The 72089-nt window shown below is 39.2% G+C and overlaps 2 pseudogenes; one reads left to right on the forward strand and one right to left on the reverse strand.

Moving 5' to 3' along the window:
* Positions 1 to 13968: 13968 nt before the first annotated feature.
* On the forward strand, positions 13969 to 14401 carry LOC148016629 (large ribosomal subunit protein uL15x pseudogene; annotated as a pseudogene).
* Positions 14402 to 61955: 47554 nt separating this feature from the next.
* On the reverse strand, positions 61956 to 62637 carry LOC148016630 (large ribosomal subunit protein uL15x pseudogene; annotated as a pseudogene).
* Positions 62638 to 72089: the final 9452 nt, after the last annotated feature.

Raw genomic sequence — 72089 nt, forward strand, 5'->3', positions numbered from 1 at the left:
ATCTGTAGAGTTCTTTGTTCCTAGCTTGAGGATCACACTTCATGAACAATGGGAAGGGAAGGAAGCATGGACGAAATGTCTAATTGAACTCGAACGCCTCTCGAAGACTCGCCTTCTAGCTATCCATGTGCTCATATGCGAGAAAGCGCGACACAAAAGATGGTTTGACAAGCATGTCAAGCAGCACGACATAGAACAAGGTGACTTAGTGCTCGTGTACTACATTAAGGGGCATAAACAGAAAATGAAGTTTAAAGGTCTAGGGCCCTTCAAGGTTTGTGCCATCAGCCAAACCGGTAATGTCAAACTCGAGACTTTGGAAGGCGAGGGCATAGGCTCCTTCAATGGCGATCACATCAAGAAGTATTATCCTCCTACGCATCCTTTGCACGAGTCACCAATGTTGGAACCGTCGGTCAAAGTACGAGTAGCCATAATCACGAAGATTGACGATGAAGATGAGGAAACTGTAGAACTTGCCTACCTCTGCATCACGGTCATTGCTTGCCAAGCAAACATGCACTATCAATGCATTGATCGATGAGGGAGCAAACTTCAATGTCTTAACGCACGATCATTGGATCCATATTGGCAAACCACAAGTACAACCCATTACCACCAAATTGAGCCCATATGGGGGTCAATCATACACACTCTTAAGAAAATGCACGGTCACGATTTCTATTGAGTTTGAGAGCATACCAATGACATTTTATGTGTTGTCGAATGCTGAAAATGCAGGCACCAAATCGTTACTGGGTCAAACCTTTAAAAAGCAAGCTCATTGCAATGTCGATTATGAGTCATAGTGTATCCACTTAGCCATTGGCAATGTCCGCATAGTGGCAGCTTTCAGCAAGGGCTACGCAACTCCCACCAGACCTGCAATGCCACCGGTAGACACACATTCAGCCAAGTCCAAGGAGGAGGGTTGCAATTTGTTACACCCCCCAAGCCTCTATGCCAACAACTTGCTAAAGCCAAGGTCAATGCCCATGAACCCCAATCAAGGTGGGTACCTAAACGTTAGAGCCTGCCACTGAAAAGCAATCGGCCATGCCTTCGCAAGGCTAACAACGCAACCTCAAAACCTAGGAGACCAAAACAAAGCTATAGACAATGATATGTGGTCAAGGCGCAATGGGTTTCTAAGACCCAGTTGCAGGTACAAGGCTATTATGATGGTAATGCGTGGATATGGATCCCTAAGTCTAAAACAGCCAAGAGCACTGATCAAATGCCACCCTCACACGTAACCATATTCAACCATACAATGTGTCAAGGCCTAATGCCACAGAAGCCTCGAGACACCAAGCCCATTGACTCACAACTGATTATGCCCATGAATAATGACCAGGTCTACCAGCCCAAATCTCAGCCTGCTACTCCTGAACCCATACCATGCAACTTAACCAAGACTCAAGAGGCTGCCTCCACAAATAGTGGTGCCCCATTTGCGGTCGAGTTGTCCTAGCCCACTAGGCAAGGGACCCAGTCGCAATCTCAGGAACAACCAATCTGGCAACTACTTGCTGCCAAACTCTCTAGTTCTATCAAACCTCAACCACCCACAAGCCTTAGACCCTCTTATGAATGGAAATCATTCTTGAAACTGGCCCGCAGATCTAGCCAAAGACACAGGGAATGACGTCATTTCTTGCCTTAGACGCTTAGATACCACATTCATGTCGCAGGCTCTGAGTTATGACAGCTTGGACTTGGACCTGTTGCAAGAGCCCTATGTGACATAAGTTTGTACAATGCCTTGTTTATGGGACACACTCAAATTTGCATTCGTCAAAGCACCCCATTTAGCTACAGATTTTCTTTGCACTGAGATATCTACAGAGCAAGCCATCAAACAACATCTCATTACGTCATAGATAAGCAAGCCTCTTCTGCTATCACTGACCGAGGAGTTGAAACAGCTTGTTGAAACCGAATCCCCATTCTTACGGAACTGGTACGCTCTTCAATTGCAATGGGAACTCAAAGGATGCCAAATAATGATCAATGCTGAGCAGTGACGTGCCATCAAGACATTGGAATACAACCCAACTTATGTCGCCCCAACTTTGTATAGGGTGTTAACAACTATTCGTGACCGACCCCTAGAAGAGCACATCAAAGGACACAATTACCTTGATTGCCTCCTGACAGAGAAAGAGTTACATATTGCTAGTCGTATCGATTACGGCGATGTCCTAATAGATGTCCTTACTTACATCACACACATAGGTAGCCGACCCTTTGATCTGGACCACGATGCTCAGTTGGAGTACAATCCAGACTTCTATGCTTGGCTCATGCGAAAGTAAACACTTGACCCGTACACTGAATGCCTTGGGCTCGCTAGCCTTCAATCCTAGGAAGGATTCTTCCCACATGAGGGATAAGGGGAGGGGATAAGGTGAGTGAGTCAAATCAAAACCAATCAAAATCAAGCAAACACATAAACACATGAGAAAAAAACACACCGCTGTGAAAACCTCAGTCGACATTTAAACGCAGGAAGGAAATAAACATGTTAATTTGTGATTGATGAAAAATGTCACAAAAATGTTGAAATAAAGGGTGAAAAATCTAAAAGGAAAGTTTTTGTTGAAACTTAAATCTTTTCATTCAACAAACACAAAGCATTTCTTTTCAATAAATAACTATTTCGGAAGCACTAATGGGAATGATGGTTCATGACATGAACGAAAGATGTCGCAGCAAGATCGCGCTCACCGACTCCCTTTCAAGGAGGAGGAGAGGACATAGTATGACATCAGCATAAAAAACCGTGCTTATAATCAACTAAAATTCCATAGCATCCACAACCTGGAGAAAGTGGTAGCCAAGGAGGAGGCCTAAAGGAGAGTAGTGGAACAGTGTAACCTCTCGAAGTACCTGGAGAAGTTTGCGTAGGAGCCTAACCACACAAAGTGTGTGGAATTTCTAAGAACATACAACCTCGATCAAGAATGTGAAACGGTGATTGTGTGAAGAGGGGAGAATGCTTGACAGGTGCAGGTGCCATTGAACCAGGCCTTGGTGGAGAAGGCACTAGGGATGAAACCTAAGGGGGAGAAGAAACATAAGAGAGATGTATATACTATGCTAAAGATGAAGAGAAAGGATGTTTTGACAAACGACGACATCAGCATACAGGATATCCCCAATGCTGAGATCCACATGCATACAAAATTGGTGCACTCGCTTTTCTCCAGCGAGTGCTATAACTCCCTCATGCACTCAATCAGTGTGCATGTGCTTGAGAATGTGGCAACCCACACCTTGGATGAGGTGGACTGGAATGGCTACGTACGCAAGACTATAGACCAAGCAACCAAAGCACTAGCCCTGGGCAGTAGGCAGGCATGCGGAGAATCCCCAGCCTCTAAAAATACTGAGAGGAGGAAGAAACCTTCCTCAAAAGCCTCCTTCATCGGGTATGGAAGTGTGCTAATGGCCATCATCCAGGAGGCTGTAAAATAAGCCCAACAAGGAAACGAAGGAGCGGATGAGACTCCAGATAGTTCGTTGATCCATCAAGGGAAAGAGCCATCAAGCGACAGGACAGAAATTGAGACAGAGAAGGAGGATCAGGAGGCTATCCGAAAGGGAAAAAAAAATAAGCCCACTAAAAAGACAGCTCAAAAGAAGAAATAGAATGAGAGCAAGAAGAAGGAAAAAGAAGATCTAGAGAGAGCCAAGAGGGAATCCCTAAGAGAGGCTGCGGAGAGGAAGAAGGAGAAGGAAGAAGCTAAAAATCTCACCGAAGAGTCAAGGAAAACAGAGGAAGAGAGAGAAAGAAGAGTTGTGGAAAAGAAGGCAGAGTTGAGGAGAAAGGAGGAGGAAGACATGGTCAAAGCAACTCGCCGATCCATAGAACAACAAAGCCGACTTGATGGCCTAGGGGTTTTAAGTCCACGCAGGGATGACAGACTCAGCTCAAGCACTCATGTACCCAAAGTCATGCCACTTGTGGTCATCGAAGGCAAGGGTAAGGCTCCCATCCCATCCCTCTTGGTGCCCACCAGCGAAGCAACCACTTTCACTCCAAGCATCCCGGCCAGCGCTGATGTAAACAGTTTTATAGCCTGAATGCAGTACTTCATCAATAAGGAACTAGCACAAGAAAATAGTGTGGAGACTATGGCCATTGGGCAAAAAAGGTCGGCCACAAATATCAAGTCTAAGCAAGATCCGGAACTCCAAAAGATGGAAGCTTTTGGCCACTCCAATCCCTACTACTATGATGCCACCAGCAAACTATGATGAATATGTTGCTGAATTTCTCTCTCAGTTAGAGAAGGCAAAGGAGGAAAGAAAGATAGCGATGGCCGAGCTGGAAGTGGAAATGGCTATGCAACAAAAGAAAATCCTTGATATGAAATCCTTGACAGTACTCCACAACAAAAGGATTTTCCTCTCTTTCTTCGAGCCATTGTTGAGTGCTGAAAAAATAAGGTTTTTGAAGTGTCTTGGTCCGTGCCTGGATACGAGTGCCAACCACTATGGTGGAGACGCATCTACAACGACAATGTGTTCTCATGGATGGCTTTTTGTAATACCCTCCCTTCTAAGAGAAACAACCCTGCTTTCTGTTGAGAATCTAGCAATCACGTCCACTTGTATGCCTCTTTGTATGGAGCAGTAGGCAAGGGAAAGCAAGCAGTCTAGGATGAGGTCTTGAATCCCATAAGCACAGTGGTGCAGAATGCTACTACCTAGTTCTATATAACATTGTACTTGGATGTCACTTTCATATGAGATGAATACAATATCATGATGCTTTCCTCTTTCAGTTAGTGTCATTGTCATTGTCTGTCTAATACACAAGAATGTGTTTATGAGTTCAAGTCTCAATCTTGAAACCTAATTCACTTGTGTAATAGTCTTGTCTTCTTTGTCTATGTCATCATGAGGTTTATCTTTACCTTCAAACCTCCATAGCTTTTTCCATGCTCTAGATCTCGTGTTTATCAACATGATATCAGAGCTAGTTGGGCATGGCATTGCTTCTCCAGCCTCTCTTGATTCCTCTCAACCTCTATCCAACTCACATCCAACTCAGTGTGAGTGTATGACTCCAATCTCTCACTTGAACCCCATAGCCACTGTTTGGCAGCTATAGCCAGACAGGACATACAGCACTTGGAGCTTCTATATCTTACTCTACAGGCCATCTTAGCCCACGATTCCTTCTAGAGAGACATTCCTCTACTCGTGGCGAAGCTCTGTGATACATCACAGTCCAACATTTCTCATCATCGAGCCCAGCATTGCGTGAATTTGAGCTCGCTGGAAATTCTACGCCTATATCAGGTCGTACTGCTATCCTTGCGCGCACAGACTGCGATCTCCCCTGCGACCATAGGGCAATTCAAGGATGGCTCATAAGCTCTCTCCCCACTGAGTATTGGTTCGAATTGCTCTGCTGATTGTCTGCACGAGCTGGTTTAGTCAGAACCCTAAATAGGGACTCCATAGCCTTTGAGCTTCAAACTCATAAACCATTTTTTTTCTCACTCTTGCTACTTGGATCACCCTATTTGACATCCAGATTCACTGATTTAGTCAGTGCCACACATCAAGGAGGGGAAGTTCTTGGAGATCTTTGGATATTTTTTGAAGATTGGAAGACCAAGCATTCAACAACAAGCATCAAGAGAAGACCAAGCCACTTTAACTCAAGATTCTTCCTTCACTTTAAGCTCTTTCTTCTTCTCAATCAACTGAAGCATTTGTTACTCAGATTTGAAGAAGAAGATTTGCAGCACACGCCTAAAGATCCAAGCACCCACCTGAAGATCAGGCAACCCACTTGAAGTTCAAGCATAGTATCTCTTGATACTAATTATGTGCTTCTTGGCACGTGTTTTTTAGCACATTCAAAAATCAACTCGTTGGTGGTCTAATCTCACTCATTTGATGCTGATGCATTTGCCAAACATGAAGATTTTTAAGTGGATTCTTCTTATCAGGAGTGACATAACTACTCTTGTTGCTCACTGGTACTACATAGAAGATGTTTCTATTCTACTTGCAAAGAGACATGGAGCTGCTTACATTAAAGTACAATCAATGAGCTCAATTGAAGAACTTGAAGACATGTCTACCACCTTTGGGATAATGCAAGATTTTGAAGATATTTCCGTTGCCTCAAAAATGACGGTATATTTGCTTGAGGGGGACATGGACATGGACATGGACATGAAGACTGAAGCTACAAGCAAAGTAAATAACAAGTACAAAATCAAAAAGAGCAAGCTGGACTACACCGACAAGAAGACCTACATCAAGATGAAGAAGGACAAGAAGTTTTATTATGCTCATAATGCCATACCTAAAAATATAGAAAACCACAAGGGCTTGCTGGTCCTTGACCTAAATTTTTACTAGATTTTTTATTGTATGTACTTGCCATTGATGCTCCTACCATAAGCTTGTAAACTCCTCATGTAACCTGGCATTACAGTCTCTGTACACTTTGTGAGGCCCTGTTACAGCCTCTGGATGTCCACCATGTTTGTGGTACCCACACTTAGCCTTTTCTGCGACAGCCTCTGGTGTTTTGCCATGTTTGTGGTATGCCCACACTTTGCAGGTGTTGCTCTCACTAAAGCCTCTACACACTTTGTGCCTCCCTGGTTGTGATTGAGGAGGGGTGTTGAGAATCTAGCAATCACATCCACTTGTATGCCTCTTTGTATGGAGCAGTAGGCAAGGGAAAGCAAGCAGTCTAGGATGAGGTCCTGAATCCCATAAGCACAGTGGTGCAGAATGCTACTACCTAGTTCTATATAACATTGTACTTGGATGTCACTTTCATATGAGATGAATACAATATCATGATGCTTTCCTCTTTCAGTTAGTGTCATCGTCATTGTCTGTCTAATACACAAGAATATGTTTATGAGTTCAAGTCTCAATCTTGAAACCTAATTCACTTGTGTAACAGTCTTGTCTTCTTTGTCTATGTCATCATGAGGTTTATCTCTACCTTCCAACCTCCATAGCTTTTGCCATGCTCTAGATCTCGTGTTTATCAACACTTTCATGGCGTATCCTTGTAGGGTAGGAGTAGACTTTGATGCAAACACCCATGGCCATTACAACTTCCTCGTCTTATATAACCCCTGTAATACCATCTTAGCCATAGCCCTCACCTTCACCTCCGATAGCCTAGATGCCACCATGACCCGCTTTATTGCTGACTTTTCCTCCTGTCCCAATCCCACCTTCATTACCACATGCAACTATCTTAGGCTATTAAATATCTTACTTAGGCAGGACCCCACCCCGGCGGAATGTGGTCTCCCCCCACTCTTTTTTGACCCTAACGCCATTGATAGCTATGCAATGACATGCCTAATGATGCAAACCAGCCTTCTACCTTCCTTCTACCTCGCTATTCTTGCGGATATGAGTGACAGCCAATTCACCCGCTGTAACCACCCATTCCTCTCCACCATCTTTCTCCAAGTCCGGTTGAACCTTAAGGGTTTTATGCAAAGCCAAAAAATTTTGAGTCACTCCATTAAATCCCCCTAACCACCACCTTCTGATGACGAGAACTAGCAATTAGCTACTGCCCGAATCTTATACCTCAGCAAGGTTTAAATTATTATTTTTTTAAAGTAAACAACTAACAATGAAAGGAGCTCGCAACATGTCCAAACGCAAGTCGCGGCACATAGCTCACAGTCATTGCACCTAGGGGTCCTCAAGTTAGACACGTCCGGTGGCCTCAGTCGACCGGCTCCATTCCTAATCCCCTAACCCTTTTTGCCTCCCTACGTCACACTTAGGGCACCCCAAGGGCAAGACATACCTAAGGAGATAACACTCGCCTATGGTTAAACCTGTCGACCTAAGCTACACACACCAAGTGTGGGACATCACCCAAGCTTCCTAGGGTTAGACCCAACTCCATGTTCCACCAGCACAGTCATAGAGCACCGCACGGCGAGGTAGACGCTCCCCTTAGGTCGAGCACTTTCTCCTTCCATGTGCAACAGGATGTTGCAAACCACCAACTTCGGAAGCCCCCATCATCCACTCAACACACCTTGGATTCTCCATCCAAATCATTACCAAAGCTTCCCAATCAAACGAGTCCACATGCGGCCCTATAACCCCCCCACCATCCACTGGCCAAGACCCCACTCTTCCACAACAAAGACCTCGAAGTGCCATGGGACTGGCACGCGTCTCAGAGGGATGTAAAGTTAACCTCAATTCGAGATGGTAGAAATATGAAGCAAAAAGTGAAAAAAAAAACAAAAAAGAGCAAAGACGCAAAGGCTACTCCTAAAAGCTAAGCTGAGGCAAAAGCGAAATTTTAAATAGAAGGAGCCTCAAAAAACTCTAAAAACTCTTGTAAAAGAGCCCTAGGCTCCCTCCTATGCCATTTGTAAAAGAATATATGGGTGTAGGCCTAAGGCATGAGGCAAAAAAAATGAAAATAGGAAAAAGGGCCTTGCCACAAAGGCCGGTCATGTAAAAAGGGATGGGTGCCCATGGGGTTTTAGGGCTTGTATATAAAGTTCAAAAAGTGAATGAAATCTCATTCTTTGGTGTGTGGCTAACAAGAGACGTCTCTCCTTCTCTTCTTCTCTTCTCTTGGTTGTGTGTGTGTGTGATATAGAGAGAGGGAGATTGAGAGGGTGAGGGAGTGAGCACGTGGGAGTGAGGGATCAAGAGGGTGAAGCTCTTTACCATTCCCCCTACCTTCTCTTCTTCTCTTCTCTTCTCTTTTCTCAATCGCACATGGCTATGGTGGATGGAGGTTGAAGGAGGAGGCTTAAGGATGCTTGAGCTAGCATCTAGGATCATGAAGCTACCAGTGTGCATGAAGGAGGAGGTAACTCATTTCGGCATCAAGGTAAGCTCACTACATTCATAGGATTGGAGGCACGTCGGCTAGGTGAGAGGTAGCCATTAGAGCTCCCTTTAAACGCTTGAAGAAATAAGCGGTCCGTGGGTCTTGGCTGTTGAGTGAGAATTCCCACACTCACATATTCGAAAGATGAAGCATGCAAAGTGCATGTATCAAGGGAAGTTAATTGCACCTAGTTATATATGGCTTATTCGTCAATAGAGCAATTACTAGGAAGAATCAATCAAGGGTTATGAATGGAATAATCATAAAAAGAAAGATATTAAAAATTATGCATATAAGTATTAAGTAAATTTTACATAGAATCGCTCTTTGATCCCAAGGGGGAGAGCAGATATGCGATGGGAATGTTATCGCGACTATTCTTACATTGTTTGGGAAGAATTCAATTGGTTTTTTTTGTTGGTTGATCAAACAATATCCTAAATGACTTTATATTCAACTGTTTATTGGTTTGTTATTTCGATGATTGTTCCAAGTGCTTGTGATTTATTGTAAATGCATGTCAAGGGTCAGTAATGACAAGTAGCCATGGGAAATAAAGGAATGTTTCATTAGAAGATGATATTAGGCTGATTGCCTTGATCGTGGTTAATTCTTAATTGGATTAATTAAGGAATGATATTTTGCACATCATCTCCAAGATCGCATCGCCGATTACCCCGAGAGGGCATTGCTCAATTCATGAGCCGAAGGTCGAGTGGTAAAAATTCCAACCACTCAAGTTGTGTCTCACTCCTAGGTCGCTTGGGATCAGTGGAGCTATGGACACCCCATTGCGTAGATCGAAACGGAATTGTAGACTCCCATGAGCCCAACGTCTAGGGCATTGGAAGATCCTATTCTAGATAAAGGATGGAAATTTTAGTGCCATGTGATTTGGACTGGGTACTCCTATTGGACAAACGGGATACATAATTCTTATGTATGGGCAAGAGACAAAGATTAACTTGAAGATAAGTTAAGGAACTTTTTTGACAAAAAGACTGCTTATTTTGTTTTTGTGTCTGTGTTATAAATTATGCAAAAAACCTTGTGCCCTAAAATGCTTGATTAATGAAGTCGATTTTAAATGTCGCACGTAAATGTGGTAGGACCTATTTAGAAAACTAAAGCTATCAAGGGAAGCGGGTGGACGAAATCCCCAACAGGTCCGTCCTATGGGGCAGGGTGGTCCCAGAGAACGGGGAGGCTTCTCACAAGAATTTATCGCCATTCAACTTTAGGTATTCTTAGGTTAGAACTCGATTCATGTCATTTTAGGGGACCGGAATGGAACTATGCCCTACGGGCAGAGAGGTTGAGCGGCACATCCCTCTCGTTTCCCATGCTCTTTGGACCAAGTTTGGTATGGATCGGCTTCAAATTGGATATCTTTGCGTAAAGTAGGATGTCCAAAACCCAACGCTAGAACGCTAATAGGAGACCTTGGCCCTAGGAATCGAGATTTCAGGTCAATCCTAGTGGGTTTGACTATGAACCTTCCGTTGCGATGGTAGACTCGGGAAACCCTAGGCGACAAACCTCGAAACATTCCTTGGGAGTATCGGGTAGTGATTCTTAGATTCATTTCTCAATGGATTGCTAAAACATACTTGGACAGTCGATAGGCAAGCACATTACAGTTGGTATCAGAGCAAAACTTCATGATGATGCGTGATTGATTAATGTTGGAATTAACACTAGAAGCTTACTACTCAAAGTTTGAACCCTACTAAAATATGCGCCACCTATGGATATTGCACAACAAGTATCCAAGTTTTGCCATGGCCTGAACACTTCTCTGAACCATCGTCTTATCAGGATGACTAAAAAATCCTAGGTGCTTAATCGACATGTAATACAATTGAGAATAAATTCTACTCTCATACCTATGGTTAATTGGAATAATATGAGTGCACTACTTGAAACATTAAGAGTAGCACAGCGGATGCATGGTGGGTCCTAGCCCATAGGCCCTAAGCCCCATTAATACTTGTCTTTCCAGTTTCTCTCGAGATGAGGACATCTTGATTTCTCCAAGGGGAGGAGGATATAATATTTCCATGCAATAAAAGTTAGTTGATTAGTTTGAAAGTTAGTTTGTCAATTAATAAGTTAGTAAGATTGCTAACTAAAGACTAACTAAGGTAAAAACTAACTAATGTTAATAGCTAACAATTTTTATTTAATTAAAAATATATATTAAAATAAAAATCGAGAGTCGTAATCCGACATTTATCTCGGATTAACAAGGACCATAGCCATCCTTCATAGAAGTTACACTATGAACGAGAGTTATGAGCCGTATTAATCACTAGTGTTAATATGTATAGTATGGATGGTAAAAAATGTATTAGATTTTTGGGCAAAAAACTAGCATATTTTAGATATTATCCTAAAAAAATAGAACTGGATATCATTTAAAAGAAAAGACAAGTGATGTTGTAGTTAGTTTTGGAGATTTTATAAAAAGAAAAAAAAAGATAAAGAGAGTGATTGGCAAAATCGCGCACGCCGCTATCGCACTCTACAAGCACTAGACAACACTTCGAATAGGGAGAGAAAGGAGTGATTTGAAAGCTTTCTAACCAACTGTCATGAGGATTTGCCCACTTTTGGAGCCAATGGAGCCATCAGATTTATGAGTTAAGCATCAGATCACTAAGTTTTCAAAGAGTCCCTCCACCAACAATTCTTGTTCTCAACCGCATCCCCTCTTCTCTACTTAATTATAAATATGAGGCATGGGGAGGCACAAGAAAGCATAAGGAGACCCCGAGAGGCTGCAAGAGAGAAGGATACCCCTCCAAGAGAGAGAGAGAGAGAGAGAGAGAGAGAGAGAGAGAGAGAGAGAAGAGTTACCCTGAGAGGCTGTAAGGGAGAGAGTTAGCTCAATTCCCTCTATCACGATCCTCGACTTAGCCATCTTCTCTTATGCGAGATGGAGCATGCAAAGTATATGTATCAAGGGAAGTTAATTGCACCTAGTTGCATATGGCTTATTCGTCAATAGAGCAACTACTAGGAAGATTTGGTCAAAGGTTATGAATGGCATAATCATAAAAAGAATGACATTAAAAATTGTGCGTACAAGTGTTAAGTAAATTTTACATAAAATCGCTCTTTGATCCCAAGGGGGAGAGCAGATATGCAATGGGAATGTTATCGCAACTATTCTTGTATTGCTTGGGAAGAATACAATTGCTTTTTTTTGTCGGTTGATTAAACAACATCCTAAATGCTTTTACATTCAACTGGTTGTTGGTTTGTTGTTTGGATGATTGTTCCAAGTGCTTGTGATTTATGGTAAATGCATGGCAAGGGTCACTAATGAGAAGAAGCCATGGGAAATAAAAAAATGTTTCACTGGAAGATGATATTAGGCTTATTGCCTTGATTGTGCTTGATTCTTAATTGAATTAATTAAGGAAGGATATTTTGCACGGGTGGATCATCTCTAAGATCACACTGCGGAATACCTCGAGAGGGCATTGCTCGATTCGCAGGCCAAAGGTTGAGTGATGAAAAGGCCAACCAAACTGAAGTTGTGTCTCACTCCTAAGTCGCTTGGGGTCAGTGGAGCTTTGGACAACCCTTACCTAGACCGGAATGGAACTATAGACTACTGTGAGCCCAACGTCTAGGGCATTGGAAGATCATATTCTAGATAAAGGATGGAAATTTTGGTGCCATGTGATTTGGACCGGGTACTTCTGTTGGATAGAAGGGATACATAATTCTCCTGTATGGGCAGGAGACAAAGATTAACTTGAAGATAAGTTAAGGAACTTGTTTGACAAAAGGGCTGCTTGTTTTGTTTTCGTGTCTGTGCTATAAATTATGCGAACAAACCATGTGCCCTAAAATGCTTAATTAATGAAGCTGATTTTAAATGTCGCACGTAAATGTGGTATGAACTAATTAGAAAAATAAAGCTATTAGGGGAAGCGGGTGGATGGAATCCTTGACGGGTCCGTCCAGGGTGGTTCCAAAGAACTAGGAGGCTTCTCACAAGGATTTATCGCCATTCGACTTTAGGTATTGTTAGGTTAGAACTCGATTCATGCCGTTTTAGGGGACCGAAATGGAACTATGCCCTATGGGCAGAGAGGTTGAGTGGTGCATCCCTCTCATTACTCATTCTCTTTGAGCCAAGTGCGGTATGGATCAGCTTCGAATTGGGTATGTTTGCGTAAAGTAGGATGTCAAAAACCCGACCCTAGAATGCTATTAGGAGACCTTGGCCCTAGAAACCTAGATTTCAGGTTAATCCTAGTGGGTTTGACCGTGAACGTTCCGTTGCGAGGCGCACTCAAGAAACCCTAGGCGACAAACTTCAAAACATTCCTTGGGAGTGTTGGGCGGTGATGCTTAGATTTGTTACTCGATGGACCGCTAAAACGTGCTTGGACAACTAATAGGCAAGCACGTTACACTAATATTCCAAGGAAGTTCTAAACGACGTTGCCTAAGACTATCTCTTGATGAGCTATCCAAATGGTGCTGTTGAGGGTTTGTTTGACATGGAGGTTACATATGATATCAGAGTGAAACAATATAAATAAGTTAGCAATAATTTATATGTTTGTTTACTTTGTGTTTTGACTTGTAAGCTCAAGAGCAAAACGGTTGAAGATATCCTACTACAGGTAGATTGATTATATGATCTTGGATTGCTAGGCACCTTTTGTAATCGTAAATCTTAAGCTCGAAGGAAATAAATTTCTCTTGAAGAAAATCGAGCTGTCTGAATTCATGTGAAAGGGATTGGATGGAGAGAGAGAGAGAGAGAGAGAGAAAGACACGCACCTTGATTCCTGCGCCTTGAGGAGAAGGGGGCTGATTCACTTGCAAGACTTCAAAAGTCATTTGGCGAATAAAACGCATGGCACTACTCTTGTGAGTTTTAATAAATGGGCCTTGCCCAGCACAATGAGGTCGGACATGTATTTCTTCGTGCTAAAATCATCTTGACAAATCCATTTTTAACATGTCAGCATCACGAGCCTATACTTATGTGACCTTCCGCCCAGTCTGAATCGGGCCTTACCCTACGGAGGTGAGGAGAGAGGGAAGGGGGGAAAAGGGAGGGAGTGATGACGACGTGCTCGAAGAAGGATAGGAAGAAGAGAGGCCACGTGAGCGCCAGCCATGGCCGTATCGGCAAGCACAGGAAGCACCCCAGCGGGCGAGGTAACGCCAGAGGCTTGCACCACCACCGTATCCTGTTTGACAAGTATCATCCGGGGCACTTCGGCAAGGTCGGCATGCGCTACTTCCACAAGACTATGAACAAGTTCCACTGCCCCATCGTCAACGTCGACCGCCTTTGGTCCTTGATCCCCGATACTGTCAAGTCTGCGGCGGGTGAGAAGGCCCCTCTCCTGGACATCACGTATGGCTTCTTCAAGGTCCTTGGTAAGGGCGAGCTGCCTTCCCAACCCCTTGTTGTTTAAGGCCAAGTTTTTCTCTAAGCTTGTTGAGAAGAAGATCAAGGAGGCCGATGGTGCTATTGCTCTAACTGCCTAGCTTCCTACTCGTGGATATCATGTCTAGATTTAGGCTCTATATTGGAGTTTATATATTTCTGGATGTTTGGAGCAGAGCTTCTGTAAGCTTAATGCTCAAACGTGTACGGCCTAATCTTGTTACAGGTCAATTGTTTCGTATCTAAATTTTCCAATTGACTGATTTTGTTCCTTTAGTATTTTTGTCTGTGTTCATAGCGAATCGGTGCTTAGTACCATTTAGCATAATGTTTTTGTTGCCATACAATTTTTATCTGTGTGCAAACTTAGTCGGCTTACAGGTAGGTAGTATTATTTGGCATGATGGGACATCGAGTAGAGACTTTATCTACTGATATGCCACTAAAGGTTCTTCATTTTATTGTTGTGAAAGCCTTTTACTGATAAGCCACTAAAGGTTGATATTTGCGACTTTGTTTACATTTACACAACCGATGTGCACATAATTTCTGTGTGTAAAACTATCATTTATCACGTTAAAAATGATTTAGAAATTTACAAAAAATCGTAAAAAATTAATAGAAAATTTTTGTTAAATTTTTTGAAAATTCAAGATACTTCTTTTTTACATTTTCAAGAGACAACATTTGGATCCACACAACCCATTTCGCTTGGTTGAAATGCAAATACCTTCCCATGTCTAGCCAACATCTGCATAAAACAGTCTCTCTTAGCAAGCAAAAGAAACCCTTCTACACCAACTTTTAATTCCTGTAATGTTTCAGATGTAAACTGATGACCTATATCTTTAGGATCTCGTAAGCTTGCCTGCCTTGACACTTTTTCATACATACCCTCACTCTCTGGTGGAAGTGGCAAAGCAATTGGTTTCACCTTTTTATCAACTGTCTTATACTTTGTCTCCACAAGTGCTTCAGCCCATTGTAATCCTTCTTGTTGAGCAAACAATGCTATAACATCATACATATCCAAAGAACATACTAACAACACTCTGTTTTCGGCCTCATTTCCTGCATGTATAGTTGCTGAATTTTCAGCCATAGTGTCAATAATATTCAACCCATAAAAGATGCATGAAATGCCATCATTTTCAGCTAACAGCCCCAATGCTCTCAGTTTCTTAATAGCCCATTTCATAGATATGCATTCAGCCCTACACATAGCTTCCATAGGCTTAAACCAACATGAACTGTTTGTTGTAAACTGAGAATTACCAATAGTAAATACATGTTTCATTTCATCAAGAGGCGAGTACACCCTCTAAATAGCACTATTGTAGCTCCGCATTACAGCAGTGCTTAATGAAAATCCAGGTCTTTGAATTCCCTTGCATTTGAAACTAAAGGAGACTCTCGAAGCGTATCATGATTTCTAGGATGATTAACACAAACAGTAAGAAATTGGATTGCTTTTCTCCCATCCTTGCTTCTGACTCTTGCATAAGCAGAACCATCATCAAGCACCTTTGTTTCCATACGCACACTTGTAATATAGGGCTGTCCCAAAATCACTGTATATGAGGATTTATCTTGCACAAAGAAGTGTTGCTTTTCCTGTACATCACTAATCGTCACTTTTACATTAGGACATGTAGCATAGAGCTCCCCTAAAGAATTATTTGCAGCCCTCATACTTCAACCATGATCAGTGTCCACAGACCATGTACCATTTTCATACAATCCCTACTCAATGACATTTATCTCAGACCCATGGTCAAGTAAAGCAACACAAGGAGTTTCACATTCCCCTATTTTCACTACCGTTTCAGTGGTAGCTCTAGCCCAATGATTTCTTGTGTAGTGACTTCGAGGAATTAATCCTAGAGTCTCTTCTCCATATTGTTGCATTTGCCTTACTCCACCATGCATATTGCTACAAGACAATGCATTTTCAGCCACCTTTTTCTCTTTTTCACATGCTATCCACTGATTAGTAGCATCCTGCATAGATAATCTAGTATTTACTTCATGCTCATATTCAGCCCGAATACCCAACAAACTAGTTTCCTCTTCAAATTGCAGCAATACACTAGTGGTATCACCAAGAAACTGACGCTTCCTTTTAATTATGTCAATGATCTCATCATGAAATTCTCACTTGGCCAAGTACCTCTCCCAAGGTAAATTCCACCCAATTTTTTAAGATTCGTTCTTCAAGAACCTTCTTAAGATCTGTGGTTGTCTCAATGTCAGATTGCAACTTATATCGTGGCTGCTTGCCCTTCTTTTTGCCCTCTTGTTTGTTATCATGTTTTTGCTCTTGACTGATCTCTTCCATAACATGCTCGGGAGGTGGCTGATTTGCAGCTTTAGGCTGATCCATACTTCTTATTGTCATTCTTTTAGATGTCCCTGCAATAACTTCATCTCTTTTTCATTTTTCTTCCACAAGTACATCCGTGTTTTGTACCTTTGCTAAATATGCATACACTGAATATGCATCTACCGATGATTCCCAACCAGTTATGCCACGAATGTCTTGCCCTGCATGAGACATTTCACTATCAATGACCTTTCTCTTTTTAGCTGCATGTAAAGCATGTGTCCATATTTCAGCCTTTGGACCAACCATCCCTTGGACATGCATTCTATCCAACTGTAGACCAAAAGTAGAAGCATGTACCATTGCATAAGCATTTCGGACAGCCAAGTCTTCCAACAAATTTTGCATATCTCCCTTTCCAAAATTCAAAGCAAGAAGCAATCCCGTCTCTCGTGCATGGATCTTGCCATCTTTCCAAAAGATAAGCTATCGTGCCAAGGCCTCTTGATAGGCAGCACAATCCTTTTCTCTCGTACTGCAAACTATCATACCAGATACATCTTCTTCCAGGCTTAGGGACTGCTGCCCGTCCCCTTTCCTCTTGTACTTTTTCGTCCAATTTTAAAACCTTCAATTGAAGATCTTGCATCCCTTTGACCAATCCAAGACACCTTCCCTAATAGAGGGAACAATAGCAGGTACATCCATAGGGTTAGCCACAGAAGCGTGTGGCTTACTGGATACTTCAATTGTTTTGCCCGTAACAGTGGACAAGCCAAAGACATGCAATCTTTCTCTTCTTCTATGCTTCTTCACAAGCGCAGTAACAGCTTCCTTGACATGTCTCCACTCTGTTTTCAAACATGTCTCTATAGTCTGACCTCCAGCAAATCATCAAGCTTCTCTTGAAGCTCAGGATCAGCTGCCTATAGAAACAATTCAATTTTCTGACTTGCAAGAGCTTGTTGTTCTGCGAGATCCAATTGCTCAAATCGAATTTCAAATTCTCTTAACAATTCTGTAGCCACAAGACCCTTATTAGGTTGTATAACCCACTCCTGAAAAGTCTTGCGCATAATCAAACTAGTATCCTCAATATAAAATTCTTCCTTGAGTGTCTTCTTGAAGGCTACCCAATTAGCATCCTGCAAGTATAATTCAGTAATATGTAATTTTAGTTCATGAAAAATAACACGTACAGAATACTAGCTCCATGCAGATTGAGCCATTTCAAAGAATTCCATCTTCTGAGCATAGGTGTGTACATATGCAAATACATTCCTACCATTGAATAACTTCACCTTATGCTCAACTACTTGCAAAGCATTCATCACAACACTTTCTATTTGAGCAGAAGCTTGCATCACCTATTGTTATTGTTGTACCTGCATAAGCATATTCATATTTTGCACCAATTGTTGCAAAACATCACTCAAAAATGTATTCGAAGATTCTCCCATCTTGTCTTTCCTTCTTCTGACGAACTTTCACATCGAGTTCACCAATGTCGGAGGGGGTTTTGTCGAAAGGTCGAATCCATCAGGGATCAGAAGTAGAAGGAAGTAGAAATAGGAGATGGAAGGGAAGATAGAGAATACCCAAGTGGTAAACACTACAAAAACAAATCACAATAAATTGAATCAATATGTATTGAAAGAACCTGGAATCTTTGCACTACTCAGAAGCAATCTCCAAGCATTAGATCTCCTGGTCCTTCTTTGTAAGACAAAACATGCATCAAAATTCCAGCTCCTTCTTTGCTGCTCGGAACCCAAATTTGATGGCTCCGAAAGGGGGGTAAAACCTTAGGACGCCTGTTCACAGATCTCCCAAACCAGTCCTTCTTCTTCTTTCAGTTCAATTTGCAGTTTACAGCCTGTTTACAGCGATTGCGACACGCGCGATTTCGTCAATGTCTTTTTTATGAAAAATCTCCTAAATTCGCCAAAAAAGCCACTTGCTTTTTGCATGCCATCCTAATCTAAAGGCTTTTCTAACTTTTTTGGATTTTTACAATAAATAATATCAAATATAGGCTAAAATTATCCAAAAATCTAGTATTTTTGGATAATCCATGCAACTCACACTAATACTAATGACTCAAATCACATTGACTCTCTTGATTAATAAAAAGTCGGATGATGATGCATTCCATATTTTTTCACACTGTGTCCTCATAACATCACGACAACGTGCTATACACACAATTTCTAATTCAAAATGAATCCCCCAAAGTCACACATGCATGTGCTTTGCACCAAAGATCATGTGACGTTTCTTATGGTGTCTTTCTTCAAAAAATTATTACTCTTGCCCCTCCTCCTGGTGGTGTGCTAGTGGTTGATTCTACTTCTCTTTCGAAGCAACCTCCACCTTCTGTTCCGTTTCCTTTTCCATTACAGCTGAATTTAAATTCGGAGGATGAGCCCCCTCCCAAGTTTTTTCGAATGAAACGCAGATGTACCATGGGGCTATCTAGTCCCTTTTCAGTCTTAGTTACAAATCCTCCTATGCATGACACTGCCACTCTTGTTTCTAGCAGTTCTCTCCCTTCATTCCTATCTTGTCCTAACTTATTTGCTGCCCAAAGGGATAGACAGCTAGATAAGCATATTCATTCTTCTTAACAGGCGATGTCCGCTAGACCTCTGCTTTCCCAGTTGATTTGTGGTCTAGTCTACATTGGAGACTTCCCTTACTTCCTATCTTCAGTCTATTTACACGAAGATTTATAATTCATTGCAAGACAAAGTTGATTCCGTGACTAGTCAGTTGAGGAAAGATTTGGAGAACTTGGTATCTCAAAAAGCTACCCTCAGCGACATTCATAAACAAATGATTAAAGCTACTGCTTTGATGGATTCCCAGAAAGCCCAAATCATGGTTGATTTTTGTTGTTTTTGTGGGTTGAATGGATGGTTTTACATGATGATTGATTAGTTTGGAAGTGACTTGAAAATGTTTTGGATAAGATGGAATGGTTTTGATAAGCTCACGATATTTTTCAATAGAGATATAAGGTTCTGTTGTTCTGATAGCTTCTGTTTTATTCTATTTTTCTTCTGTATGGAAGTATGAAGTAATGATTAATGAAGTTTGAAATTTTTTAAAAGCTCATTGAAGGGTTTTTTATGGTTTTGATTGGTTTTGGTTGAGTTGGATGCTTTTTGTTGACATGTAACCCTCTATTAAGCTTTTGTAGAGCCTCTGTTCCTGTTCCTGTTCTGTTTTGTATGCCTCTGTAAGTGTTCTGTGGAATGTAAGTGTGAATTTGGGAAAGTTTTCTAGCCTTGGAAAGAGGTGAATGCAAGTTCAAAAGAGCTCAAGAAAGTGAAAGAAGTAGCTATTGAAGACTCAAGAGAAGACTAGAGAGAAGTGACAATAGTGAGCTATGAAAAGTCACTGTAGTGGCTCTGGTGACCTTTTATATCAGATATACCTCTTAGGAGGGGTATTCATGACCAAAGAAGGGTTATTGTGAGTGATTATTGAGTATTGTAGTGAGGAGATGATGTACTATTGAGAGAGTGTGTGTATGTGAGTCAAAGAGAGTGTGTGTATGTGAGTTAGAGATAGCCAAAACAATGTATCTATCTATAAGAGATTGCGAGAAAAAGCTATGGAAACTTTGAAGATGAATCATATGTGATATCTTTCCATTCAAAGTGGTGTATTCTTTTGTGTTTTTTAGTCTATCAAAGAAACCTATGAAGAACATGAAGAGTATGATGGATTTTGTTCAAGTTAAAGCTGTAGGAGAATTGTTTCTATGAAGTTGAGTGAAGATTTTTTGTTCACGGTGTTTTTTTCTTTGTGGTGACTATATCAAATATGAAAAAGATATTTGTTAATAGTGCAAGATAGATTTTCTTGTACACTGGAAACCCCGTTTTCTTGGTTCTCTCTTGGGGATCCAATGATCACAACACATGTTTTATCATCTACAAGATATACATACCCTACTGGGGTATATCTAAGGTGCAGCCACATCTACAAGATATACATACCCTACTGGGGTATATCTAAGGTGCAGCCACTCCCACTTGTGTCCACGCTCCTGGGCATAATCAGGAGAGCCTTGTACATCTAGCATACCTATGGGGGTAGTATCTCTCGAAGTAGCACCCATAGGTATGCCACCTACGAATGGATGAGCAAAACCCAAAGTCACAAGAGTAGATGTCTCTATAGGTATGACAAATCCTAGGAGGTGACAAGTGTCCACCAGACTGACGAGGTGGAGACACTACATTGGTGTATCCACAATACCCACTTGAGCCACCCTCTCTAGAATCAATATGAGAACGAGTAGCAACTCTCTCTGGAATCAACCGTAGACTCATAGCATTTACATCTTCCCAACACCTCCCAGAACCACTCCTTATTCGGTCCTATAACTACTTCCTCCATCTGGGGCCAGTCTAGAGCATCAACTCCACCTCTACTGGAGATTGAAGCATTGAACCATGCTGAAGTAGACGTCACAGAATGGCCTGACAATATCCACAACAACTCTTGGTCTGCCATATCTCTAAAGCGAACCATCTGATTGGGAGACATACATGTGAGAATCTCGTGCGTGTCCTTGGTCATTCATGGACTCATCCTGCTCTCTGGGTATCATCAAACGTAACTTGCATAGACAAAAAACCATGTTAGCATAATCAATATAAGGATTTAGGTAAAGCACAATAAAATAACTTTGCAAAAAAGGATGCTAATTAAAATACATATACTAAAGTATCCTTAAAAGTAAATTGTCAACGAATTGAGCAAGTGGACAAAAATATGACTTGGCCTATGGCTCCATGTCAAGCTCTTGGTATAACTTAGCATACATTGGAAGGTCTACACATAGGTCACCACAGAAAGAGAAGTCCACTTCATTCTCAAAAAATCCTTAGCCTCATGTCTCTTCATTTACGTTACCCGTGCATGTCTCCCCTACACGCTCCAAGCCCTCTTCACCCTCCACCCTTCCGCAATATCAACCCCTCTACCTATATACTCTCCTTGTCCATAATAGGGATGTTAGAGGTGTTGATGGCACAACATATCACCATCAAGGTTGTTGATGATTTGGATAGAAGATTACATGTTCAATATCACATATAAGAGTAAATCAACATTTGTAACTGTTTTATACCATTGAAAAATTAACCAAAAAAAATCATGCACCTATTCAACACAATATTAGTGAGTTGGGGAATCTCCCAATTCCCAATTTTTTTAATACTAAAAAGGTGGCACCCAAATAACATGTCCATAAGTTTCTCAAAACCATATGATGTGACCTATCATTGGAAAGCACTTGAAAAATGGAATCTATTGAGCTATATAGCACTCGATTTGGAGTTATAGTGTTCAAGTTATGACAAATCTAAAGATTTGACCACGTGTCCCAAACTTATGGGAAATTCCCATGTTCCCCAATATGTTGTTGTTCACAATGACCTGACAAGACAAACCTGTCACGCATATTGTTCCATGTTTTCTCAGAATCTGCCTCCAAAAATTCAGATGGACCTTGCTAAACAGTTGCTCCATCTCCTTTCAATACCACTTTAAACCACTCTACATTGAATATAATCATGAAGAAGCTATGATAATCCATTGAGATAACACTTTGCAAGTTGCCAAAATACTCCGTCTCATCTACTGCAATATTTCGATCAATGATCTACCATGAGATCTCTTGCCATGACACCACAATCTGTTGTGGAGCACATTTTAGCAATACACTCAACTCAAAAATATCATGTGTGTGACCATGCCGCGCTATAGATTTTGCAATGTATACTGAAACAGTTAGATTAGGTATTGCATATAAAATCTAGATATGACAACAAAGAAAGTATACGATCACCTTGCATACTACATCTCCTCGAGAATTCCCACTGCTCAATAGAGACCTATACTCCTTTGCACGAAGCTACAATCAAAGCTTCATGTAACCAGCACATAGACATAAACCATTGCATCTTCTCCATACCCTCAAGATATTTAACCGATCAATTGCATGTACTACGTGGAAATTCTAATGCTGCTTCCTCCCACTCTTTTCTAGTCTGCTTGTACCTAGCAAGCCACTTCTCAATGGATGCATGATGCAATATACAAAAATGATTCAATTTCTCCTCCATGGCACCATCCATCGTTTTTTCTACCCTATTTTCAACCAGCACATCTCTGGTCAGTTGTCATCATCTTTCAGCCTCCATAGCATACTATTGTCTAAATCCACCATCGATAACCACTTTGAAATATGCACTAATTCCTCCGACACTAGCCAACCTTCAGCCATACTAACCTTCTGGCCGAGCTTGTCGCACAAAGCTCAGTAATACATGATTGGTAGTACGAACTGTTAGAAATTTAAAGCATTATGAACATCGAATAGATACTAAATAGAGAAATACTAAGATTTCTTGCTATCAAGGCCAGGACAAACTTGGCATATCTTATGCCAATCATGGGATTTCAATCCTGATAGTTGGTCATATTTACAAAAATCAAACCTAAGGGAATGCATCATACCCATCGGGGTGTGGATAGATATGATAATTTGCTTCACCATACGCTCTTCTTTAGTGGACAAGATCCAAGGAGCGTAAGGAGCGCCTCCATCTTACCCACCTCCTTCAAATCCATTCGTGCCTTTGTAGTGTCTCTCTTTCTTATGATATGGTCCCATAATAAGATGTCCACATTCTTGAAAATATGCATAGGATCCAACAAATTGTTAATGTGGATCCAATACAGCAACTCGTAGAAAACTGAAAACCATCGCATTCTACTTGGATGTAACTCCTTGTGGATCATTTCAACTCGTACCAACTTTGAGCATTCATTCGTGATAGAGGTCATCCAAGAAAACCTTCCCTTAGTTCATGAAACTCCAGCAAGAAAGCGGTATGTCCCTAATATAAACTCTAGCAAGAAAGCGGTATGTTCCTAATATACCTTCTTTATGGTCTGTGACCTTTAGGAGTCTTAATTTTGGCCCACACAACAATGGACGTGCATGATAACCTAAGGTAACCAGACCTATCACAATACCCCTATCTAGTCAACACAAACTTGAACGAGCCATGTTAGATATCAACAAGGACGGAATCCCACTTACTAGACCACTCCTTGAATCTCAAAAAGTCATGCATAGTCTACTTGAGAATGGCACGTATATTAGCAAACCATCGACCATCATGCTCACTCACATCTTTCATAGTGACCCCCTCCTCCCACAAATATTGAGCTCATTAACTAATGGATAGAGTTAGACATCCGTGTTCTTGACTTTGGATGTTTTTATTTCCCTTATTGATAATCTTCCTCCATTTTAGACTCTACTTATCTTTCTCGCTCTCTATTTTTATATTTCTCTCCATTCTTTTTTCTCTCCACCTCTTTATTTCTCTCTCCACCCACTCTTTCTCTTTTTCTTTTCCTTTCTTTCTTTGCCTCCCTTCATCTCTCTTTGTTTCTCTCTCCCTGCCCTCTCTCTCTCTCTCATTGTTTCTCTAGCAACTTTTGGCAAACAGTTTTCACATTTGTGGACACCAAGCTTGCTCCATCCATTCCATACCATCTCCAAACAGATGGCCACACTGAAAGAGTAAATAAATGTCTTGAGACTTACTTATGAAACTTTTTCCATGATGTACCATACAGTTGGAATACACAACTCCAGTTGGCTAAGTTTGCATATAATAACTCCACCTACTCTAGCATTGTGGTTTTTCCTTTTGAGGCATTATGCGGGTATAAGGTTTCCCTCCCTATAGTCTTATTCAAAGTGATAAGATCAACCCTCATAGCAAAGCCAAGTTGGATCACATGCAAACCCTACTTCAACAATATAAGGTGAATCTTCAAAATGCACGAACTCACATGAAACTCTATGCTAATGAGAAAAGAACACATTTGGAATTCCAAGAGGGGATCTGGTCCTCTTGAAAGTGCCTAAGTCTTGTTACTCCACTCTCAAAGAGGGCAGCAGTAACAAGCTGTGACCCACAGTTCCCCATCTCTCTACTTCTCTCCATTTATTTTCTCTCCCCCTCTCTTTACATTTATCTATTTTTATATATCCCCCTCTCTACTCTTGCACCCCTCACTCTCTCTCTCTCTCTCTCTCTCTCTCTCTCTCTCTCTCTGTGCCTCCCTTCATGTCTCTTTGTCCATTCAATTTCTCTCCCCCTCTTTATGTTTATCTATTCCCCTCTCTATTTCTCTCCCCATCCCTTTCTCCCTCTCTTTCATTTTCTTTGTTTGCCTCCCTTCACCTTTGTTTCTCTCTCCCCCTCTCTCTCTCATTGTTTCTCTCTCCCCTATCTCTCTACTTCTCTCTATTCCATTTCTCTCCTCTTCTCTTTATCTTTATCTATCCCCCTCTCTATTTCTCTCCCCACCTCTCTTTCTCTCTCTTTCCCTCTCTTTGTTTGCCCCCCTTTATCTCCCATTTTTTATCTCTCCGTCTCTCCTCCTTTTCCTCCCTTCTCTCTATTTCTCTCTCCTTCCCTCCCCACTCACTCAATGCATCTCGTTATAATTAAAAAAATGATTAAAAATAAAAAACTTTTTTAAAAAAATATTAAAAACCCTCTCTCCCTACCTCTCTTTATCTCTCTTCCCCCCTTACTTTATTTTTCTTTCTCTTCTCTCTTTCTGTCTCTTTTTCTCCCTCTTTTCTTTTCACTCTCCTTTCTCTTTACCTCACTCTTCTTTTCTACCTCTTCTCTTCCTTCGTATTTCTCTCCCTCGTTCCTTCTTTGTTTCCTCTCTCTATGTTTCTCTCCCTCCTTATTTCTTTCACTCATCCTCCTCTCTCCCTCCCTTCATATCTCATTTCTCTCTTCCTCTTCCTCTTTGTTTTCTTTCTTTCCTTTCTCTCCCTCTCTCTCTTCCTCTCCCTTCCTTCTTCTCCCTCCCTCTCTCTCTTTCTATCAATGCATTTCGTTACAAACAAAAACAAAAAAGAAGAAAACATAAAAATAAAGCAAGAGGCAATGCACCTACCTCAAAGGCCCAAAGATGAAATCTTTTGTGTCACCTCTTTGCAGCTTCCTTTCTTTCTCCCACACACTTCTCCCTCTTCTTCACATACATCAACGATGACGATGATGAGCTCTCATTCTCTCTCCCCCTCTTTTTCTCCCTCCCTCTGAAAGCAACGAGTTGTCTCGCTCTCTTTCACTCTCGCAAATGTTTATGGCAAATGTTGTGCTCGGGTTTTCGTCTCTTCTTTTTTCTTTGAGCAACATCGCTAAAAGTGTCACTATTAGCGTCACAAATGCAAAATTTGTGTTGCTATTACATTTGCGATGCTAATAGTGACGCCACTTTTTACATCACAAGTCGCCATTACTGTCGCCCCATTCCCTTGTAGTGCTTCTATGTTTTATAGGCATATTACCTATTTCAACAATCTAAAGGCTCACAAATTCTTTCCATCATTCACCAAAGGGTTGAAATGGGTGCGGATTCCTGGTTTCCCCCTACGCTTCATTTTATACCTCTTTTGTGAAGGCTCTTTCAATCATGCTATGCCTACAGGATGAAGTTAAGGAGGACCACGAGAGTATGGGTGGGTTGTGAAGCACAAGCAATCGAATGGAGTGCAAGAGACATTTTGTCTATAAAAGTATAGATATTTTGTTTATAAATATGTAGATATAAGTATTATAATATGTAACATTAATATTAATATAAGTAATAATAATGTTATTACTATAAAATGTTCGTAATTATATATTAAGACTCATATATATATATATATATATATATATATATATATATATATATATATATATATATATATATATATATATATATTAGTATCGAATATTTGTATTATGTTTATATTAACACTAACATAAATGTTTGTGTGTGTGTGTGTGTGTGTGTGTGTGTGTGTGTGTGTGTGTGTGTGTGTGTGTACATTAATGCTAATGCAAATATTAGTTTATATTAACAAAAATGCAAGCATGTTTTATATATTTCATTTATATTAATGTTAATATAACCGCTAATACAAACATTAGTTTATATACATTAACACTTATATAAACATTAGTTTATATTAACATTAATGTAAACATCTTTCATATATTCCATTTATATTAATGTTGATAAACATATATATTACATTTACTTTAATAGTATAATAAACATTTATAATAACGCTATTGTAGTATAAATATCTTTGATATTTTTTGTGTTAAATAATGTCAATATAAATATTTATATTACATTAATTTAGCACTAATATAAACATTTATGCTATGTTAATAATAACGCTAATAAAATAAAAAAACCTTTGATAATTTGGATGTACTAACATCAACTTCAACTATTAATATTATATACGTGCATATATACAATGACCGTCCAATGGCTCAATAACCATGGTACATATATCACCAACCGAACAACACTTCTCGTTCCATTTACACAATAGTTCCCGTTCCATTTTAGGTTGATTCTCAAAATCCCAATGGATCGTTCCATTTCTTTCGCATTATGAAGTCGAGAACACATGGGGCTGAGGAGCACCCAAGCGTCCTTTTTACGCTCTGCTCTAATTAGTCGCTTTGCATTCCACTTTATCTACGGGATGAAAGTAAAACCAGCCTTCCTCGTCTCAACAGTCTCCATGACATGGGTGCCTGGCGGGTGGGAGTTGAGAGTTGCATGCGTAGGCTGCCACATGGCCATCGGGAAGGCCCTGGAATAGACAAGTGGCCCCCATATACTTGGAACGCCTCTACAATTATATGCTTGTTGCAACATTTTTACCTGATCTTATAGTCCGCCTTTCCTTCCTAATTGGTAAGTTGGTACCCGCCAAGAATATAAGTTTGTCCATGACCATTGAGATACATGATATGTGACCTTTGTCTACGTTAACTTTAAGGCTTGATTGATTTCGTCCAATCGTGATGTATAGACCAATACTACATGTTACTGTAGCCTATGAGATCTCATGTTGGCATCACAATTTATTTTCATTTTCAAATAAGACAATTAAGACTAACAATAATTATCACAATGATTCCTAAGCCCCATTTTTAAAAAGACCTATGATCAAATAATAACGAATGACGATCATGATTCCTGCCATTTCAATCGCCGAATCTGCCTGCTAGGCATGAATTTGGAGTCGCCATGCATACCATCAAACTGCACCTCTTTTTTTTTTGGGCTTGTTAATTTGATTCCTTTAATGATTGAAACAACTTACATCTTTAAAAGGCAATCTTGTTCGTTAGACACTTTTATCAATCTGGACATTGGTCTTTGAGTCCCCTAATACATGCAAACACAATGACTTCTTCAAACATGCAGTTTGGCAGTCCATAGGATTTCCTGCTCTACCTCTAAACAAACGAAGCTTTCAAGTAGGTGAAGATTTAGAAACTAGTATGAAGCATGAGAGCTTCACTCTACAGGTATGATCAGGTTTTCTTGGATGATTACTTGCCAGCATGTACTTCAGGCTTCAGAGAACAGATCGCGCAAAAGCGTATATTATAAGAAACAAGCGCATCAGACAGTGAACAATCTTTCTCACACGACCCTGAAATTAAAAGCAGGAAAGACATACAGTATAATACAGTATGCAATCTGTGTGTATATGTGCGCGTTTTAATTCCTTCATGCTGCACCTTCTGCATGTCTAAAACACTTTCTTGACTAGTAAATGCGGGAGCACAAGTTACGACTAACGAGAACGATATAATTAGAATCAAGCCAGCTGCTGGCTCCATCGGCAGCACCAGAAAGTACACACAAATCGTCTCCGATCAACCAAGTTCTACTGCACCCATGCAGTGTAAAATAGTCCGAATTAATAATGCTTGGCAAGTTGATCTGCCAGAGTCTTCATTGCAGAAGCAAGGTCTGCAATGGCAATCATCTTAACGGTGGCCATCTCCTCAGATGTGAGAACATGGCTCGGCCTGCAGCTGCATGAGCTCATCGCGGGAGGAGGAGGAGCACCTGCAGTAGGTTCATAATCAGTGTCTCCGGCCGCCATGTATTCTGCATCCGGCTGTGGATCTTCATCAGCTGCCGCTGCATGATCACCAGCTTGCATCTCCTCCGGCTCTTGCATGGAGGCATTCTTGGTCGGCTGCTGATGTCCAGCTGTCCCCTCTTCTGCTTCCTCTCCTTCAACTTCCTCTGCTTCCATTCCCTCCTCTTCGACTGTACATTCTTCTTCTTCTTCTTCTTCTTCTTCTTCTTCTTCTTCAACCGAATCCTCCTTGATCTCTTGTTCTTTCCCTTGTCTTCCAGTCGGCCATTCTTGATCATTGGCCATACCATGCCAGGCTCTATCCTTTGCAGTAGCATGAAATTTACCTATAGGTGCTGGAGTAAAGTAAGATGGCTATAAAAAACAGCTACTAAATTAAATGACGTAAGGCAAATGGCATCCATAGGCCTGGACTGACGCATAGTCCTGGACTGAAGCATTTGCAGCTCACCTTGCCCTAAAATTTCAAGGGATGAGGAACGGAGTCCCCGAAACTATAATTTCAAGGGATGAAAGCTTTTAGAAGCAAAAATGGATGAGACTACAATTTCAAGCCTGGACGAAAGATTTTAGAAGCAAAAATGGCAGCTGTTTAAACACCTGCTCACCTATTTCAAGGGACGAAAGCTTCTATCTAGAAGCAAAAATGGCTGAAGCTTTAAGCTAACAACACAGCTATTAATCCCAAAATGCAAGGAATAGCCACGATGTTAACGAGATACTTGAATTGAGAAAAAGTGTGGGGTGTACTAAAGCTTTCCTAAACACGCCACATGCAGCAGCACTGTTCGCTTGTTTCCTGATTATTTCAATAAACCAGTCCCACTATATAGCATGTCTACAGACCTTCTGGTGCACCGTGACCATAATTAAAGCTGCCGTGATGCGCCAAAATTAAGCTCCAGGCTTTGAATACTTCTGTCTCCCAGACACGGACCTGCTTCGCGACTCCCTTGAGAAGGCTCTGGTACCGGCGCTTGAGGCTGCAGCACTTCTCAAACAGCTGTCGGGTGGTGAAAGGCCTACTATTGACGGAGCAGTGTGCCTCCACCATGAGCTGCCGTGATGCGCCAAAATTAAGCTCCAGGCTTTGAATACTTCTGTCTCCCAGACACGGACCTGCTTCGCGACTCCCTTGAGAAGGCTCTGGTACCGGCGCTTGAGGCTGCAGCACTTCTCAAACAGCTGTCGGGTGGTGAAAGGCCTACTATTGACGGAGCAGTGTGCCTCCACCATGAGCTTCTGGCATTTGGACCAGAAAGGATGGCAGAGTCCGTCAGGGAGAAGCTTGGAAAGATTAGGCCGCATTACAATGGGTAATTGATCCGGTGAGCCTGCGGCCTGACGTCGAACTTGATCCTGCTGCAGTGCAAGCAGGCGGCGTTTCTCGGATTCGACGTACTGGAGAAGTAAGTGGGAGAACACGATTGTCTCTCTTGCGTTCCATGATCTCCTGCCGCAGCCTGAACGCATGGCTCGGGGTGGTGGCGATGGCAGAACTCTCCTCTGCTTCTGCTTCTTCTTCTTCTTCTTCTTATCGCTCAGACACCCTCTCCCTCTTTGTCGCTCTCTCTCTCACAGACATTAGTACTGCCTTAAACCCACCACCTTCGCTGTACGTTCGCACGGCACCTTTTGCCACGTGGACCATTTTCTCAATCGAACCAATCCCATTCGGCCACATCAGCAGGGTGGTCCTCTCAACGCTCAGCGAGTCAGCATTATTGGGCCTCACCTCACGTAAAGACGTTTGAATAAGGTCCCGACTCTAATCATGGTTTTTGCTTGCTTGAATAATAATACAATTGTTATTTGTGTTAATCAAAAGAGCACTGTTGCACTCTAGCACACTGTTTTGTTCGGGAAAAAAAAAAAATAAATGAAAGGATAATCAACTTTTTTATTATTTGAAAATATCTTTATTTCAAAGTTTTCTTTGGAATTTTTTAAATTGTTTATCTCTTATACTTTAGAAATAAAAACCCTTATTATCATTAAGAAACTTAATCTCCATTACTTATCTAAAATTTCAATAGTCAAATTAAACAAATGTATAGAGGTGGTTTCTATGTCTCTTAATGGGTCCATGGCCTCATAGAAGTATATACATCATAAGCTCAAAGATAAAAGAAAGTATAAAAGAAAAACCCAAAAGAAAAGAAGTTAAATCATAGAGGAAACAAAACATGAAAAGACATCATGAAATACAAGTAAAACTAAAAACAAAAAAAAAGATTCTAAAAAAACAAGCACATTTTATTGAAAGCAACCATGATACTAAAAAGAGAAAACAAAACTAACATGAAAGAGAATATAATGAATTATAACCATACTTGAGGAAACATGATCTAAAAACAAATATGAAAGCTTTCTACTCCGAAAATAAAAGCAATCAAGGAAAAAATAAGTTTATGGTGCGCAGATCGGATGCTGTACGCTCGCGTAGCGAATGCCGGAAGGTCCCCAAGAACAATAGAACTCTACTTTTTGCACAATTTACAAGGTAAAAAGCATGAATGACAAGAGTAAGAGACCAATTGGGTGCAATCTCCCCCCATGCCTTGTGTGAGCGCTCCATAAAGCATGTATTTTATGTATTATTCATCTTCAAGCTCAAATAATAGCCCAAATTACAAAATAGCAAGCTTTTAGCTTTTGAGTTTGCTTTAACACAAAATAGGAATAAAGCTAATGGGCAGTGCCCAAAGAGTCTGGCATGACCAACACAATGTCCAAGTAGAAATAACATAATTGTGCGTCCATGCACATACAAAATAATAATAAATATCCGACGCCTCAATAAATAAGCGTGACAAAATATAGGTGTCATGCGCCCATCAAAATATAATCCATAAATCGAATACTCGCTATCCTCCAATGCTTTCCTCCGCCACTGCTGCTATCTCTACACATCAACTGAAGCATTCACAATCGTTAGTAAAATAATACAATTAAACCGACAAAAGTGAATACCTAGCAGTCTTCAACTACATAAATAAATCAACTGGTTAGAAATAAATCCTAACCTTAATTTATTACGAGTGCGCACTCAACTCATAAACGTTTATTAATTTAATATGCATTTTGCGAAATCACCCGCTATGGAATCACCCATGTACATACTAAATTAATGAAACGCCCGAAAAGGACAGGCGTCCCCATCAACTTCTCGCACAAAGAATCCACTTTGTGTATGAGCCCCGGTCATCAAAGTTTACGGAATCCACCGTAAAACCTCACGGAATCCACCGTGGCACGGAACCCACCGTGAAATATGCCTCCTGGCATCATACCCCCGGGGTGGGATAGCAATTGACCTCAATTGCTATTAGCTCAATGTGGAGCTGACAGAGTGGGGAAAGCATTTAAGTCTCTAGCGTGCATCCATTGGGCTTCTTCTACAGGATGGTTCTTAAATTTAACTAGATATCTAGAATATCTTCGGCCAGTTCTAGTAGTCATAAAATCAGTATCTATGATAGATTCTGATTCAAGTATTTCAGTCTCTTCCTCTAACAAAGGTGGGTTTTCATAAACAGGGTATACATGTAATTGGCCTCTAAATGGTCTTAATAAACTAATGTGAAATGTGTTGTGAATTTTCCAGTGTGGTGGTAATTCTAACTTGAATGCATTGTCATTAATTTTATGAATGATCCTAAATGGTCCATAGAATCTAGGGGCTAATTTGACAACTAGATGTTTATCTATACTTTGTAGTCTACGTTTTTCTATTCTCAACCAAACATAGTCATCAACTTTGAAATTCATTGCTTGTCTTTTCTTATTGGCTTGTTTGGTATATGATTACTGGGCTTTGGCAATCATGTCTTTAACCTCATCAAAAATAGTATTATGCATACTAGCAATATCATCAGCACTCTGAATTCTATTTGACAAAGATGCAACAGGTGTAGATAATCTATAACCATAAATCACTTCAAACAGTGCTTTCTTTGTAGATGTGTGTGGTGTATTGTTATATGCAAACTATAATAAATGTAAATGTGTATCCCATGTCTGTGGTTTAGAAATAGTATATGCACGTAAGATATCTAGAATAGTGCTATTAGTGGCTTCTGTTTGTCCATTAGTTTCAGGATGAAATGCAGATGAGAAATCAATCTTTGTGCCTAGGTTAGCAAACAGAGTAATCCAAAAGTTGTTACAAAATCTAGAATCACGATCTGAAATAATAACTTTTGGCAATCCATGGTTAGTGAAAACAGTTTTCAAAAACAATTGTGCTGCTTGTGATGCTGTTAAAGTTTTCTTACATGGAATGAAATATACTTGTTTACTAAATCTATCTACTACTGTCCAAATCATATCATGGTTAGATTTAGTATTAGGTAAACCAATAATAAAATCCATAGAAATTTGTTCCCATGGTCTAGATGGAATAGACAAAGGCATAAGTAATCCATATTGTTTACCATGATGTCTCTTAACTCTTTGACAAATCAAACATTCAGAAACAAAGTTAGATACATCAGTGTCCATATGGGGCCAATAAAAATCTTCAGTTAATGTTCGTAAAGTAGATATGATACCTCTATGACCTTGATATGGAGGACAATGAATTTCATTCAAAACAAAAGATCGGAATGGAACTGTAACACGCAATCTCTTTTCATAAAACATAAATCCATCGTTATATGACAGTGAATCAATAGGAATCAAGTTATTTTGAACTAATTTATTCCAATCAGCATGAAAAGTAATATCCTGATGATAAGTATCTTTCATAGCAATCAAAGAATCAAAAGATATAACAGAAATATTATGAATGGCAGGTCTTCTACTTAATGCATCAGCCACTACATTTTCTTTTCCGAGTTGGTATTGAATGATAGGATGAAAACTCTAGATAAAAGATGCCCATTTGATATGTCAGTCAGATATTTGGGGTTGGCTAAGTAAATGTCTAATACTTTGCTGATCGGTCTTAATCATAAATTCTGAACCCATTAAGTAGTGTTTCCAGTGTCTTAATGCGTGTACAACAGCTAATAATTCTTTGTCATGTGTGGAATATTTCAGTTCAGAGGGTTTCAGCTTACAACTAGAATAGGCTATAGGATGATTATCCTGCATAAGTACAGCTCCTATTCCTGATCCACTAGCATTAGTTATTACTAGAAATAATGGTCTATTAGAATCAGGCAACTGTAGGACAGCGGCATGGGTTAATGCATGTTTCAATAAGTCAAAGGATTTCTATTGATTTTTGGACCAATGATAGACAATTCCTTTCTTCAGAAGTTTAATTAGTGGTAAAGCAAGTAATGAAAAATTACGTACAAACTTCCTATAGAAACTAGCAAGACTAAGAAATGAACGTAACTCATGCACATTTTTAGGTACAGACCAGTTCAGTATTGCATCTATTTTCTTAGGGTCAACTTTAATTCCATCAGATGATACAATATGACCTAAATACTCAATTTTTGTTTTAAAGAATTCACTCTTTTCAGGATTTGCATACAGTTGATTATCTTTTAGTAACTGGAAAACCAATGACAAATGCTCATAATGTTCTTTCTCATTTTGACTAAACACCAAAATATCATCAAAGAAGACAATTACACAATACTGATATTTCAGAAATATACGGTTCATCATTCTACTAAATGTAGCAGGTGCATTAGTCAATCCAAATGGCATCACTAAAAATTCGTAAAAACCAAACTGTGTCCTAAATGCAGTCTTGAATATGTCTGACTTATCTTGTCTCACCTGATAATAACCAGACTTAAGGTCTATTTTATTAAATATAGCAGATCCTTGTAGTTTGTCCATAAGGTCATCAACTCTAGGAATGGGATACCTATTCTTTACAGTGATCTTATTTAAAGCTCGATAATCAATGCACATACGATAGGTATTATTCTTTTTCTTGACTAACAGAACAGGTGCACCGAATGGAGAACTACTAGGTCTAATCAATCCTCTATTTAGTAATTCCTCAACTTGACTTTGAATTTCTTTTTGCTCTATCTGGTTATGCCTATATGGTGCTTTACAAGGTGGTTGTGTACCAGGAATCAAATCTATCTTATGGTCTTCTGGACGTGAAGGAGGTAAACCAGGTGGTAGGTCTTCGGCAAAACAGTCTTTAAAATGTGTAAGAAATTCTTTATGCCTAGGGTGCATATAATTTTCTTTTACTTGCAGTTCATTCACCCAAATGAGATAGGATTTACTACTTTTGCGTAATGCACGTTTAGCTTAAGTATGCGAAAGCAGTGGAAAAGCATTGGATGCATGCATACCATATAATGTAATAGGTTTTCCTTGAAAATTAATATTCATTGAATGTGTGGAATAATCTATATCTGGGTTATGCTGATGACGCCAAGGCATACCTAAAATAATGTCACTCGACTGTAATGGAACAACTAGAAAATTTCTTCTTTCAGTGTATTGACCAATTTGAATCTCTAAGTCATGCACTTCCTGTGTACCATTATACCTAGTGCCTAAGAATGCTGCTTTGATGCAATAATACGTAGGTACAGTCTGTAACGTCAATTCTTTTACTAGCTTTGCTGAAATAAAGTCATGAGTACTACCGTCATCATGCAAAATAATCTTTTCCTTTCCATGCACTAAACATTTCATAGTCAATAAAGAATGTGGAGTTGGCATACCTGGTAAAGTATACGAAGGAGTAGTAGTGTCGTCCTCATCTTCTGTGAAATCAGGCATATCTTCATGTTCTTCATCGTCCATTGCTCCAAGGTAGTTGATATGGGCAGTTGGCTTCTTCGAATGGAAATTTACTGCTAAATGTCCAGGATGGTGGCATTTATAGCATACTATAGGTTTGGCTTTGGTTACATTGTTTGCAATGGCAGGAAGTCTAGGGACATTAGGATTTGGCTGTGGAATAGGCTTAGGGTTTGGATTGACATTAGATGGTAAAGCAGGTGGTTTTGCCCAATTCTTACGGAAAGATGATGAAGTGAAACGACCTTGATTAAATCTTCTAAAATTTGAGTTGAATTGTTTAGATCCATAATTACCATTGGCTTGGAATTACTGTGGACGTCTGTCTCTACCTCGCAGCTTGTCTTCAGTGTCGTGAGCTAGTGAAATGACATCTTCAAGAGTAGCAGGCTTGAACATGTTAACTTCAGCATAGTAATGCCCAAGGAGTCCAAACATATACTTGTGCTTGTGTATCACTTCAGGTACGTCTTCAAGCATGTGTAACTGGAGTAATGCATTCCAAAAACGCTCTGTGTACTGAGGAATAGGCTCATGATCCCATTGCTGAAGAAGATCCCATTGCTTTATGGCTTTCTCATGAAATTGTGGAGGAAGGAAATTCTGCATAAACTTCTTCTTGAAATTCTCCCAAGTAGTGGGACAATCTATACTCTTGCGTACTACAGTCCACCAAAGAGATGCTCTATCCACTAAATGATTAGTGACACACTTGATTTTATCTTTTTCTGCATAGGTTTCCTCATGAAAGTAGTCGTCAAACTGACTAATGAATGCAAGAACAGTTTTTCCCTCTCGAGTGCCATTGAAAGTACGGAATTTGAAATTTCTTTTACTTATCTTTGATTCCTTGCGGATGGTTTGAGCTTTGAGAGTTGCATCGATGGTACGTCGGATAAGATCTTCAGATTGAGGTTCTTCTTTGTCAGTAGACGATCTTTGTAAATTTTCCAGTTGAACTTGCAATGCTTGCCTAGCCCTTCGTTCTTCATCCAATTGCATCATGATTAAGTCCAGCTTTTGCTCCATCGTAGGTTCAGGTAGGTCGCCTTCAGCCATTAAATCATCCATATGTGGTTCCGTCATCCTGTAAAACTCAAAAGACCTTTCTCACTCAAAATCAAGTTAGCAGATGAGCATAGCTCAAGTTCGGGAATACAAGGCTTATGTATTTTTGGGTGTGGCTTTCACAATCTTCGAAAAATCTGCATTTTATCCTTCTTTGTATGTTGAAAATGCTTCAGCAAACTTGTATATGGGTAGAGTACCTTCCAATGAACAACTTTGCAGTTCGGAGTTTCTGCGCCGCAGGAACAGCCCTTCTATGAGTTTTGGATAGAAGTCAGTTTTGACTCTAGTTGACTTGTCTGACTTGCAGAGTACCAGACTAATGTGACTTGCAGAGTTTGTAGACTTGCAGAACTTAGTTGCTTTATCGAGCTTGCAGAACTTGACTTGATAGACTTGCTGAGTTGAGAACTTTGCAGACTTGCAAGATTGAGCAGCTTAAGTGACTTGTTGCTTAAGTGATTAAGCTTGGAGCTTAATGTAACTATCAACGGCGAAAATCGTGGGAGGGGGGGGCATTTTTCAGCCCGGCGAAAAAATCGTGGGCATACTTTGATACCTCGTGATGAGATTTAGAAGCTTAAAGCTTCTCTTAAGCTTTCTAAGCTTTAAATTTTAAAGCTTGGAAGATATGAAAATGGTGACTTATCTCTCTGTTCTTCACGACTTGATGAAGAAGATGTAGGAGTGGTCCTCCGCCTCTGCAGACAGGTCCCTCACAGTTTGATGATGGAAACAGGGGTTCTTGATCGCCAGGAATCTGCCTGTATTGACCGTTCGCGATGAGATTGATCATAGAGCCCGATCGTTCCAGGAGCTCCGCCTTCGCACAAGATGGGTAGCGATTGGAAGCTCTTGATCTCAGCTTCGCTCTGATACTACTGGTGCGCAGATCGGATGCTGTGCGCTCGCGTAGCGAATGCCGGAAGGTCCCCAAGAACAATAGAACTCTACTTTTTGCACAATTTACAAGGTAAAAAGCATGAACGACAAGAGCAAGAGACCAATTGGGTACAATCTCCCCCCATGCCTTGTGTGAGCGCTCCACAAAGCATGTATTTTATGTATTATTCATCTTCAAGCTCAAATAATAGCCCAAATTACAAAATAGCAAGCTTTTAGCTTTTGAGTTTGCTTTAACACAAAATAGGAATAAAGCTAATGGGCAGTGCCCAGAGAGTCTGGCATGCCCAATACAATGTCCAAGTAGAAATAACATAATCGTGCGCCCATGCGCATACAAAATAATAATAAATATCTAACGCCTCAATAAATAGGCGTGACAAAATATAGGCATCATGCCTAAGGTATGCGCCCATCAAAATATAATCCATAAATCGAATACTCGCTATCCTCTAATGCTTTCCTTCGCCACTACTGCTATCTCTACACATCAACTGAAGCATTCACAATCGTTAGTAAAATAATACAATTAAACTGACAAAAGTGAATACCTAGCAGTCTTCAGCTACATAAATAAATCAATTGGTTAGAAATAAATCCTAACCTTAATTTATTACGAGTGCGCACTCTAAACTCATAAACGTTTATTAATTTAATATGCATTTTGCGGAATCACCCATGTACACACTAAATTAATGAAACGCCCGAAAAGGACAGGCGTCCCCATCAACTTCTCGCACAAAGAATCCACTTTGTGTATGAGCCCCGGTCATCAAAGTTTATGGAATCCACCGTAAAACCTCACGGAATCCACCGTGGCACGGAACCCACCGTGAAATATGCCTCCTGGCATCATTTTAACATAGGAAAAGGACTAAATGTAGAGAAAAACAATACAAATTTTACATTTTAAAAATACAATAAACACATAGAAGAAAAAAGGAAATTACACCAATGAAAAAAGGTCAAAATTTTAAGATAACAAAAGCGCAAATAATGCGTGGTGACTTCAATATCATCATAGACCATAAAAAATAAATTTCCCCTTTGAATATGCAAAGTTATTGCAAAATCAATTCCTTGTGCTTTATATAAATGTTGATGTGTTTTTTCAGCCCATAAATCCATACTCTCAATGACCTCCATATTAGTGAATTTAGAAGGCCCTTTAATAAAGATTTTCATTAATGTATCTAAACTCTTAATCTCCAAATAATTACGTAGCTTACTCTTTATCACACTTTGAGCACTAAAACCTCTCTCACAAATAGCAATGCTCAAACATTGGACAAGAGCTACTGGACAAAGAGTAAGAACATTGCGATAAGCATCCCTCCACATACTATTGCAAGCAAGTGCTGAAGCTACCTCTTGTAATGTGAATCTTACCCAATCTCTAGAAGCTTGATGCTTAAAATTTCTAAATTCTTTCTTAAACTCATCAACTTCTATCATTGTAGGGAATTCCTCTATAATCAGCTTTTTGGGAAAAGCATAAAATGAAGTTACTTTATCTATCTCTTGGGTTCCATAGTTTTTTAAGGCCTTCTCATATATAGGATGTTGTATAAGCATAAGTATTTTTAAACAGTTAAGCACGGAATTATCTTCAAATTGAGAATTCAAGTTACTTACCACTGACTTGGCAAAAGCAACTTGAAATTCTAAGGCCCCATTAAAGCCTTATCTATTAATTTTATGTTTTAAATTATGCTCATAAAACTTATTCCCATGCAAAGCACCTCTTAGTGTATATAAATATCATTTTCTAGGCCCATAGTCTGGAAGGATATTGTTAACCCCAGCTTGAGGAAAGAAGCAGGATGAAGAACAACTAAAAGCGCAAAGGCGGCCTAAAAACAAAGGGAAAAGCGTAATTTTTAATGCAAGATGCCCTAAATTATTGTAAAAGAGAGCCAATCTCCCTCCTGTGCAAATTGTAAAATTTAGGAAAGCATAGGTAAAGAGAGAAGGCAAATAGAAGGAAATGAAAAAGAGGACATTGTCACAATGGCCGGTTATATAAAAAAGGGATGGGTGCCCAAGGGATTTAGGGCATGTATAAAAGCCACAAAGTGAATAGAGAAGCTCATTCTTTGGTGTGTTGGAAAAAGTGGACTTGTCTTCTTCTTTTCCTCGCTCCTCTTTGCTTGCTTGTGTGTACTTGAGGGAGGGAGTGTGAGGGAGTAAGGGATCTTGGAGGTGAAGCTTTGCATCATCTCCTCTCTTCTTATTCTCTTCTCTTCTCTTCTCTCATCTCGCGCACGGCTATAGAGGATGGAGCTTAGAGGTGGAGACTTGAGGATGCTTGAGCTTGCATCACGAATCATAGAGCTATCGGTGTGCTTGAGGGAGGAGGCAACTAATTTAGGCATCGAGGTAAGCTCACTACACCTTGATAGGATCAAAGGCGTGTTGGCTAGGTGAGAGATAGCCATAGTTGCTTGCTTGAAACACTTGAAGGAATAAGCGGTCCATGGGTCTTGGCAGTTGAACGGTGAGCTCCCACTACATTTTGGTTCCATTGCCGGGACCACGAATTCAATCTTGAGCACTTGCGCACTTCAAATCGAGCATCGAAGTAGGGTTCATCCCCGAACCGGTGCTCTTTATAGGTAGGAGATTTGGGAGTTTAGTCTTCAAAACAAGTAATTATTTTGTGTTTTTGATGATTAGGCGAGTAGGAGAAATCATTTTAGTTCTTTATTTTTGACTTTTGTTGCATTTAGAGTGGGTAGGATCGAGAAATTGAAGTGGAAAGCCTTAGGGTTGCTACTGTAAAATAGGCCCAAACATGGCACGGATCAGGGAAAAAAAGGGGAAAAAGATTGCTCGAAAGGATTTATGTCACTAAGAGAGTGGTTGGAGAGGTCGAGCCTTAGCGGGGAAGGATTTATAACCCAAGAGGCCAATGAAGAGCTCATTTGCAACTGTTGCATTGAGAGAGAGAGAGAGAGAGAGAGAGAGAGAGAGAGAGAGAGAGAGAGAGAGAGAGAGAGAGCTATTGCCTACATTGGATTGATCGCTTCACCCAAGTGTTTTTCGCACATTGCAAGTATACACAACTCTTCTCCTCTAGCTATAGCTTTGATTTGGAGGTATGTGCTACATGGAGTGTCGTAAATCTTGCAATTCGATCGATTCATCATTGTATTGGGCAAAATTACGCCATGTTCGGCCCATCCGAGTGACAACGATTCTCCCTAGAATCTGCCCTCGGCCCTCATGTGTTTGACCATTTGGCCCACTACCATTCAGATATTCACCACTCGGCCCAACCCACTCAGACAGCCTGCCCAAATCGACCATTCAAACTAACTTGGCATTCGGCCCACTTGACTTGGCGCTTGGACAACCACATTCGGACGGTCCGAGTTTGACATTCGGACTAGTTGCATTTGGTCCTTTTCTCATTCAGCCCTTGTCCATTCTCAGACAGACTGAAAATCGGATATTCGGCCCTTGTCCATTCTTAGACGGACCGAAAATCGGATATTCGGCCCCTACAATTCGAGCCTATTGAGCCAAATTTGGATTTTTTCAAATTTTTGACCTAAAGACCCTAACTGACCCTAGACCACTATTGTGCGAACCCCTGAAGGCCATACAGATACTTAAAGCACCTTTTTGATACAAGAAATAGGTAAATCAACAAAACGCGGACTTAGAAGTAACTCTAGCCGACCAAGTAGTAGTCCAAGCCGCTAAGTAGCACTAGTTTGAGTCATAGATCCTCAAACGGATCTCGATCAAGCTGAATGACGCAGCACAGACCCTAGGACCAGTGAGAATGAACTTACAGCTTATCAAGCCAAATCCCTAAATGAGAGCGCGAGAGCCACGTAGTCATTTTACCTTTGCACTTGTACTGTTTTCCAGCACTTGAAGTACACCTAAGAAAGGTCGAAAGCCTGATTGTGCACAATGCACAGAAGAGAGTTGATAGCCTCCAATTTCTACATCAAAAAGGCTAAAAGGATGCGACATTGATATCGACAAATCTTTTATGCTATCCAAAATTATATGCTATATGCATGTTCTTTGTACTTTATTGTCATATCTTATGGTGTGTTGTAAATGCTTAGCTTGGAATTATAAAAGCCATTGCATATGTTCTTTATTTTAAAACCTTAGGAATCTTGTCTAGAATACATGCAACACATAAGGCTCCTACTTTAGTCTTTACGTATGATACAAAATATTTGATTTAATAAAGGTTCCAAAGGGTGCAATTGGGGTTCTTGGGAAAAAGTGGTTGAGGAGGTTGGAGCACGACAGATTGTGGTGTCTCTTTAACTTCCTTCTTCCCTTTTTTCCAAACTCTTTTTGTCCATCCTTATCCTTGCTCTATCTTTATGCTGCAACTATGGATTCTTGGTGTGTGAGCTTGAAAGAGGAGCCTCCTGATCTTGTTTCTTGATCAGTGAGGGTGTGTCATGGGTCTTTTGTGTGTGTGTATTCATGGAAAGAGAGTTGTTTTTGTAGGTTTCATGGTGAGGAGCAAAGCTCTAAGCATATACTTTGCTGCTCAGTACTCGGGTTTTGTGCTTCTTGGTGTGCTGGGTGAGAGCCAGTCATTCTTGGTTCCGTTGCTAGGACTGGGCTAGCCATGGATTTTGCGAAGTAAAGAGCAGGTGTTGAAGATCTTTGAAGTAGCAGGGAGCTACATGCATATTTATTTCTCACAAGCTCTATTTTACTAGCAACTCTGCAAATTGAGAATCAAGCTTCTTGTGGATGAGGGGAGGAAGAAGAAAGAAGAGCCATCTTGGAGTAGAGGCTAGTAGAGATGAATGTGGAGAAGGAGATTAGATGTCTTAGGCAATTCCCATTTCATGGGCGAGTTACTTTTACTACTGCACTTGAAGCATTAGAAGAAGAAAAAAAAAGATTAATTAAAGAAGAAGAAGAAGGGATGGAAGAAGCTGTTGTAGCAAAGGATCATCATGACTTGCCAAAAGCATTCTCAAGTCTTGCACCGACGACAGAAGAAAGCCCTGTAACATATTACAGAGCTCTATTAATGCTCCATGTAGTAGTGAAGAAGGAAAAAAACAGTGGTCTATTCTCACCCTCGTACCCTGATTTTTTTATAGCTTGACTTCTTTCCTTCACACTCTCCTCCACACGATGCCTTGCTTATGAAGATGGGCAGCGTTGGAAGTGTGTGCAATCTAGCGACTTCTAGCACAATGGGTCCTTCAAGAACTTTTGGGTTCATAACTTATAAGCATATGGATTCAGCACAGAGAGCTCTGAAGGAGCCAAGCAAAAGCATTCATGGAAGGATAACTGTGTACAATCGAATCCTCTCATCTTGACTAGAGTTGCTAAAGAATAAGGTCAAGCATGCTAGACCAATGCTGCCAGAATAGATTTTTGATCTTCCAAGCTAGCCGAGCCAACTTGGAGGAGAGATATGGCACTAGATATCATCACCAAGAATGGGCTTGTATAAGATAAAGATGAAGAAGGAGAGGAAGCCGCGAAGATAGCTATTATCCTACCAGAAGAGACAACTACTCTCCCTCTTTTTCCTTTCACCAGTGTAGCAACGGGAACCTAGATCTGCCACAACATGTTTTTCCTTACCGTGCCATATCTTCCACAACTGCGACCTGCACAACCTCTCAAAGGGGAAGATAATGTTTTAGTTAAAGAGTAACCCTAAGGTCTTTATAATGCTAGTTCATATGCACCTTGGGCCTCAACCTTAATATTGAATTCCACACAAAATCTTGTGTCATTTTAGACCTTAGACAGAGAAAATCACTTCTCTCCTCACTTCCAGAGGATCATGTCTCTCATCTTTCTTAGTGAGAGAATTATCTCTCTCGTATTTTTTAATGAAAGAAAAGACATTAAACCTTGACTTCTAAGGGAGAGGATAACCCCAAATTAATGCAATGCTCATTACACACAAGTAAACGTTCCCAAGCGTCTCCGGATGCACACATAAATACATAAACACAATGCTAATTCACTTCCTCTTCTTAGAACTCAATCCATCTTCATTTATGTGTAACTCCTAGGTTCTTGTATATGCTTTTACAATTGGCAAACACTTCTTTCCCCCTTCATAACTTGTACTGCATGTACCAGATATTCTCGTCATAGTGCTCTGATCACCCCATTAAGTGATGCACTAGGAATACTTGTCTCTAAATGGTCTCATGGCGATGCTAGATCATCATCAACACTTAAAGAAAAGTGAGTCATTAATTTATTGATATAAATTTATTAAATAGAGAATGCGTAATAAGAAATCGATTTAGTGACATCCCTCTGGCTTCTAAACAGTTGACCTCAACTATAGAGGGGATACATAGTCCTTAAGAAGATCTGGAAAGTCTTGTAGTTCTCTCTCAGTCATAAATTGAGCGTCCAATGGGGGATAATTCTTAAACTTAACTAGATACTTCCGTAATACCTTACTTGACCTTGGAGTATTGTCATGATGGTGTAAAATTCTTTCAGGCACAAGGAACTCTTCTATTTCTTCTATGTCAGGTAAATCTTCCTTGATTGGTTCCATTGGAGGTTCTCCAATATAGGGACATAGCAAACTTATATGGAAAGCATTATGAATGTTCCAATGACTTGGTAGATCCAAATAAAAAGTCACATCATTTATCTTATTTGTGATCTTGAAAGGGCCATAATAGCGATTAGAAAGCTTAACCACTTTACCCTTTTGACCTTTCTGCTTCTTAAGCGAGCCTTCTCAAACTTAAGAAGAATAGATTGTCCCAACTTGAGATCTAACTTACGATGATGCTTATTAGCTTCGCGTTTATGCTTCTCTTATGTCCTTTGGATAGCAGCTTTTACAAGAGTGAAAGATGTATCGATGTCTCTAACAAACTCATCTGCTACAAAGATCTTATCCTTCATAAGAAGAATGGGTGGTAAATTAGGCTTACCGTAGATGATCTCAAAGGGTGCCTTACTAGTAATAGAGTGCACCGTATTATTGTATGCAAACTCTACTAAAGGTGAATACTTTTCCCATTCTCTTTGATTATCATAGATATAGTATTTCAAAAGGTCAAGAACAATAGAATTAGCACTTTCACTCTGCCCATCCATTTGAGGATGATAAGAGGATGAAAACTTTAACTGAGTCGTCCCGAGGTTCTCGAAGAGAGCTCGCCAAACGAGGCTCGTCATGCAGTGATATCGATCACTTATAATGGGCTTAGGCATGCCATGATGCTTGAAAATATGAGCAATGAATAGCTTAGCCATATGATCGGCTTTGATTGTCTTTCGCACAGGTATAAAGTGAGCTTGCTTACTAAATCTATCAATGATGGTCTAGATTGCATCGTTGACTGCTTGTGTGCAAGGAAGCTCCATGATAAAGTCCATGGCTATACTTTCCCAAGACTCATTGGGAATAGGTAATGGCTTCAGTAGACCAGGTGGTTTATGCCTATCATACTTTACTTTTTGGCATATCTTGCACTCACGGACATATCTTTCAATTCCAGCTCTAAGAGTGGGCCAAAAGAAATATCTTTCCAATGCTTGAGTAGTGGGTAGAATACCCCTATGTCTAGCATATGGAGATGCATATGCTTCATCCATTACCTTGTGTCACAATGGTAATGCTATACAAATTACTTGATGATGATACAAATAACCATCTCGAATCGAGTAAGGTGTAATCAACTAACCTGAGTTAAGCTGATCCCATGTAGTTGAGAACTTGGAATTAGTTGCATACATTTTGGGTAAATCCATGAACTCGTTATGATAAACACTTGTAATTTCATTCACTCGAGGCCACCGTGATAGAGCATCTGCTACCACATTCTTAGTTCCAGATGTGTAAAGGATTTGAAAATGAAACATAGATAAGAAATTTTCCTAGCACATCTGTTTCTCTGAGAGCTTCTTTTGAGTGAGGAAGTATCTTAGACTTTGGTGATTTTTTTTTATAACAAAAATTTCACCAAATAAATAGTGTTTCCATACTTGAAGAGCATGTACCACCACCATAAGCTCTTTCTCATATACAGGAGCATGTAGCTCATTATCCTTTAGATGTCGGCTCTCAAATGCTACTGCATGATGCTCTCAGTTAAGCACAGCTCCAATGCAAACCCCAAAAGCATCGCAATGAACTTCAAAAGGTTTTTGAAGATCCGGAACTATGAGAATTGGTTCTTGAGTCACAAGAAACTTACTTCTTTCAAAGGCTTGTAGTTGCCTTGATCCCTAGCGAAAAGGTATTCGCTTCTTAGTAAGGTCATGTGGAGGAGATGCAACATACGCAAAACCTCGTATGAACCTCCTGTAGTATGAACATAGGCCCAAGAAATTCTAATTTCATACACAGAAGTAGGTGTAGGCCAATTAACAATGGCATGAATCTTCTCAGGATCCATTCTCACCAGATTGTGAGAAAAAATATGGCCTAAGTAATGAATTTCGAAAAAGAAAAATTCACTCTTCATAGCATTGACCTGTAGTCTATGCTTGCGAAGCTCTTGAAAAACAATAGATAGATGTTTTCTATACTCCTCTTCAGATCATGAAAATATTAGAATGTCATCAAAGAAGACACTTGTGAACTTTGAGTGAGGTCTGAAAATTCTCTCCATCATTTGATTGAATGTGGCGGGTGCATTAGTCAAACCAAATGGCATGACTAAGAGCTTGTATAGTCCAAACGTTGTATGAAAAGTTGTCTTATGAACATCTTTAGGTGCTATCCGTATCTGGTGATAGCCGCTCTTGATATCAATGCAACTAAAGATACTAGCCCCTTGCAACTTATCCAAGATATCCTCTCTCCTTGGGATAGGAAAACGATTCTTGATTGTGATCTTGTTCAAAGATCTGTAGTCTATGCACATACGAAAAGAACCATCTTTCTTTTGAACAAGTAAGACTGGAGAGCAGTATGGAGAATAGCTAGGTTGAACTAACCCTTTTTCCAAGAGTTCGTTTACTTGTTTTAGGATCTTCTCTTGCTGACTTGCACTTACTCGGTAAGGCGATTGGTTAGGTGGTGAACTACCTGGGATAATATCAATTATGTGATCTTTCGGGCGATTAGGAGAGGTAACTCTCCTAGGAGTGAATCACCAAAACAATCTTCATATTTTTTAACAAAACCATGTCTGGCTTGATCAATTAAAGAGAGGGGTTCTTTTAAAGTTTGAGACTTAGAAGCATTAGTTGGTATTGTGTGTTCATTAGAGGCATCAAGTGCCCTTGAATCATTAGCTTCTTTTGACTCTCTCACAAAAATCATGTATGCAGAAATTACTTTCTTCATTTCTTTAGAAATACTAACATGACTAACCATTGGCACATGCCAATCTCCAGCATCACCAATGCATACTATGTTTCGACCCTTAAATTGAAATGCAAGGGTCTTCTTAACAAAATCGGGAAGAGGTCTAATCTTGTAATGCCAAGGCATACCTAAGATAACATCACAGTTACCAATGGGTGCAAGTAGAAAAGATTCTTGGTCACGGTAATCCCCAATTCTAAGATTCCCTAGATAGGAGTAGAATTGGTTGTAAGTCCTTCAAATGCCAAACCGGATCCAATTGGTGTTCCCAATCGATCTAGTGGAATTTGTAGCCTTTCAGCATTATTTGCTCACACAAAATTATCTATGGACCCTAGATCAAAGAGTATCAAGACTCGTTGATTGTTGAGTGTCCCCCAACCCTTTAAGAGTTGTCTCTTTTTCTCATTTGAATGAGTGTTAGCTTGCACATCCGGAATAGAATTTGAGAATGGCGGAGGAGGATCTTTAATCGCATATGCTTCCTTCCTTTTGTGAGGACAATCAGGCTTCATATGCCCTAACTCATCACAAAGAAAGCACCTTCCTTCCTCTTTGTACTTTTGTATCTCAGAGGGTGAGAGATACTCGCACTTCTTCTTGTTACCCTCTAGCTTTGAATATTGGTCATGGGTAGAGGTAGTTCTTCTTTGATTAGTCATGTCTCTTGGTTGATCATAGAGCTACTCTTGTCTAGCTCTATAAGAACTCATCTCCAACTTTCGAGATGTACCAAGTGTATGCAAACTTTTAGCTATGATGGCAGACTCCATCATGCGAGATAAGGTTTCATGTGGATGCACCTTCATGGTTCTGTGTAAATGAGGGAGTAGGCCAGCTTCAAACTTCCTTTTCTTCTCTTCACCGTCACTGATCTCCATGAAAGGAGTAACCTTGAGAAGAATAGATCAAACCTTGCAAAGTACTACAGCATTCAAAGCTGCACTTGAAGGCCTGATCCTAGTAAAGTTGTGAGAAAGATTTCTTTGAAGAACTACTTTGAAGCACTAATGCATGTGATAGAGTAAAAGGAGCAAAGGGAAGCTTCTAGCTTGTCAAAAGGGAGGGCTTCTCCTGCTACTAGGGTCATGATTTAGAACCGTAAGGGTAGTTGCTGCTACAAACTTGAGCAGTCAATGCAACATTTTGATGAAAGAGGAGTGCTTCAACACAAATCCAAGCTATTGCAAATGTTGTGAAGCACACAAGAGTGTAAAAAGTTTGGCTATTTCTAGTTATCCTTGCATGGAAGATAGGAAGATTGTGAGGCCACATACTAGAGCAAGCCCATGAGGCTTCAATGAAGGAAGAGTGGAGTTGCCATACTACAAGGTGCGATCACAACAAAGTGGGTCCTTGATTATTAAATTGATCAACACATAGGGGAGAATATTTGAAGCTCGTGCCTAGGAAACTATGAATCAGTTTTGGAGGGGAAGAATGAAAGATCATGGAGCCTTATGTAGAGCAAGTGACTACATCAAGGTGGCATCAGCTTTGCTCAATATCAACAATAGTTCAAATAGCTAGAGTCTCATGTTCAAATTTTGCACCAAAACATATACGGATTGATTAGATCGTCCCAATTAGACCACTCAAAAGTTGGAAACTTAGGTGCCAACATAATCACCTAAAAACAAGTAATAAGAACTCCAACAACTCAAAAGCTGGAAACTTAGGTGCCAACATAATCAACCAAAAACAAGTAATAAGAACTCCAATTTCTTTTTAATGCTCAGCAATCCATTTATATGTTGTCAATCCTACATATAGACATGTTTAGAGTACTCTTGGGTCAGAAAAACGTGCGATATTTGTCACTAGTCAATATACCACTCAAATAGTGAGCATTATGAGATGTTTTGCTCACAAATTTTTTTGGTTATGGACTTCTTTTTGTTGTAGTTCCTCTTCTTAGTTCTTGAATATAGAAGGAATATGATTCCATATCCTTATTCCTCTTAAAATGAATATAGTGGTTGTATTACAATTTTGTGTATCTACTTTTTGACTTTGAAAGTTAGGGTTTCAATTGAGGGGTCCCATGGAAATTTTTCAAGTGAGAGATTAGATGAACCTAACAACAAAGGGTTCAAGTTACCCTAGTTGAAAACATAATATTTGTTAAGAAAACAAGAGAGTAAAAGGGTGCATCCAAAAAAAACACTATTGGAGACCATTTAGTTTTGAGTACTAAAACAACGAAAAGCAAAAGAGGAGATAAATAGAGATGACCTTAAAGAGAGTTTAAAAGGGAAAAACAAAAAGACTTATGTTTCAATATAAAGGGGAGAGAGAGAGAGAGAGAGAGAGAGAGAGAGAGAGAGAGAGAGAGAGAGAGAGAGAGAGAGAGAGAGAGAGAGAGAGAGAGAGAGAGAGAGAGATCCCTAATGAAAAGAAAGAATTGCCTAAATTTTGGGAGGATAAGGCATTAATCAATTTAGATATTTAAGGATGACCTTGAATAAAGGCCCTATTGGTGTAGACTGAAGAGTCATTTCTATTCTAGGACCTCCTAAGGGTTGAGTAAGCTTACCTAAAAGGGTCTAGGTGTTTTATTTGGAGTTTTAGTGTTGCTATAGGGTTGAGACTTGTAGATGGAAATCAAGACAAAAACTCTTGCTTTATAAGATATAGTGAGATTTAAAGTTGTGTAAAGCCTTAGGGTCGATGGGATATAAAACACTCCTTAGAGATGGTTTCTTTGCTAGGCTAGGGTTATTGATCTAAAGAGGATCTAAATGAGGGAGCAAGTTCTAGGAGACAAAGTCATCATTGATCCTTGTAATCCTTAGCTTCTCTTTTCCTTTTGGAAGCTTGCTAGGTGTTAGTGCCCTGATAAAAAAGTCCACCTCAATGCACAAAACCGTTTTTGTCCAAATAGATGATCAATTTAATTATTATCCTTCATCTTCTTCCAAACATTCGAGATTGTGATTGTGATTGAGAGTGAGATTGGGATCCCCTCATGTACATGATTCTAGCTAGGTGGAAAGAGTTCTTGATCAGAGTGCATATTCTAATTTTGTTATTGGCTCTATTCCTTTGTCTTCATCATACTATAATACAAATTCATATTTCTCTCTTTACTTTGTGATTGTACACATTGCCATGAATGCTAAAATGTACATGATTCTAGCTTGGGGGTGGTTGGGTGGAATGAGCTCCTAGTTGGAGAGCATATTTTGATTGCACTATTAGCTTTGCTCCTAGCTTGGGGGTGGTTGGGTGGAATGAGCTCCTAGTTGGAGTGCATATTCTGATTGTGCTATTGGCTTTGCTCCTTTATCACCGTCATACTATAATACAAATTCCTATTTCTCTCTTTGTGATTGTCTATCAAAAATCATGTTCACTCTTATTAGATTGTGAATAGATGAGACATAAGAGCTTATAAGTGAGAGGTATCATGTTGAAAAGCCATTGTAAAGAGATGGTACATTTTGTTCTTCTTCTTATCTGACATACTAAATTCTTCTCACTTTCTTCTTCTCGATAACAAGGCAAGACTTCTTTTACGCTTTCTTCTTCTTCTTCTTCTTGTGAAGAACACAAAAACCTAATATATTTTTGGTATACCTTATCTATCATTTTTGTTAATCTTCCAAGGAACATAGCCATTCAAGAGATCCTTACACCTTTAGAATGTGTAGATATTTCTTGTTTCATGTGTTAGTCTTTTCATTTGTTATACTTTGAAACATTTCAGTTGACATTATATGGTGCACTGTTTATAACATTTGTAGCACATTTAAATATGTATATATACATATGGCTGTACTATAGCTAGCCATGTTGATAAGCATACTTATAAACAACATTCAACTATTGTATATAGAGTTTGTCTAAGTATTGTATTTTCTAATGTTGTAGAGCTATATGCTACTACAATGCTCTCTGTAGAGCATTCTCCCATAGCATCAACCAATTTCATTGATATTACCTCAATTGCTATCATTTTTCCTTTTATTCCTTATTTTAGACTCTTAGAGAACTCACCATTGACATTTACACACGTGTAAAAATTTAGCTCAATGTAGTTAACCCCAATCTTTAACACACTTTAAAACATAATCATGAATGATATTCTATGGTTAGTCTAATGGTTGTATCTCATAGTTAGTGTAGATATTTTATATGTGCTCTTTCTCTATGTTGAGCTTGTTATATAAATGTATGCTCAAGGGTACTACATAGGAAATCATGAGTTATGGTTACCTAAACCACATGTGGGACCACTTTCATCATACCCAAGCACCCCAAAAATGAAGAAGAACCAAATTGAAATGAAGAACCAAATCACAAAGTTAGCAAATGAGGCTACTTACACCATGCTTTTGGTATGAGAGAGCCTATAAGGACAAGGCCATTGCACAATGGATATGGTTTTGTTAATCATGATGACAAGCATACAAAGTTTGTGTAGAAACAAGTGATAGTATTACCAATTGTTCCATCTTTGAAACAATTTGATACAATAAATATATCAAAGGAAGAGTGTAGCAGCCTAAAACAAGTTGGTTTCAAGTTTTCATGCTCTGCAACACCATCAAGGAATGAGAAGTGCAAACCTCCTACCTTTACAAAAGGTGGTTCAAGCAAGAGGAGATGCAAGTGGAGGCATGGAGTTTCTAAAGATGAAAAAAAAGAATAGAGGAAACTACATGCATGGTTGTGGCCTTCTTGGAGGAGATAGTGGAATTGAGAGGAGGTAGCATTCAATATTTCAAGTCTTGACAGAGAGCTATTATGATGTACACATCAAAGAAGAGCCTAGGTGCAGTTATCTTGATTTTCAAAAAAGTGAATCTACACAAAAGGCATTTCTACATACTTGGCCTTCAACCGAGGGAGCATATGGCCATGTATGAGCTAGCACTAACTCCCACTAACCTTGCCTTTGTGTTAGGCAAACATGTAAGATATGTCGCGTCATGTAGGAAGCCTAAAGCTGAGCACGCCTAGTTTATTATTTTGGCCCACTCATCATCATGCTCACATCAATAGGGTGTAACATGTCATTTTTTATTGCAAGAAGATTAGGGTGTAGAAATCTTGGAAACTTTCTAGATATTGAACTCTTTTTGGGTGATGCACAAGTTTGGAATAGTTTCTTTTGTAGTGATAATTTAATGTCATTGCTTCCTCTGTTTTGGATAGTATATGTTTCATTGGGAGCTCCCACATGGTAATGCATGAATGATATTTCATATATCTTCATGTTGAAAAAAAAGCAATAGTGTGTGGTATTGTGAGACTATTGTATATGAATTATCATTATACCTTTATGTAGTGAACAATAATGACGATGTCATTTGTAGAAAAAACCCGAAGCTGTTTCAAATAGCTCAAAAAATTAGTTTTAATTACAAAAGCATGAAATTGAAAGCTTACAGAAATAACATACTTCTCCTTACCAAAGCTCAATATTTAACCAAATAAGTGACATGTCAATTTATGGAATGATTTTTCAAGTTGCATGGTATATCTATGAAGATTGTTTCTGATAAAGGCTCAATGTTTATGGGCAGGCTTTTGGAAGAGTTTATTCAACTCTATAGGCATTGTTTTAACTCCTAGCACTGCCTACCATCTTCAAAGGGATGGCTAAACAAAGTGAGTAAACCAATGGCTAGAGGTATACTTGAGACACTTTTGCCATGATACGCAATCTTCTGCTGTCGTGCCGCTACGCGCACATCGTGTAAAAAAATCTAGAGTGTGGCTTTCTTATTGATTTAGAGAGCCAATGTCATTTTAGACTTTAGTGTTAGTATCCATGGTTCAAAAATATTAGATTTTTGGACAAGTTTAGCCAATTTATAATATTTTAGATATTATCTCTTGTAAAAATCCATAAAATTATAGACAACTTCTAGATTAGGATAACATGTAAAAGAAAACATGTAGCTTTCAGTTATTTTGAGAGGATTTTATGTAAAAAGAGAGATTGGCGAAATCACGCAACGCGCGATTGCTGTTTTCAGGTAGTGAACAGCACTCTAAAGTGGGAGATGAAGAGGGAGTGATCTGGCAGAATTTTGGGTAGGTATCTTGGTATTTAACCCTCCTTTCAGAGCCAATGAAAGCATCAGATCGACGATTTGAGCAGCATAGAGGAATGTATTATTTTATACACGTTTTTGTCTATTAGAGTTTTATCTTCTCATAATGCTGGAATAAATTGACAGGCTTCATCTCTGTTAGTATTCTTCTACATTTTCTAATTCTTTTTGGGAGTATTCTTCTACGTCTTCAATTTCTTTGAACCCCTTCTCTTCCGTCTCCTCCTCTTCCTGAATTTACCTTCACCTCGATGTCTCTTACCCCTGTGGTGGACTCTCGACACCAAACGCACCGACGTCACTGTGTTAGGGGAAGTTTATGCTATCATCAAATGTGAATTTCTGAAGATATTTGGGCTGATTTGGGGCTGATATCTTCAGCCATATTCAGAGAATTAGCTATATCAATATTCTTTTAATTCATTTCTTACTCTACAGAAGACATCTTGTCAAACCTATGGCAGGGCAATGTTTGTAGATCATTCATAGATGCTTTGAGTTGAATTAAGAGGATATTTTTCTCTTATTTCTTGGATGTGGTAACTTATCCTTATCGGGAACTCAATTTGAAGCTCTCTTGAAGCAAGCCTCTTTGCCCTACAAGCCTTGTAATTGACTCATAAGTTTTTGTCCCTAACACTCTACATTGAATCTAATCATGCAAAGTTGATTCATGCTATGGCATCATGTATGAATGATAGGATGCATAGTTGTTTATGATACATGACACTTGATTTTATAATTTTTTATTGCTCTTACAGTCAAGTAAACAAGCTTGATTTTAGTTAGAACTTATGAGATAATACTCTTGTGATCTTTGCTAAGAGCATGCAGTTGGAAGCTCTATTAACATCTTCAAGAACTTGTCTTGAAACCTTCAACCCTTTCTCTTATCTCTACCATCTCCAGAGTCTAAGCTCTTGAACCCCCATACATTCTTCTCTCTCAAACCCCTGTGATTGACCGTGAAGTACCTCTTGAACCTTTATACATTCAGCATAATCTACTTATCTCTTGAAGACACATCTTCATCTATCTTGTCCAGTTTTCTTGTCAAACCCCTATGGTGACATTCAACCCTACACGCTGCGACATTGGTGAACCCGACATGAAGGTCGGTGTAAGAGAACTCCAAGATGGGGGATTCTTCAGGAAATACTCTACAATAGTTAGTGCACATACTACAGCAAAATCAGCAACAACAAATCCAAATGTTACAACAACAACAACAAAGGCAAGATGAAGAGAAGATTGATTCCACAGCTATCAAGGCCCTAGAGGAAGTTGGGCGGGAATTAAAACAATTTAATGGTCAAAATGTCTCTGCTTTCATTCACTTGTATGTTGAGAAAATGTTCTTCTTTGGTGTACCGCAACATGCATGGAGGCGCTATTTTTCCAGACTAGCCAAGCATGGACTTCAAGAAAGAATCCATGGTCTTTTCCAACAAGATGCGGATTGGGTTGCATTCAAAAAAACCCTACGTGCTGTGACACTGGGACCAATGGTTTCATATTGCTTACTTTGGCTACAATAACACCTATCATATGAGCATTGGGATGTCGTCTTTTGAGGTTCTTTATGGTTACAAGGTCCAAATACCCTCTGGTTTTGCTTCATGATGATGTTGATCCTCAAGCTATGAAAGAGGTAGAGACGATGGAAGCACTAAGGCAGCAATGCAAGAAGAACATTCAAAAGCTCAAAAGTTGCTATGAAATCATATGTTGATGATAGAAAAATGCATGCAAATTTGAAGTTGGAGATTGGGTATTCTTAAAGGTATGGAAGTTTTAGTATATGTCTCTTAAAAGTGGACATACAAAATTTGGCTCATCAATTTTATGGTCCATATCAAATTACTCAAAGAGTTGACACCCTTGCTTATCGACTTCAACCACTTCCTTTTGCATGCATAAATGTATTTTATTTTTCATGTGTCACAACTTTAAAAATATGTGGGACCTAATATTCAAGTGCTTGAAAAACCACCACCCATTGATAAGCATAGTCTATGAGCGTGAAAAGATTATTGGAGGAGATTGAATATGCCCCATTATTCAAAAGAACCTAGCGTACCAGTGTCAACCCTCAAGTTTTGCAGAGTTACAGGCAAATGGGATTGAAACATGTGGATTTGTGGGTTGATGGGGGAATCTACCCAATTGACCCCTTAAACAAGAGACCTCCAACTTTCTTAGGAATCACAAATTTGCTGAAGTATGTGTGCGAGGGTGAAAATGGGTTACTTGGTTATACTAGGTGGCTCAATGATTAAGCATTCAAAGTATTTACAACTTGCCAAGCAACCATAAAAAATTTCCATGATGTAATCGTTGCATATCAACTTCATATACAACATCTCATAGGACAAGTGGTACAGCTGAATGACACTATAATTCAACAAAACAATCAAATTATTTCAATACAGGACAATATCCATGACATTGGTATCTCATATGAGGAGGCAAAGGCACAATTGGACGACTTGAGAAAGATCAACAGCAAGCTAACACAGGAGCGCAAACAAAAGAAGAAGCGGATCAATGAGTTAATTGTGAATAGTATCAATTGGAAGCGACGTATCAAAGCATGTAAGGTAGCTCAAAAAGAGAACCTAGGTGAGCATGGCATTGGATCGTGTATTAGTAGATTGCTGAAGGAAAGTACATTAGAAAACACTTTGAGTAATCCTAATTTTAAGGCTGTGAAGGAAAAGGTGATTGAGTGCACATTCAAAGATGTGTCAAATGAGTTCTCAGCTGTGGATGCACAATCTATTTGTGACAGGGCCGGCATTAGCACAATGACTTACTCAAAGATATTCAAATGTGTGAAGGTTGGGATTGGTCATGTGCTGAAGAAAAATAGAATCGTATCTCTTCCTCAACCTTCAAAGTTAATAGAGGCTCAATGGCAACTTAATACAAAGGTTTTGGAGTTGATAGGAGATCCCATGCGTGTTCAATGTGTGGAAACACTAAAGGTTAGGACCAAAAATGCATATGAGGTGAAGTTCATCGAACTCAACAATTACTATTTAGATTTGAACAAGGTGTAGTCGGCAATGGTAATGTACTACACTATGTCTGTTGAGGAATGAGTAAGGAATGCTTCTACTATCTCTTCTTCAACAAATTGCTATTCTACCAGCCAATTCTCATTCTCCAAGTTATGAATCCTTATTAATTTCCCATTGTGTATTAGCTCTTCAGTACATTTGGAGCTTTTGGTTGTGTACTAAATCAAGGTCAAAATATTATCATAACAATTTGTAACTAAGATAAAGCCCATGTTTGCATTTCTTTGTTTCCAAACATGTAAAACATTAGCATTTGGATGAATTATTACATTGAATTTGATGGGACGAAGATATGTGGTTTTAAGTCAATTCATAACACTATCTCCAAGAGCTCATAAGAATTAAAAATACTTGTAATTTTAAACTTCCATAGAATGTAGTTTATACCATCTAACTTACCTTCATTAAAGTTCAGTAGATGAATCCTTAGTTTTTGAATTCGGTATGTAATCGCAACATTTCTTAATTTTTCGAAACCAAACAAGTAAACTTTGGCATAAAAGCTTTCATTGGATTTGTAGTATTAAATGAGATGTATAGGCAACGTATAGTTCTTATCTACCTCCAATGATTGAAATAAAACCATGTGAAGCTTGTATGATGGATAAGCAATAGAGAGAGGCATTCCCACAAGAAAACAAGAATGGAGCGAAGACTTCTCTAGAGTTTGTGCATATTGACTTGTGCAATAACATGCCTACACAAGCCTTAGGAAATCTTATTTCATGTTGATTGTCTCGATGACTACACCAAGAAGATGTGGATGTATTTCCTTCATGATAAGGCTCAACCTTTTGATAAGTATAAAGAATGGCTAAAACTTGTGAAGAGCAAGAAGATTTGGATGTATTTCCTTCATGATAAGGCTTAACCTTTTGGTAAGTATAAAGAATAGAATTAAAAAAGTATGAAGAAATTTAGAATAGATAGTGGAGGTGAACTCAACTCCAAGCAGTTTAAAAACTTTTACAAGAGCAAAGGGGTAAAGTATCAATTTAACGAAAGTGTTGTCTAACGACAAAATCACACCATGTGAAAATAGATAAATATATGGGCAAGGGAGAAAACACCTCGAGATCTACATTGGTAAAAAAAAATACTATAAACACAGATGTTAATAAACAACAATAAAAAACAATAGTAACAAAGCAATTATATATATAATGATAAACAAAAAACGATTATCTCACACTTCAGAACTTTGTCTGTGAGATGTTATGCACATGTTCCAAAGGATAAGTAAAACAAATAAAACCAAAAAGCACCAAATGAATCTTTTTGGACAATAGTAATGAGCAAAAGGCCTACAAATTATATGATCAAGAGGCAAAGAATATTGTAGCAAGCTGTGATGTGATGTTCAAGGAACAGCCATATATATCTATAAACCTCTCTAAACAGTTATTCTTGTCATTGAGGAGAAAGCATCATCTTTGAATGATAAAGAAAAAGTTTGCCAACATGCAATCATGCTATCAAAAAAGGCGTTGCCACGATGAATGAAGCAGCCATATTATTGAAATAAACATATGTCTATAATTGTTAAAGCAAAGGAAGATAAACCAAGGAGGTCTTAGAGAATAGAGGAGCAAGAAAACACTTTCTCTCATAGTCACTACACCCTTGATGGCTGAGATTATGATAGAAGTAAAGCAATCGGTTGACTTAGAAGATGCACTTGCAAATCCAACATGGAGAGCATCTATGCAAGTGGAGAATGATAGCATAATGAAAAATGAACCTTGGGAACTAGTGAATCAACTCGATAAGAAACAAGTGAGAACTAGTGGATCAACTAGATAAGGAATATTATTGGCACCAAATGGGTCTGGAAGGTAAAGTGCAAGGTTTATGGAAGCTTAGAAAAGTAAAAGCCTGACTGATTGCACAAGATTTTTCATAGGTTAAAAGGGTTTAATTTTCAAAAACAATTCGCTCTAACCACCAAAAGAACCAATATTTGCACAATAGTTGCAATGGCCACTCACAAAGTATGGCCAATTTTCCAAATGGATGTTAAATCGATGACATTGAATGGCGACCTCATGGAGAAGGTGTAGGTGGCTCAACCACTAGGATTTGAGGCCAATGTGCTAAATGGATGTTAAATCAATGTCCTTAATCCTTAAATAGTAATCTCAAGAAGCAAGTATAAGTAGCTTAACCACTAGGATTTGAGACCTTGAATTCTAAGAATAAAGTTTCTAAGGTGAAAAAGTTTAAAACAAGCCCCTAAAGTATGGTACCAATCATAACTAACTTATTTTTAAGCTTAAACTTCAAAAGATTTGCCTTGAATGCTTATTGTATGTCTACAAGGATGTTGAAAAGTCTATAGTAATTGTTCTTTATGTGAACGACATTATTACAAGAAACTATGAAGAGTTGATCCATTAGACTGGGCTTTGAGTTTTGAGCTTCAAATGACAAGCTTGAGCTTACTTAACTATTGTTTGAGGATTGAAATCTCACAAGAGCAAAGAAAAATCACCATCTCCCACAAAAAGTATGCATGGGAAATCTTAAAAGCGTCGGGCATAACTAATTGCAAGGAAAAAGCTACACCTATAAAAATCAATGTGAAGTTACCTATTGAGGATACAACAATACTTGTCAACATTGGGAGATACAAGAGGCTAGTCAACTATCTCATCTATCTGTGCAACATCATGCTAAATATTAATTTTCTTGTTCTCTTAACTATGATATTACATACAATTTTGAAATTTTTCTAACTGGAGACTGTGACACAAATTGAGTAAGAAAAAGTTATTCCAATAAGTCAATTTTTTGTTATCGTTTCTTGTTGGGTTCAGAAATCTTCTCTTGGATCAATAGGAGCAACTAATAGTGACATTGTCTTCAACCACAACAAAGTACAATGTCAATTGTTTTGTTTTATGTGAAGCATTATGGTTAACAAAAATCATATGGCATATAGTAGTGTAAAATAAAGATCCAACCACCCAAGCTAAGATTTGATAACCAAAGTTTTATCACCCTTGCCAAAAATCTAAGATATACTCAATACCCCACCCTCATAAGATACCCACCAATGATCCATGTGCTTAATATTATAAGAACCCCCATTATGAGAAACCATGTCTGAGTCAAGATATTAATTGAATCTTAAATTGCATATCAAATCAAGTCTATATGATAAAACAACAAAATATGACTTTTGTAGATCCAACCTTTGGGTTAGATAGAGTAGATAAGTATATAACAACTCCAAGCACGCATGAAGTTATTATGTGTATGAGCTATCAAGGACTCCTATGGCTGGAGGTTCATTGGCTCCCAAATGGGGTTTCAAGGGCTACACACCTACCCCAACAATTAAAGATATACTCGTCAATTGACAAGCAAATGTTCATAATATAACAAGCAAAATACACCAACTTGATCACTTTGATAGACTATTTAAAAAAAAGATTTCCTTAAAACCACCATCTCTCATGCAATTAAAGTTCTTCCAACTATCCTTGAGCTCCTTACACGTCCTTTGTTTAAGTCACAAACTAAGATTTGTAATGGGAGCACAAATTTTGATGGAGCCTTCTTTGTATCAACTGGGTTGAAATAAAAGCATTTATATTCTACTTTAAATTGTTGTGTTATCTTACTTCGATTAAATCATTTGCACAACGTTATTTTCACACGAATGCTACTCAATTTTCTCCCCTTCATTTTTTGATACATCATCTTTGCATCATTAAATTAACTATGTAAACAATGGTCATCTACTTGACTTTTCAATCATAATGATACTCGATCACACTATGCATGGATTGACTTCGATATTACAACATTTGTGTGTTTTGTTTTGTGTTTTCTTTTGTAACGCGAGATGGAAAAAAAGATGATATGAACCTTCATGAGACTTCAAGTCATAATTTATCACAAGGCATAAAAAAGACAACCAAAAGGCACACAAGATATATCAATAAAAAACCTTTTATATTCATTATATAAAAAGATTGGACATTGAGACACATCACAAGACTACACCCTCATGATGCCACACATGTGAAGGTTCACCACCATTGAGCATAGAGAATCACATGTGAAAACATATCCCAAGCAAAGCTTGAGTGACTATTACTCCCTATACAAGTGTTTCTAACTACAAAGCCCATATCCTTTACAAAGGGAGAGGAGATATATTGTTCAATTAAGCATTATAGCCCATCAGCAAAATTAAAATGAAAAATAATACATCTAAATGTAAGAGCACTACATCATAAGCCCTTTCACATAAGAATATTAGTGATTATGCTCCATGTAAAAGCATTCAATGTCAAAGCCTTGCAAGTTATAGCAATCATTACCGTAATATTTCATTTTTTATGTAGTTACTAAATGTTTGAAACCCCACAAAAACAAACTCCAAAAATCATGAAAATCTCAAAGGTAAAAGCATTCAATGTCAAAGCCTTGCAAGTTATAGCAATCATTACCGTAATATTTCATTTTTTATGTAGTTACTAAATGTTTGACACCCCACAAAAACAAACTCCAAAAATCATGAAAATCTCAAAGGTATCTTACAACATATCCAATACTACAATATAAAGTAAGTTAGGGCCATTAACTTCAGCTCATTTAGGGTCATGATAAATGTCCCATCTTTCAACAGGCCTAAAAATAGATCCAAGTTTGTTTGACGAGAATCAAGTTCTTTTCAACTCAGCTTGGTGGGTATTGGCAAGGCTTGGCTAACCCTACTTCTAAGTTTGATCATGTTGAGCTGTTGTGCTTTCAACTAACCTTTCATTGTATCTTTTCATGTTTCACATTTCAATTAACAATATGCTAACTGGCTACTTGAAGGCTGAGTTTGATATTTTAGTGCACTTCTGAAAAGATGAGGAACACCTCAAATTCATGCCCTGTCAAAGTTCCTCGATAACATGTGTACACACATCATACAGCTCAGTTGCAGCTTGATCAGAACCACAGCTCCATTTCAATATATGGGTGAAAACTTGCCTCTTCGAATTATACTTATGAAATATAACCGCACTCGCAACACAACCACAAGGCTCAGTTCACAACAGAATGCCAAGCAAGACCCTGTTTCCTTAGTTGAAAACTAGGTTTACAGACCCTTCTCATTCATTGGGCATAGGACCTAACACATCATACATGAATCAGCCCATTCTTCTACAATAGTTGCAGTCCAGTACACAAAATGAGCTTTACATCAAAAGTCTGTACTTGGAGAGGTTTAGTTGCAATAGCCAATTCAATCAAGTTCAACAAAAACAACCTTCATTCTGGAGGCCAATGCATGGATCTTGAAACTCCCACAATCCATTCTTGTTTCATGCAGTGATCAACAGTAAGTATATTCGTAGAGGATACATAATTCAAGAATTTAAACACAGATGTACTGGACAACATCACTCCCACTGTAAGGTTAGTCAATGCAGGTAAACACTAGCAATGAACGAAGATTTCACTGCTGTAATAACAAAGTGCAGTGTGAAAGCTCAAGCATCAAACACTTGTTGACATTTTAATGTAATTGTTATGCCATAATACATAGCAAACACATAAATAAGGTCGCAAATATCAACCTTTAGTGGCTTATCAGTAGATAAAGGCTTTCACAACAATGACATGAAGAACCAACTATCGAATCCGTGCTAATTTTTTAGCACTGTACTTCCTCGAAGTTAGGAAAGATGAAAAGAGAGTAGCATATCAATTAAAAACATGCACAATAAATGATACTGAATGAGCTCGCAATACTGTTTCAAAGTGAAACTAAGAGTGCATATATCTGCAAATCAAACCACCCACAATCTGCATGAAGGTGGAGCAGATCAAAGGATAACGTACCCTTTACAGGGAAAACAGCTTCACTGAGGGAGTCGTGCAAGGTAAGGGAAGCAAGCATGCCAAAGCAAAGCATTAAAATGAAACAGAAACTATCATCTGTTGTGCAACAATACTGCTCACAGAAACACTCAGAACATCTCTACTCGATGTCCCATCATGCCAAATAATATTATGCTACCTACCTATAAGCCGACTAAGTCTGCACACAGATAGAAATTGTACGGCAACAAAAACATTAAGCTAAATGGTACTAAGCACCGATTCGCTATGAACACAGCCAAAAATACTAAAGGAACAAAATCAGTCAATTGGAAAATTTAGATACGAAACAATTGACCTGTAACGAGATTAGGCCGTACACGTTTGAGCATTAAGCTTACAGAAGCTCTGCTCCAAACATCCAGAAATATATAAACTCCAACGTAGAGCCTAAATCTAGACATGATATCCACGAGTAGGAAGCTAGGCAGTTAGAACAACGGCACCACCGGCCTCCTTGATCTTCTTCTCAGCAAGCTTAGAGAAAAACTTGGCCTTAACAACAAGGGGCTGGGAAGGCAGCTCGCCCTTACCGAGGACCTTGAAGAAGCCATGCTGCGTGACGTCTAGGAGGGGGGCCTTCTCGCCCGCCGCAGACTTGACAGTATCGGGGATCAAGGACCAAAGGCGGTCGACGTTGACGATGGGGCAGTGGAACTTGTTCATAGTCTTGTGGAAGTAGCGCATGCCGACCTTGCCGAAGTAGCCCGGATGATACTTGTCGAACAGGATACGGTGGTGGTGCAAGCCTCCGGCGTTACCTCGCCCGCCGGGGTGCTTCCTGTGCTTGCCGATACGGCCATGGCCGGCGCTCACGTGGCCTCTCTTCTTCCTATTCTTCTTCAAGCGCGTCGTCATCGCTCCCTCCCTTTTCCCCCCTTCCCTCTCTGCTCGCCTCCGCAGACCAGGGTTTCGTGGAGAAGGAAAAAGAACCTCAATTCTCAGGGCTACCACTAAATATGTAAAACCCTAATTGTTGTTATCTTAAAACTCGCAAGAGTAGTGCCACGCGCTCTACTCGCCAGACGACTTTTGAAGTCTCACAAGTTCATCAGCCCCTTCTCCTCAAGGTGCGTCTCTCTCTCCCTCTCTCTCTCTCTCGACATGGAGTCCCTTTCACATGAATTCAGACAACTTGATTTGCTTCAAGAGATATTTCTTTCCTTGGAGCTTAATATTTACAATTACAATAGGTGCCTAGCAATTTAAGATCATATAATCAATCTGTTTGTAGTAGGATATCTTCGACCATTTTGCTCTTGAGCTTACAAGTCAAAACACAAAGTAGATAAACATATAAATTATTGCTAACTTATTCATATTGTTTCACTCTGATACCATGTGTAACCTGCATGTCAAACAAACCCTCAACAGCACCATTTGGACAAGAGATAGTCCTAAGCAACGTCGTCTAGAACTCCCTCGAACTATTAGAAACATAGTTGCCTAGGCTTACTTAAGTTTACCTTGCAAGAAAAGCTCCGCTCTATACCCACAAGGACCTACCTAAATTTAAGGCTTCTAAACAGTACCACTATCACCTAACAAGTTATATAATGTCAATCGACAAGTAGAAACTTGCACAAATCAACTTGAATTGAAGTAGACCAATGTCATACTTAATTCAAAGAGGGAGCTAATGTGTCAACCCTCTACTCACGAGGCAAAGTCTCACACCAATCTCCTAAAACAACATGAGGTCAAGCTCTCTAATACTTTCTAAGATAGTCATCATCTATAAAGAAGAGGACTGAGGAGAGAGAAGGAAAGAGAGAATACTACAAGGAAGAGAAAGAAATACTAGAGAAAGAGGGAGCAAGACAGGAGGAGAGAGAAAGAAGTGGAAGAAGCCAGGGAAACTGTGAGGAAGGTGAAGAGACTAGTTGATTTCAAATTTTTGGATAGCACAAACTAAGTCCCCTTACACCTTGCCCAACCTATGTGGCTAGGTATTTCCTTGTATTTCTTACTCTTTACATTCCATCCCCACTTGAATGTTTTTATACTCAAAAATAAAAGGTAGGATTTATTGCAAGGTTTTCCTAAGTAGTGGAAAGGAGAAAGGATACTACTTTGTTTAGACAAGATTAAAGACTTCTAAGTTTTCAAGAATGTACATGCAAGTTGAAAAATGATAAGCTGCCGATCAAGTGCCACATATATACATCAAGGAAAAGCCATAAAAACAATATATTAATCAACAACTCTTCAGTTAAGAGTCCTTCTAATTGACAATGACTATGTTATCCAGTACGACCTTGATGTACTAAATCTATATATCTTTTGATAGACTAATCCAACTGGGGCATTTGATAGCTTCAAACAATGCTCTCATCGAGAAGTTTTAGGCATATGACTTGTGCATCTTTGTTATTAGGTTAGCATCAAATCTAGTTCAAAATGGAGGGCTGTCCTATGAAAATTTGCAATGAAAGAGAGCTCATTAATTGATGCCATATTTCTTCAATTGAGTCCCTTGAAGATATTGGAGTGATTCTAGGGTAAGCATAAGTCTAAACAAAGCTTTTGTTTTTCAAAAGTGATCCTCCAACCTTTAAGATCAAAAGGAGAACTTAGATCACTACCATCCATTGGGTCAATACTCCAAAAGCCATAAACAAAAGAGTTGGAATCATGATGTCTCATATAGTGAATCTTCAATGACTAACATGGTGTCATTGACTGGCTCTTCCATGAACTCATCAAGGAACACCATGCTATGTAGAGTTGGAGCATATGAGGTTGAATTTGCCATTATATTTATTGCATCAATCTTTAGGTATTACATGTCCATGACCCCCACATTCTTGGCTATTACGGAGCATTCAAACTCAAGATCCTTGGACTGAAGGGTCATCTTCTCATGAAGTTGTTGTGAGATGCTCTCACCATGTCCTAGAGTAGTCAAGGTAGACTAGGGTTTAGCTAGCTCATTTGCCACTTTATCCTCCTCTCCATCAAGAAACTCTAGTACTAATTCTAGTTTAGCATCCTTCCCTTTGCCTTTGTATTTGCGACCATCAAATATAGGTTTAGTACACTTATACCACAACCCTTGAGCGTGCACTTTTCTTATGTTATCATTAGTGATGTATCTTCCATGAGGAGCATCGTGCTACTCACAAGGATGTTCATGTTACTCATAGTAATGACCAAGTTGCTTATCAAATGGATTACTCTATTGCTGCAATCGCTCGTGCATGTAATATTGCTCATAGTGGTGATCAAGCTACTGATCATATTGATCACTCCATTGTTGAGAATGATGTCGCTCCCCATGTATATACTCATATATATTTGCACGATGTTTCCCACATACATAATGTCGCTCAGATAGTTGAACATGCCGCCCATTAATGCCATGCTAGCCAAGATTTTGCTTAACCAAATAATTGCCATTTGGACCACCATAATTTGAAGGGCTTCTAGGATAAGTGGGCAGGCTCTTACTAATGACAAGCTACTATCTCACATGGAAGCTGGCTACATTTACTACAAGAGAGCTAAAAAGAGGCTCTTCCTCTTTGTGTGAGCCTCGCCAACTTCATAGGTGTATACTCTACAGGCCATGGACATTCTCCAATGGGGGAGGCCATCTAGCCTCAAGCTTGGACTTGTTCACCTTCTCTTGCACCTAAGTGGTGACTAACTCAGTGAAAAGAGTTGTAAGGTACTCAAGTACTTGTTGGGTTTGAGAGTTGGAGAGGGCCATTTGTTCAATCATTTTATCCATGTTAGAGAGCATGTCATTATGTCTTTGGGAACGTTGAATCTCATGCTAACACATGGTACGATTTAGTATGTTGTAGGGGTCCATTTTAGGTATCTCTTCCTAAATCTCTCCAAGGTATTCTTAGGTGGAGCTAGGCTCATTCATAGATGTCCAAGAGTTTCTTATTTCCCTCTAAATTTCTCTTGGGCCTTCCGTTTTCCTTTATGCCTTGTCATTTTTAATGCAAGCCACGAGACCTTCCTGCACTAAAATTACTATAACTTTCAGCTTATAACTTCAATTAAGGAGCTTTTTTATTCAAATCAAAAAGAATAATTTCATCTTCACAATGAGCTATAGATCTCTTGCATAGAATAAATATAGAAAAAATTGCAATCAATTTTCTATGCCTATCCAAAGTTTCATGCACCATGTCTTTCACTATTTGACCTCTTTATGGGTTGAAATCCTTATGGGACCCATTGGGTGACATACATATCACTACAAGCATTCTATGAGCCCCACACATTATCTACAATTACCTACAATCCATCATGCAACTCTTGTAAGAGTTTGGCATAGTACACATTCAAACCCTTCTCAATACATTGTAGCATACATCTTGTTTCCACTTTTAAGCTTCTTCAAATGTATAAAGGGGAATGTACCTACACCTACAAAGAAGTTTTGGGCTCCAAGTCTTGTGGGGTGTGTAAAGTTCCTCCTCAACGTGGGTTGTACAGATGCATGGTCATTAGTGGCAAGGAGGGTAACATCACTCTTGTCTTGCCGCCTTGCTTGGCATCAGCCTTTTCCTCAACTAGAATAAACATGGTAGTGGTATACTAATTCCAATCAAATAACATGAAATGCAAGTCTGATAAAAAAAGAGAGCTTTTTCTTTCAACGAGATGCAATAGCAAAACAATGAAAATGGGTTGAGAAAGGGATTACCTCAGTGGCTCAGTGATTCACTAACTACACTTATCCTTGGTACAAATTTTTTTTGGGTATTCAACCATAGACAGCACAAGAATCCAAGATCAATTTAGTCACAATTATCATTGAAATAAAGGGATTGATGAATGCTTATGAAATATCAAATAAGACTTAGACTTAGTAGCATGCAAGAACTCGACCTCTCTATTAACAATAAATGGATATGGTTGAGCAAATGAATTTGATGGGAGATCACAAAGGAACCAAAAATACTCAAGTGGTACCTTTTGTAGCTTGCCAAAGTTGGGTGTGGCCTCAATGATGTAAATCTTTAGCCCGTAGCTCCAATGATGACTCCTGAATAGCATGATGGCTTAATATGCAAGCCTTAAATCTTGATATAGTCCTTGCTAGGGTAAACCTCTAAGGTGCTGAGATACTTAACTCACCAAGATAAAAGTGATCTTCATGGAATCCCCAAATTTCATATTCTATATAGCTTATTGATGCAAGAAGGCTTGAAGAAATGCTCAAATCCTGGAAATCTTACTTAAATGTTGACGGATAGCTACTATAGGTAAATATTTATTTGATCTTTGCTAGCTTTCTTAACAATTCTTCAGCTCACTACTATTGTTGCTAGCTTGCTCATGTGGCATCATGGACACTTTGTCTCTTATTCATGCTAAGGGAAGAGGAGTCTTTGACCTTTCTAAAAAACATAGCCTCTCCTATTTTAAGTGTGTGCTAATATAGACTATTGTTCACAAAATAAAGATGCTTTCAACCACCTTCTTCATGAAAATCCTTGATTGTTACATGTCAAGGTGACTATGCAACTGCTTTCTTAATAGCTTTTATCACAACTCTATTTTGAACCTCTATCAAAGCTTCATTCTGATAGTGTTCCTTCTTTTATTGCCTCAATTCTATTTCAGAAGGGATGTTGTCCATGACTCCTTTTTAATTTAACACTCTCCTTGAATACACTTGTGATAGTAGTCTTGCATGTAGCTGCCCTTTGATCCAATCATGCCATTCAACCTCTTTTCAAAGCTCCTAGCTAATCCCATTCTTCATTGTTTCATTGAGAGATTTGAGCTAAGAAGGTAATCAAATTCATTGAGCAAAATCTTACATTAGCAAGCCTAGATTAGTACTATACTCATTTGTAAGCCCTCCAAAATGCGAAGTACCCTCAAGCTCCTAGCAATGGCTACAATCTTGCTACAACTGGTGCATACTTTCTTGTAGGTGTTACTACCATCAAGTATTATTTACCCCAATACAAGCCTAGATTAGGTGTAGTAGTCACAGGGAGTGTCCCACATGCTGTTGTGATAGTTATAGGTTATGGGAGCTTTGGTACACCTCCAATTGGTTTTAGTATTGTGAATCAAGCAATCTCCACAACTCTTGCTTCAAGTTATGATGATGTTGGTGGATCACAATTTAAAGATAATAATAATTTCATTCCAAATCAGCAAGCAAGTAGAGAGATCTATTGTTTGGATTTAGCTACAACTATCACATGACATGAATGGAATGCAAACTAACTGTCACTAAATTGATTGCTTATTACGCATTCTCTATTTAATAAATTTATGTCAATAAATTAATGACTCACTTTTCTTTAAGTGTTGATGATGATCTAGCATGACCACGAGACCATTTAGAGACTAGTATTCCTAGTGCATCACTTAATGAGGTGATCAGAGCACTGTGATGAGGATATCTGGTATAGACAGTATAAGTTATGAAGGAGAAAATAAGTGTCCACCAAGTGTAAGAGTGTACACAAGAACCAAGGAGTTACACATAAATGAACATGGATTGAGTTCTAAGAATAGGAAGTGCATTAGCAATGTGTATATGTATTTATATGTGCATCCAGGGACGCCTCGGAATGTTTACTTGTGTGTAATGAGCATTGCACTGATTTAGGGTCATCCTCTCCCCTACAAGTCAAGGTTTAAGGTCTTTTATTTGATTAAGAAAGATGAGAGAGGGAATTCTCTCACTAAGAAAGACGAGAGACGTGATCCTCTCGAAGTGAGGAGAGAAGTGATTTTCTCTTTCTAAGGTCTAAAATGACACAAGCTTTTGTGTGGAATTCAATCTTAAGGTTGAGGCCCATGCAATCCAATGAACTCTCCTTATCTATGACTCAAGGTGGTTGCATGGACCACAAGTTAAGAGTACAGTTTAAAAAGTTGTTTTTTTAGAAAACCCATTTTAAAAATATATCGCAATAGAAAAATGATCTCTAAAAATGGGCCGCACGGGTTATCGAAAACAGTGAGATCTACAACTTTTGTGTTGGACGTTTTTTCATTCGAACAATGTACAAAGAGATATCTCGAAATTAGTGCTACAGAGTGGAACAACCACATCTTGCATGAAGATCAACTCAACTCTCTCTCCAAGAAGAGAAGCTCTTGAAAGCCTATAAAAGAGGAGACTCTCCGTGGGTGTAAGGGAGAGGTAAAGGAAGCATCACTTTGCATGTATCCAAGAGGAGAAGAGAAGGTGCAAGTGCTACAAAAGCCCAGCTCAAATCAAGTGTTGCAGAAGCTCTGCTGAAATCAAGTGTTACGGAAGATTTGCTGAAATCAAGCTCCAAGAGGAGAGCCCTACACATATTGTGTCGGAGAGAAGGAGACTTAAGAAGGATCGAAAGGTGCCAACTTCCAAGTTGTGCAAGTGTTAGTCGGTTGTATACCATGCAAGGAACCGTGATCTTGTTCCCAAGATCTACAAGTAAGAACTGGCTTATGTGTAATGGAGGAGCTTGCTCCTTGTCAATAATATAACTCCACAAGGGGGGGACTTGCCCATCTTCTAATCCCTAGTGTGTTGTCAATCTCTCTATCTCTCTCTCTCTACATCTTTCTTTTCTCTCATATGTTCACTCTCTATGCTAGTATAATATTTACCATATATCTTTTAAGTATATAAGAAAGTCAAGCATGTATCTCGGATTTTATAACAATGGTATCAAAGCAGGTCTCTTTGCTTTTCTCAAAGTAAAGGCGATCCTTGCAAGAAGAAGGTAAAGATGGCAACTGATGAAGCACCCATAAGTGAGCAATTACAGGCTCAATTGACAGAGTATCGTAGCTTGTTGGAGATTCCCAAAGTACATCAATTGATTGACAGCTTAAGGGCAAGGGAAGAAGCTACTTATGAAGGACCGAATCCTCCAAAAGATGGTGATACTGGAGGAAACACCATTGCACCAATTGATGGTGAAGATGCAAAGCATCCAATTGCTGAGAAGCTTCCTAGAAGGAAGAAGGATTCTCGGGTCAAGAAGAGTAAAAAGACCTCACCTCGAGTGAGGCGGATAAGGAGGGATTCATCTCCCTCAGCAACCAACTACTCCCCTGATTACTCAAGTTCCTCCTCCTCCTCCTCATCTTCTAGTTTCTACTCTCTTGGTTCTAAGTCTTGTGCAATCCGCAAACGGACAAAGAGGGACCATAAGAGGAGCAAGATTAAGAAGACTAAGATTTTCAAGTCTGGGAATAAGGACATAAATTTTGACTCTTACTTCGATAAGAGAGATCCTGCTAAGGCGTTAGCCTTTGTTAGGAAATTTGAAGTTTCTTTTTTTTATGGTAATTCCTCAGAAAAGTCCAAGCTCAAGCATGTAGGCATGCACTTAAAAGACACTACTAGCAATTGGTGGTTGACTCTCATTTTGGAGGGAAGGAAACCTACGACTTGGAAAAAGTTCAAGAAGAAGTTTTATGCTCAGTTCTTGCCTCCTGATTTTGAGAATGATGTTAAGAAGGAGTGGGATTGGCTAGGCCAGAAAGAACATGAAAAGGTTACTAGTTATGTGGACAAGTTTTGGTCTACTTTTCTCAAGGTTACTCCTTTCATGGAGATCAGTGATGAAGAGAAGAAAAGGAAGCTTGAAGCTAGCCTGCTCCCTCATTTACACAGAACCATGAAGGTGTATCCACATGAAACCTTATCTCGCATGATGGAGTTTGCCATCATAGCTGAAAGTTTGTGTACATTTGGTACATCTCGAAAGTTGGAGATGAGTTCTTATAGAGCTAGACAAGAGCAGCTCTTTGATCAACCAAGAGACAAGACTAATCGAAGAAGACCTACCTTTACCCATGACCAATATTCAAAGCCAGAAGGTAACAACAAGAAGTGCAAGTATCTCTCACCCTTTGAGATACAAAAGTACAAAGGGGAAGGAAGGTGCTTTCTTTGTGGGGAGTTAGGACATATGAAGCTTGATTGTCCTCACAAAAGGAAGGAAGTAAATGTGGTTAAAGATCCTCCTCCGCCATCCTCAAATTATGTTCCGGATGTGCAAGCTAACACTCATTCAAATGAGAAGAGAAGACAACTCTTAAAGGGTTGGGGGACACTCAACAATCAACGAGTTTTGATACTCTTTGATCCAAGGTCCACAGATAATTTTGTGTCAGCAGATACTATTGAAAGGCTACAAATTTCATTGGATCGATTGGGAACACCAATTGGATCAAGTTCGACATTTGAAGGACTTACAACCAATTCTACTCCTATTCAAGGGATGTTGAATCTTAGAATTGGGGATTACCGCAACCAAGAATCTTTTCTAATTGCACATATAGGTAGCTGTGATGTTATCTTAGGCATGCCTTGGCATTACAAGATTAGACCTCTTCTCGATTTTGTTAAGAAGACCCTTGCATTTTAATTCAAGGGTCAGAACATACTATGCATTGCTGATGCTGGAGATTGGCCTGTGCCAATGGTTAGTCATGTTAGCATTTCTAAAGAAATGAAGAAAGCTATTTCTGCATACATGATTTTTGTGAGAGAGTCAAAAGAAACTAATGATTCAAGGGCACTTGGTGCCTCTAATGAACACACAATACCAACTAATGCTTCTAAGTCTCAGACTTTAAAAGAAGATTGTTTTAGTGATTCACTCCCAGGAGAGTTACCTCCTAAGCGCCCGAAATATCACACAATTGATCTTATCCCAGGCATTTCACCACCTAACTAATCGCCTTACCGAGTAAGTGCAAGTCAGCAAGAGAAGATCCTAACACAAGTAAATGAATTGTTGGAAAAAGGGTTAGTTCAACCTAGCTCTTCTCCATATTGCTTTCCAGTCTGACTTGTTCAAAAGAAAGACAGTTCTTTCCATATGTGCATAGACTACAGATCTTTGAACAAGATTACAAATCAAGAATCGTTTTCCTATCCCAAGGCTAGATGATATCTTGGATAAGTTGCAAGGGGCTAGTATCTTTAGTTGCATTGATCTCAAGAGCGGCTATCACCAGATACGGATAGCACCTGAAGATGTTCATAAGACAGCTTTTCATACAACATTTGGACTATACGAGTTCTTAGTCATACCATTTGGTTTGACTAATGCACCTGCCACATTCAATCGAATGATGAAGAGAATTTTCAAACCTCACTCAAAGTTCACATGTGTCTTCTTTGATGACATTCTAATATTTTCATGGTCTGAAGAAGAGCATAGAAAACATATATCTATTGTTTTTCAAGAGCTTCGCAAGCATAGACTACAGGTCAATGCTAAGAAGAGTGAATTTTTCCTTTCGAAAATTCATTACTTAGGCCATATTGTTTCTCACAATTTGGTGAGAATGGATCCTGAGAAGATTTGAGCCATTGTTGAATGGCCTACACCTACTTCTGTACATGAAGTTAGAAGTTTCTTGGGCCTATGTTCATACTATAG

Source organism: Lygodium microphyllum, chromosome 23 (genome assembly GCF_053477565.2).
Source record: "Lygodium microphyllum isolate KBCC chromosome 23, Lygodium_microphyllum_v1.1.10, whole genome shotgun sequence".
Taxonomy (NCBI): Eukaryota; Viridiplantae; Streptophyta; class Polypodiopsida; order Schizaeales; family Lygodiaceae; genus Lygodium; species Lygodium microphyllum.